Source organism: Dicentrarchus labrax, unplaced genomic scaffold (assembly GCF_905237075.1).
Source record: "Dicentrarchus labrax unplaced genomic scaffold, dlabrax2021, whole genome shotgun sequence".
Taxonomy (NCBI): Eukaryota; Metazoa; Chordata; class Actinopteri; family Moronidae; genus Dicentrarchus; species Dicentrarchus labrax.
The window spans coordinates 17,419,750-17,480,697 of record NW_026136715.1 but is presented as its reverse complement, the minus strand read 5'-3'; the positions used below and the strand labels follow the sequence as shown (position 1 = coordinate 17,480,697).

At 40.0% G+C, this 60,948-nt stretch overlaps 3 protein-coding genes across 4 annotated transcripts; all 3 read right to left on the bottom strand.

Moving 5' to 3' along the window:
- Nucleotides 1-860: 860 nt before the first annotated feature.
- Nucleotides 861-20,354, bottom strand: pik3cd (phosphatidylinositol-4,5-bisphosphate 3-kinase, catalytic subunit delta). 2 transcript variants are annotated; one of them, XM_051425181.1, is made up of 23 exons: nt 20,036-20,354; nt 18,894-19,068; nt 17,858-18,086; nt 16,460-16,692; nt 16,031-16,207; nt 14,772-14,927; nt 14,149-14,238; nt 12,862-13,083; nt 10,202-10,298; nt 9,681-9,811; nt 9,547-9,597; nt 9,285-9,452; nt 8,218-8,339; nt 7,976-8,119; nt 7,794-7,893; nt 7,541-7,707; nt 6,971-7,080; nt 6,667-6,745; nt 6,404-6,571; nt 4,518-4,641; nt 4,085-4,230; nt 3,857-3,989; nt 861-3,745 (listed from the first exon to the last, which is right to left on the bottom strand). In XM_051425181.1, exons 2-23 carry the CDS (start codon nt 19,032-19,034, stop codon nt 3,608-3,610), a joined length of 3,126 nt encoding a protein of 1,041 aa, XP_051281141.1. In that variant the 5' UTR covers nt 19,035-19,068; nt 20,036-20,354; the 3' UTR covers nt 861-3,607. The 2 variants fall into 2 exon arrangements, with proteins under 2 accessions (XP_051281141.1, XP_051281142.1); XM_051425182.1 differs by having other exon boundaries at nt 14,149-14,235.
- A 4,342-nt stretch (nt 20,355-24,696) lies between these two features.
- tmem201 (transmembrane protein 201) lies at nt 24,697-36,176 on the bottom strand. Its single transcript, XM_051425350.1, has 11 exons — nt 35,958-36,176; nt 35,230-35,350; nt 34,902-35,096; nt 34,628-34,807; nt 33,660-34,024; nt 33,356-33,556; nt 29,083-29,279; nt 28,035-28,097; nt 27,632-27,922; nt 27,262-27,390; nt 24,697-26,830 (listed from the first exon to the last, which is right to left on the bottom strand). Exons 1-11 carry the CDS (start codon nt 36,065-36,067, stop codon nt 26,733-26,735), a joined length of 1,950 nt encoding a protein of 649 aa, XP_051281310.1. The 5' UTR covers nt 36,068-36,176; the 3' UTR covers nt 24,697-26,732.
- Nucleotides 36,177-36,960: 784 nt separating this feature from the next.
- Nucleotides 36,961-38,353, bottom strand: foxl2l (forkhead box L2-like). Its single transcript, XM_051426154.1, has one exon. The coding sequence runs from the start codon at nt 38,263-38,265 to the stop codon at nt 37,456-37,458; it is 810 nt and encodes a 269-aa protein (XP_051282114.1). The 5' UTR covers nt 38,266-38,353; the 3' UTR covers nt 36,961-37,455.
- Between the last annotated feature and the right edge of the window lie 22,595 nt (nt 38,354-60,948).

Sequence of the window (60,948 nt, the reverse complement as noted above, 5' to 3'; positions counted from 1 at the left end):
TGTTTCATGCGCCCATGATGAATAAAAAACATACTTAATATCAAGCATTTCTACTGCACCAATGTGAATAAATGCCAAAACAAAAGTCCCATATTTGTATCTCCAAGTGGCATATTTTCATAAATTTGAGGTACAGTAAAAGCAGGTACAAATTTTATTTTATTGTTGAATTTCTCCAAATTGGTGCAGTAAAAATGCTTGATATTAAGTATACTTGTATTCTTATATGTGTAGAAGTCAGATATACTATCCATAGCCAGGAATTATTGAGCAATATGTTTTTACTGTACCTCAAATATGCAAAAATATGCCACTTGGAGGTACAAATATGGAACTTTTGTTTTGACATTGATGCAGTAAAATGCTTGATATTAAGTATGTTTTTTATTCATCATGGGCGCATTATATTATAATTATTAGAATTATAGCTTACTTCTCTTAATACCTTTATTTTGAAAACCGGAAGTGAATACCCTGTACGTTTAAGTGCGGCTGATTTGACCACGGAGATCGGAGTAACGGTTGACTTGACCGCAGTTATCATATCACAGTCATTATCTCGAGATCTCGAATTAATTATATTGTTATCACGGGAAAACGGAGGAAATAAAATGTATGAATCCATGGCCCTTTAGGGCTTCCGTAGTTTAAGGGTTCTGGGGAAAAAGACATGTTTTTGTGAAGTGTGAACTCCCACACACTTTAACAGGAGGCCATTTCTCTAAAATACAATGGAGAAGAAGGCTGACTCTGGTGGCTTTTGCCTTCATCTATGATCAACCTTTTTTAAGTTTCAAAAAATAGATAGAAAATAAAGCTAACATATGACTTGGATCCTAGAAAGTTTCAGTGCACTCTGCTATTGCAAACTGTTTATTGAGTGCATGTTTCCCTCCCAACAGCAAGTGAAACAAATGTGAAAACAGGATGCAGACAAAGGACAGATCAGGAGGATTTATCCGTTTTAGCTGCACACATGAAAATGAGGCCTGAATATTAACAGATTTGTACCATTGGACAGAATTCATGAATTACAGTCAATTCAAAAGGCAACAGCAGTATATTTTACAATTAGCTAAAGTAGCCCATCTACTCAATAGACTCACTCCTCCTCAAAAGCAGCTTAAAGCAGCAGTGTTTAGCTGAGCCCATACTGAGGGACATTGACGGCCCATATTTAAAGTCTATTCCACAGTGAATATTTCAATAGCTTTTAAATCTTCTTGCTGTGTAATCTACAGCTACACTTGCTCTTCTGTAAAAGTCATCATTGTACAGAGACTCATACAAACGTTACAGATCATTTTAACTGCTATGCAAAATAAAAATGTTATGAAAAGCGTCTTCCTTACAGGACTGTCAGCTAGATATACAGCATGTAAAGTATCTGTATGGACCATAAAATTCAATCATAGAGCACAGGCTTTGACAGACAAAGCACAGTATTAGATATGTCCAAGTATAGAGGTGTTTGACACTACAAGCAGGAAATCTCTTGCACGGCACCTGGCACATCAGTTAAAAATGGAATGGAAATTACACAGTACATAACTTAAATATCAGAAAATAACAGGCACGCACACATACACACACACACACACACACACACACACACAGACTGCATCATCGGAGATAGTACACATAGTCCAGATTTACACTTTCATAAGGGCCATGTGTACAGTACCACCATTTTAGAAACAAAACCACACCTCTATGGCTTAAATAAGTCCACAGATTCCTATTTGGGTTGTAATGCCCCATGTATTCAATATTTTGTCTGATCCTTGGACCAAACATCTATATGATATCTTTGCATACCGCCTGAGATCATTTCTTTTTCATTAGCTAATGGTAGTTGTCATTAAAGGAATAGTTTGACATTTGGGATAATACACCTATTCACTTTCTTGCTGAGAGTTAGATGAGAAAAGCAATATCACTCTTATATGAAGCTGGGGCCCGGACACAGTTACCTGATCTTAGTATAAAGACTATGCTTGCTACATAATACTTCCAACGTGTCCTTTTTGCACTTCAGTAAACAAGATGTAATGTGTTAATTGGTGAGCTGTAGATTTAGTTTTAGGTGCCTGTGGTCAGATTTAGTTACGTTTCAACCATAGGCTATATAATTAAAAATATACTTGGTTTTTATGACATCAAGCATCGGTTGCTGAGCTGTAGTGAAGCTCAGTGTGGTCGGCTCAGGCCGCTGCTATCTTGGCACTCCTGACTCCGCTGGCTCATGACTAATACAAAAATACGGGCAAATACGTGCAGTGTGGGTAGAGCTGAGGCAGACCAAATGAAGCCTAGTTGCTAAAACCAGCCACCTGTGATGGCACAGTCTTAATAACGTTTAAGCCTTGGTATAATTTAAACAAGGGAGTTACATAAAAACACTTACAGTTGTCATGAACGGGGCATTTTTGCTACAGAGACCGAAACCGTTTAATATGGGGCCTTATGGAGATTGACCACTTCTGGAGCCAGCCTCAAGTGGCTGTTCCAGGAATTGCGCGTTGGTTTCATTTCTCGACTACGGAGGCTGCTGCTTGGTTCCAACAGAGTCAGCCAAGCTTTTTACCCGTTTCCAGTCACTAAGCTAAAGGCCACTGTCTCCAGCTTCACATTTAACGGACAAACATGAGAGTGGTACTGACCTTCCCATCCAACTTTCAGCAAAAAGCTAATTTTTTTTTACCAAAATGTCAAACTATTCCTTAAATGCAGAGTAGCTGTTTGGTAAGAGTTTTCTAGGTAACACAGCCAGGTACACAGGGGTGTTATCAAAATAAAGGTCCCAGTTATCTTCTCATTTTACAATAAATTGTAAATGTTACAATGCTTCCTGTCTACTGGCACTACAAAGGCAACATACTGCACTTCAAGGCAATATTACATCAACCCAGCAGTAAAACACATCTTTTTAAAATATCCTTCATGACTTTGTACAAGTGCTTCAAAGCTAACAAATTAAATAAAATACAATAAAAAAACAAAAAACAAGATGATATTGCAAAAAAGGCATTTGCAATGAGAGGAAATGACACAGCAATCGAGGGTTGTAAACCATATAAAAAACTTGAGGTGAAACTGCCGCCCTTGTTATTGTACTTCGCGACTAAACAGTGTCGTCTAAAGTCATCATAAAGTTGGTTTGCAGTTTGCTCCCTGCTGAGTAATGCAGTCGGTGAGATGAATTTTCAATCTCTGCTTCTGTTTCAATGATTCATGATACTTTTGCATGAGCAGGTGGTTTTCAAGTAGCAATTTTAACACGTCAAAAAAGCACAGTTTATACATTTTGTTGATATGTCCTCAAGACAATCCATTATTTGAGGGCAGAACGATGAGTGTGATGGATGTCCTTCATTGCTAAAGTATCTGTGTGTTGAAACTATGCTCCATGATTACATCATTGTCTTTGGATGCCTCCTCTTAGTCGTTATATACCACAGGCAGGCCAGCGAGATGTAAACATTTGCTGAGTGTCTTTGAATCCCATTAATAAAGTAAAATATTTGATTGTGTTTTCTTCCGTTTTATCTCCATAAGCTTAAAATCCAACATTTTTGGTCTTCAGGTTCCCTTGGAGCAGTGTTCTTCAAGGTCTATTATCTTTGGCCAAGGAGTGCATCATCCAGTTGACCTTCGTCTTCCAGCTCTCCCGCAGAGCTTCGTTGAACTTCACTTTGAAATTCTTCAGTGCCTCTTCCTCTGATTTACCCAAAGCTAAAGAGTCCTTCAGAAAACAAGAAACCGAAACATTGTCAAAATTATTATCATGCCTTTCCTCCTCCTCCTCCTCCTCCTCCTTATCATCATCAGAAGCAGTATCATCATTGTTGCATACCTTTAGATACTGGATGTCTTTGAAGGAGGTGAGCTCTGGCAGTCCTGCTGCCTTCATCATAGCAAAGAGGTTGACGAACAGCGTCCCATTGCGACACAGGATCTTATAGGCCCGCTCACAGTATTCCCTGAACCTGACAACATCAATCATAGGTTATAAAATATGCAAACAGAATCCCACATCTAAAAAAAAAAAAGATTTATTATTATCCACAAAATAATATTTTACCTCTCAAACTTCTCACTGTTGTTCGTTCGCCCTTGCTGGATCACATGGACAAAGTCATAAGTCAGGATAAAAGGCACACGCTCCCTGTTGATCCCTAGTTTCCGCTTGAAGTTGCCCAGGAAATGCCCAAAGTCAATGTGGAACAGCTGAGGAGCAAAGGTGAAAATTACGTCTGGTTCTGAATCACTGACCACAGTCACATTTCTTGAAGACTCACTAACTGGTGAGTGACCTGAATGATTTCAACACTCATTGGAATTAAACAAAGTATTTGTTGGCTAATTGGAAACTCACAAATGTTGGCACATCAATCTATAAAGTTAGGTTGAGCATTGGGTTAAGTACCACCCATTTCCCACTTTATGTCTAATTGCTCTCTTGTGGTACATTTCAGTGCCGTAATGACTCCCAAGGATGAATGAGATCACAGTACCTGTCCAGTTTCCCTGATCATTATATTGTCATTGTGACGATCTCCAATACCCAAGACGTAAGTAGCTACACAGTAGCCAGCACAGGACAGCGTGAACTCTTCTATTGCTTGATCAAGTTTGTCCCTGGAGACAAAAAGTATCAGAGAAAAAAGGAAGCAAAGCATGAGTGGGTTTTGTTCTTACACTACATTTACACTTCTCTTATCTATGTCACACAACCTGCATAAATACCACTCACACACACACACACACACACACACACACACACACACACACACACCGTCAGAATTTCCTCACTGCTATAAGAAATATTCACCGAAGAGCTCCTGTGGCCAATTAATGATTGACCGTCACGTCCCTTCACGGTCTAGACGTGCAGAGGGTTTACTGTGTCAAGCTTTTACTAATTTTCTCCGTTCCAGTTTGGGTGCTGCAGCATTTCAAGCTAATTACCTTTCTGTTCTGTCGTGAAGTCAGCTGGGCCTGTCTTGCCAACGTGATGTACAAAGGCTTATTCATTACATTGAATGGTTCTCTCTCTTCGAGGAGCTTTTAGAATAGACAAGACCTTCAGACTGTCTGGCACCAAATAAAAATCTACTCTCATTTACTGTTTCTGAAGCTGTAGTCGCCTATGCACTTTGTGTTGGTCTGTCACTCTTTTAAAATGCTGTACACAATAAATACTTTGAAGTAAACAATTCAAATCACACGCACAGACATAAAACATAAAACTTATATAGACCCATCATAAATGGAAAATTTTTCTCCATGCTGTCAAAAAAAAACACTTACACACTGTACCTGTGTGTGACAACTGAAGTTTTTGTTGCATTGAATTAATATTTAGAGTACCTTGACTATACTTTTTGATGATCAAGCACTATATGAAAATATTATATAGTTGTAAGCAGATATTTTTTATGAATTTTTATAAAGGTACAGTATTTGTCAAGAATTATAACTTCTCCTTTAAAGACATATTTTATAATTTTTTCTACATTGTCCTTCATTATCTGTTTTATCCCTTTATACACCAGCCTCTACTCATGCTTGTCGTACAGGTGGAGGTATAGTTGTTAACAAATAGTTCGATATTAAATTCAAATGTCCTTGTATCTGTTTACAACTACCTTACAGCATGTTAAAGACCAGTTACTAAAATAGGGAAAGGGTTAAAGTAAAGTGTTACCAGTAATACCAAAAATGTCCAAAACAGAATATGACACATTTCACACCCTTATTGTGTTTCAATTCCCTACCGAATAAAAATAAAGTGCTATAGTTAGTGCACTTTTATGGCAGTTTGTTTCACACATGCTGCAATGCACTTGGACACGTCATTGGTGAAGTAGTTATCGTCTTCGGAGCTATCTTTCCACCATTTTTTGCAGCTGAGGCTAACTCCTCGTCCCTGTTGTGCATTACAATGTGGAACAATGTTTCTCAATACACACAACAATTCTGCATGCTGACCTTAAGAGTAGTAGACCTTAAAGTAAACTTTACTCTACATTTTAGGTGGGCAAACACACAAAATCTACAATAACATACAGTATGTATTTGGGCACAGCTTATGACAGAGCTGGCTAGGAAGCACAATGGGATCCCCCCCATGAAGAACTGAGGAAGGTTAGTGGGGAAAAGGCTGTTTGGGTGGCTTTGCTCACCCTGTTGCCACTGTGTGACCCTGATCATGATAAACAATTAGAAAATGGTTGGATGGATAAAACTATTTGAACAGCAGGTGGTGTGCACATCCTAGGATTTAAGAGGGTCGTCACTTCTACAGAGATCATTACAGTATCTTCATAGTAGAAGATGACATTCTGAGGCTATTGAGGCCAATAGCAACCACTGTGTCAAACTTGTTTATCATACTCACTCAGGATTCTTAGATTTGAGCCAGTTAAGCAGGGCGTCCTTGTTGAAGGCAGCGGTGGCGGCACTGTTACTGCTGTTACGCTGGATATTGGCGATGGTGTCTGAGTTCTTCACTACCTCGATGAGCCCCATCTTGTTTCCAGTGGACAAGCAGGCATATGGGATCATCCTGTGAGGGTGAAATGAACAGTGTCATGTTGGCCTGGAGGAGTTCCTTGTGCAAAAAGCATCAACAGCTGCTGCAAACAACTGCTCCCACTGTACCTGAGATCCAGGCCTTCTTTCTTCCATAAATTCTCCATGAGCTGGATCATCTGAAGGGTCAACATGTCTTGTCGAAGATCTGTGAAAAAAAAATTAAAATTAAATGAATTTCCTCTGGGTACTTTTTGTCTTCTGCCCTTCCTCCTCTTGAATTTAGGGGGTGTCCCTTTCCAAACTTGCTGGGTATGTTTATGTTTGCGGTACAACCCCCGTATTTCAACACTTCAGTGTAATTCCAACACTGTGTGGCTACTGTTTGTTAATGTGTACTGAAAGCGTGTATACAGGTTTTCTTGTATCTCACCATCTCCATTCTTGAAGATGATGCCCACCATGTCTCCTTGAGCCTGGGGGTTCTTATACAGCAGCCAGAGCGGCTTCATCTTGGAGTCCATAAACCTGCACTTATCTGCACTGCAATGGCAAACACACTCATTGTAAACACATGATCAATATAATTTTGCCAGTTTCATAGACTGAGGACAAAATGCACTTAAAAGTTGAGAAAATGTCTGTTTGTACAACATATTTTTGATATACTGAGTTTTCACCATTAACATTTATGCATTAATTAATATTATCTCTTATGGGACAAAGCACTGCTCAAAGGGGTGAAGAGGAACAGGTTGGAGACACAATAAAATAAATGTCAGCATCCTCATCTGTAAGGGGTCTTGTGGTGAGAAGTAGAAGAAGACTGCATAGAGCAAGATTTAAAAAGTCTACTGGTGCTGTAACAACTAAGGGTTAATTTGTCAATATGCTACGTAAATGTATTATTTTGTAATTCAGTAAACCCAGAAAGGGAGCAAAACTGCAATGCAATTTGTAGTGTGTGTGTGTATGTGTGTGTCTGTGTGTGTGTGGCACTAACCAGATCTCACTGAGGACGATGCTGGGGTTGAGTGGTGACAGCAGGTCTGACAGGGCCTCGAGGTAGGACTCCTGTCTGATACACAGCTTCAGGTCATCCACTGTCATCTTTTGGGAGCCGGACTTGACAAAGTCGCTCAGGGCCTTCATTTTGCCCAGGGCCTCGTTCTGTGGGGGATAGGTTGAGATTTAGCACAAAACAAAAACACACATTTCAGAGCTTGATGTCAGTGTGTATAAGTGTGTGAGATTACCTGTTTGGTTAAGAGCTTGATGTGGTGAATGTTTCCCCTGCAGTAGGCCTCCAGAATCAGTCCAAAACGCAAACTCACAGATGCCACATGAATCTCTGACCTATAATAAACACCAATTCTCCAGTCAAACAAAAGGCTGCAGACGCTCACTATCTTGTTATTTCTGCTGGACTGCGTCTCACCTGAGATGCCAAAACAGAAAGTGTCCTATCCTCCAGTTGGACAAAGCCCTCTCTAGCAGGAACGTGGTGAGGTCACAGTCTAGATAGGACTCATACTTTAGGACCTGGACCAGCTGGATTAAGTACTGTAGCAGTTCATCATCACTGTGTGCAGAGAAAACGTTCCATAAATGATTACGCTGTTAAAACACACAATGTTTGATGCCACATGGATATAGACCAAAACCCAAATATGTGTGTACCTGAGCTTCCTGAGGCATCTGATGGTGAAAGAACGGACCGCTGGGTCGGGAAAACTGTAATCTAAGAGCTCCAAGGCATGAATGGCAGGAAGGTCAGGCCACTTCCTCAGTAAACTCACCATCTGCAGAGAAAGAAATGACCATTTTCTAACACGATAACAATTAAAACTTTCAGTGTTTCAGTGTATTTTCAAGACCGTTACTGGTTGGTAGTACTGAAAACATAAATCAGCAGCTACTTTGATAATCAACTGAAACCTTTGCTGGTTTTAGTTTCTCCAATGTGACGCGATGCTTTTCTCTGCTTTGTTGAAATGTCTTTGGGTTTGGCACTGTTGGTTGGACAAAAAATTAAGATTGTGTCCTAGGACTCTTGGAAATGGGTTGACACTTCAATTTTTTAATGAGATGAACACCAAGGTGACATTTTGAGCAACTGTGCTCTTCATCAGACTAGCGTGATAATGCATGGTGCCATCTTATATACAGTAAACATGATACAGGCACATGATGAGTCACTAGAACCGATTTGTTCATCTCATTATTTGCAAACTTTCGGGTCAGCGCATGCCCCCGTTTGGTTTGGATGTGCGTACATACTCTCATTTTTATTTTTCAACCATGTTAACAACTAGTACTTGTCTAGCTATTATCCCAACTGAAGTATCTCCGCTTTTTTTCAGATAATAATTATCCTCAAAGGACAATGACTTTTATTCTAGCCCCAGCATGAGGTTCACATTATTGGTTGAGAAGCAAAAACATGGATCGTTGTCAATTTGACCAACACTTTGGTTTATGATAAAATACCTGCAAAATGAATGCAATTCCCAACAGCCTCTGATGTACTTTATATTTAGTGCTAATTAGCTAATGTTAGCATGCTAACACTGAGATGGTGAACATGGGAAACATTAACCCTGCTAAAGATTTAGCATGCTCACTTTGTCATTGAGCATATTAGGATACTTTTTCCAGGCATTTTGTGTGTTCTGCAAACATGTACAGTCATATACAGTATACAGCCCATAGTGGGGAAATTATCTTCCAGAACTCTCCATTTATACCTGAACTACGTCCTCACGCTTGTTCCACTTGGTGATGAGGAGCAGCTTGGACAGACTTTCTGGATAATGGTTGCGGACTTCTGTGCGAAGCTTCCACAAGAGCTCCTTCTCGTCCTCGAAAAACTCGGTGTAGTTTTTGTTGTCCATGATTTCTTTTAGTTTCATGTACTACGGAGAGCAAAACGATGCGAAAACATACTCATAAACAATATGTGGTCAGCAAGAAAAAGCGTGTGACAACGTGACATATAGAAAGTCTTACCTCTTCTTTAGTGGGAATACCTGCATCACCATTCTTCTCCACATCACTTATCTAAAAACAGATGAGGATCTCTTGACTGACTGTGATACAAATATAGCTTTCAGTATGTGCTTTTGCCTTTTGGGAATATGTACCTTGTCAAGCGGAGGGTAATAGAGAGGATGAGGCCGGATGTTGTGGAAGCGAATGAGAAGGCCCGCAGCACTGTCCACATTGGGGTTCTTCTCGACTGTTCCCATCGGGTTCAACAGATCGCCTTTGTCATCTGTGATGAAAAATGTCATATATGAACTGTGACATTTCGTAGATGCTTTTATCCACTTTGTGAGTACATTTTCATCTTCAAATTGCTCCTGTATCTCTCAAACTGCTCTTTCAAACCGCAGAGAAAGACAAAATAATTTTATGCTACAGCCAAAGTGAATAGATAGATAGCTCTAATTTTTGATACCAACAGTCATTTCCGTATCCAAAAAAGGCTATCTGGTACATCAGCAAACACATGAGCGAATATGTGGGGTTTCGATGTTGCCACATGGTACTTTTGGTATTTCAGCCCTCATTGTGTGCTGCTAGGCGCTGTGGAGGAGGCTGTTAACATGTGAGGTGTTTTTGAAGAGTAGGCGATGTAAGGAGAGACAAGGCTGAAATTTACCAGGAACAGATGGCCAAGTAGACAAGAGGAACTCCCCAGTCTTCAGCTGGTCCTTGTAGTCGAACACCATAGTGTTCACCCAGGCTATCGGACAGTCCTGAAGAGAGGGACAGGGAGGATTAAGTTTGTTTTGCTTTTAAGACCATCTGCAAACAGTAAAATCATGCCAAAAGAAAGCAAAAGAGGGAAAAAGAGTACTCTCATTTTACATAAAGGTTTGATCAGTTACAACATTTCAACATCCAAAAGGCATTTTCATCAATTCATCTAAAATATATTGAATTATTAAACATCAGCTTTATTTTAGATGTTCATTTAAATTCAAATCAAATCACATGAAGAAAATGTTTTAATGACATAGAAATTGTGTTTTCATGGGAACTTTGACTTTATAATTCATTGTGTTAAATAATAAAATGTAAAGCAAAGGACTTTGAAGCTTCTGGTAAAAAATTTACATGATGGCAATGTTATTTTCATACAGTCTCAAGTGTTAAAGTTGGAATTTAAAAGCAGCAAAAATGCAAATAAGATCCAGTCAGAGGTCAGCAGAAAAAGAATGGGACCACGACAACACATTTAGGCTGAATGTACCGAGCTAAAAAAGGAGACACTTCGCGTAAACAAGTGAAGTGGCTAAAATAGTTTAACTTCTGGCTTCTGTCTGCAGGACTTCTCTTCCGGGCAAAAGAAGAGAGAAGTGGCTCAGAAAGCAGAAGTGGCCTTGATGCCCATAAACCCACCTGGGCCATACTTTTGAGCGGACCTCCCTAACACGTTGCCAACAGTCGCTGCAACGCTTCAAAACAAAGAGGCAGAGACCACAGCTGCAGAAAAAAGGGGAATTTATTGTTGTTCACTGTTTTTGTCAGTGCACAGTGAGTGGGTGTATGGAGGCTTTTTACAATGTAGTCTCTCAGTGTACTACTGTTGTAGTAGCAGTGTACTACTGCAACTAATAATAATCTTTATTATTAATATTTTCTAAAATAAAAAAAAATTAAAATGTTCTTCACAATTTCCCAGAGCTCGAGAATGAAATTGCTTCTTCTGTCTAACAAACAGTTGGTTTGACATTTTTGCTTAAAAAACTACTTATGAATTTAAGATCAAAATAGGTTCATCAATTCTCTGTCAATCCACCAATCGATTCAGTACTAAATGTAATAATTATTCTAAATGTAACACTTCCATTTCTGTCAAATTAGAGGTATAGTAATGTGTATTCCTGTCTCTCTAAGGCTTATAATACTGCTGACAGTTCAGTTATTTCACAAAATAAATGAAAAAAGCAGCCGTACTTGTAATAAGTGCTTGCGGTTGAATTCTTTGTCCATTCTAATTTATGTGAATGAATTATACTATTTCCACACAGACGTACATATTTCATGCTGATGACAAAATCTTGTATCTACATATTGCCCAAAAAGGTGCTTCATATAATTTAGATACATTTCGCCACTGCGAGCTAGTAGAGTTCCTGCAGGGGGGCTGCGAAATTATTGTTTGATAATATTTTTTTTATTAAGTTTTTATTTTTCAAAAGGTTAAATATGACTGAAAATACAAATGAACATGAATCCAACATATTATTAGCAAAGACAAATCCCACATGCATGTTTAAAATTGCATCATGTATATATGAATCTGTCTATAATTATTATTTTTATAGCATATCACAGCATGCGTGCATGATAATAAAGTATGTTATAAATGGCACTATGGGCCCACCAACATGTAATTGGAGGCCCAGTTTAATATGCAAACAATTTTATACAATGTATGTAGAAGGGGTCCTTGCTTCATCTTGCCATTTCTTGGCCTGAAAAACGTTGAAAAAAAACCCCTGCTGCTCTAGATAAAGTCCCCAACTTAATAAAAAGCTACTGCACTGGCTCTCCACCTGCTTACTGACCTGGTTATTTACTGTTTACATCTCCATATATATATCAACACTATCTGTTTAAATCTGTCCACCACCTGTTCTCACGACCTGTTGATGTTCCAGTTTATACATTTTACTATCACTGTACAGCTGTCTACCACAGTTTTATATTTAATCTATATTTTATATCATATCATATTGTATTCCTATATTTAACTTCTGCAATATATGTCTTAGATTAACTTACCTGATTTTCTTTTTTATATAGGGTTAGGGTTTTATATATACAGTATTTATGTGAGCATTGTTTCATTGCCAACGACTGCTTCACTGCAATTATTGTGCATATGATAATAATGAACTTGAAACTAAACTGCCCACAGTACAGGCCTTAAATATGAGAAGTAAATTAAAAGGTGAAAGGCTCAGTGTGCGGAAGTGCTGTAAATACGAATGGCGACTGTGAAGATGCATTTAGAATTCCTTGAAAATGTTTGCCAATTCCTTCCTTCCTTGGTGTGATGTACAGATAAAAGAGCTGAAGCGGATGAAATGTTAACCGCAGCCTTGCCACTGAACACACTTGCACAACCAGACGCAGCAGCAAAACACACCCACACAGCGCCCACTGACTACGCACACTACACACTAGAGAGGAAACAGATCTGTTTGTGCCTGCTAACAAATTCACACCCACCAGCCCAAACACTCGCCTGCTCAATCACAAGTTGTACACTAAGGCTCGAAAAACACCATGAGTTTGTGATGGACTCACCGCTTTCTTATTCTTCTTTTTGGTGCCTCTGGGTTTCTTGGCTTTCTCAATGACAGCATACAGAGCGAAGCACAGGCGGCTCATGCGAGGCAGGTCAGCCACGTTTATGTCAAACTCCAGGTTTTGATCCCACAGCGGCTCGGAGGACACTGCCACCTCCGGGCTTGTCACCACCTTACAGAGCAGTTCGCTGCCATGGAACAGACCTGCCTGCACCACAAGCTGGACCGGGAAACACACATACACACTAGTGATTAGATGAAGGCATGACATGTGGTTTGGAAGAGGCTGAAGAGTTAAGCACTTGTGTGAGGGAGATTGTTTGTGGAAGATTTACAGACTTCACTAGATGATTCAGAGTTTCCTGTGTCACTCAAGCTATGAGTCAAAGGGTCTACACATTCATAATGGAAGCAGGTTGTGAGTCTGTCAAAAAGGATACAACCGTAGGGGTCAAAATTCAATATTGTACAACCATTAAGCTCCTGCCTTTTGGCAAATCAAGATAGTCTGAATCTATATTTACCAAATACATGAGAGGATATTCTCCCCCCAGGCTGTCTTTTCAAACATTTGCCTGCCAACTGCAGACATGACTGATAATTATGTGACAGGACAAATTTGCCATCAGTCATGATGTGCTCTAAGGCAGCAGCCGGAAGTGCACTTACACTTAATAATCCATCTAAACAGTAACATAGTTAGTTATGAAACTGAACCACAAACACAGACACACATTAACAGAGTTCCCTACGTGTGTTCTCAATCTTTTTCTTGTTTGTCAAATTGGTTAAAAAAAAAAAAAAACCCAACATGATATTGCAAAAAAAAAAAAAAACAGAGATGGAAAAATTGAATATCCAGTCTTACTGGGTATTTCTACATGCATTTGCCAGTCATTTACAGGGAAACATCTTAATTTTAACACATTTCAACAATTGTTAGAGCCTATGTGCAATAGTAACATAATGCATGCATCGCCGTCAAAGAAGAGTGCATTGAAAGCGAGGGAGGGAGAGACAGCTAGTCTGTTTTTTTTTTCTTAGAATCTAGGCCTCAGAATGAGACATAAAAATCAGATAGGCCCTCCCCACTTCCTGTTTTGAAGTTTTAACCAACCGCCTTGATGAATTATGGGAAACGTGTGGTCTGGACCATGTGACCCCCTGTCATTTACATGTCAACCCCGCTGTTCGTACAACTGAAATTGAGATATTGGTAAACAAGTGAATGCCACACTTCATTGAGCAGCAAAGTGAGAGAAAACCCACACAAAACCACACCAACCTTCATTCCTTCGTCTGCGTTGACTCGGCTGCCCTGCACTAGGTTAATGTAAAAAGGCTCATTGATTGACCACAGAGAAGAGGTGTTCTGCTGTAGGAAGGAGTCAGAAGAGAGGAAGTTTACATTTTTCACTGTCATTCCTTACATTAAGACTACATTTATACCATTTACTGAAGTCGCAAGTCATGTAACTATTGCTACAATTTCCTGTTTGGTAACATGTCAAACGATAGAAACACAACAATGTACACTTTCAAAAGAAAGTAAAAAAAGGGAACAAACTGCGAAACTGGAAGAAACTGACAAAAACCTCACCAAGGTACTTTTATTAACTCTTGGAATTTTATGGTTGCTGCTCATGTTTCTGTTTTTTTTTTTTGCGTTAATTGCCACAACTTTAATTTTGCCAGTGCAGTCCCAAAGCAGGGAAAAATATTCTCTATGCTCAACTAAAGTCAATGTGAGCAAAGGCGTCAAGTGTAAATTATCAACACTGAGTTGGACCGCATGTTTCAAGTGTGCCAAAGTCCACAGTGCTGAACAACTACGATGAGGAGAGAAAGAGAGAGAGAAAGAGTGCTGCTCTGTTAATGATAGACGACATCTGTCCGCTGAACGCTTACCTTCTTCAGGGGCAGTGGAGGAGGTCTGGACAGGGAGCGACTCTTGTATACCTGGCTGCACATTCTGCCCTGCTCCTCCTGATATTTGCTGATGGTGGTGTGGTCCACCATGGTTAGATGAGGGTTTTGGCCGTTTCTCAAACATGAGAAAATGTACTGGGCGAAAAAAAGACAGATAGACAACAGGAGGGAACAGAAGAAGAGTTTTTTTGTTTACTGGTACAGTCATCAGTCAGTTTACCCACAGATATTTCCCAGTGTTCTGATAGCACTGGTTAACGGCTGGAGGCTGTTCATTTGCTGTAGGTTAATGCAGTCGAAATCTCATTATGTGTGGATGGATGCAGTTCCTTTCTGCAGGGCTGCTAGACAGATATGAGTCACCCCTGCAGGTAGCTGGAGTTTCAAAATCAACACTGGGGTCTCCTGCCACCAAAACCTTGACTCACCCCACTCCTGATCTGACAATCATTTCACTTATTATGGACCACCTCACAGGCAGGATGCAGACAAAGAACACAGAAAATGAAAATCATCCACATCCACTGAGAAAATAACTGCTCTAGACCCCTAGAGAAAGTGTCTACTGTTGCTCGGCTTTTTCATGTTCAATCATTTGTAATTAGGCATTTTGACATGTATCTAAATCACGCATAGTTAATTGATTGTATAATTATTTCCCTTCCAGATTTTAATGTTGCTCATAAAGTTGCCCAGTTGCTTTGCACAGCTTTACCAATTCACATTATATCTGGAATAATTTTTGTCTGGAGGCACATGGGAGCCTCTCAAACACAGGGGAAGAAAGTTTTATGGTCTGATGAGACCAGGATTGAGCCATTTGCTCGTCATACTGATTGTATAACTATGAAGCATCATGTTGTGGGGGATGCTTTCTGAATGAGAGTTTTGAGAAACGATTAATTTTCCAGTAACAACCCCAAACATAAAGACCAAGCTAAACAGGAATCATTTCAAAACAACAATGCTAAAGTCCAAATGTCCAAATTCAGAATTTGTGGCAAGGCATTTCTCTTCATTCAACTGCCTCATGCAACTTTTACCTTTTATCCTACCATTCATATAGTCTCAAGACTAATTGCTGCCAAAGGTGCCTCTTTACTTCATGTTGAGGGGGTGAATAAATGTATTTATATTATAAATGTGTTTATAAGGTTAATAAAAATTAAATATGAACAAAACCAAAAAATATGGAAAGGGGGGCTGTATTTCCATACAAATCTTCTCCAGTCACTCACTTTGAACTGGCACAAGGGGTGTTTCCCATAGATGAACTCCCACCTCCCGTTGACCTGTAAGGTGTAGTCCTCAGGCTCCTGTCGCACTGAGCGAAACACGGTGGCCTTCTTCTTCAGGGCGCTTCTCATCAGAGCCACTGGGAAATCCTGAGGGTCCTGCTGCAGCATGAAGCTTTCCTGTGAGAGCCACAGACAACTTAATACAAATTTTGTGGTGTGGGAGGGGGATTTCCAAAGGTGCTCACATTTACTTAAAATCATCCTCCACAATTTGTCTACAAAAGGTGGAACCACAGTTTTTCCAATAAATGCTGCTGTTGTGCTGGAGTTCCCTGCTGCTGCCCCATCATACTATAACATTTGAATTGATTTGTCTTAGCAACCTTCACATATATGACTCATAAAAGCTACAACAGCAGATCAACTCACATCACAAGCCTCAAACTTGACGTTGATGAAAATCTTCTTGGTGCTTTTTGACTTCATGCTCCCACTCATGGGTGGAGAGCAGCATGGCTCCAAGTCACATGGGAAGCTGTATTCCATCCACTGCTGCCATGGCAACATTTGCCGCTCCTGAGCCTTCTCTTCGCAAAACGTACGCATCTTAGTCCGAAACTCATTCACCTCGTGGTTCTTCTGGGCTTCAAACTCATGCAGGCCTGAAAAAATCATAATAAAAACATCAAAAATACAAGTCTTGTACAGTGTACAGTTTCACTCATTGTGAAAGATTTAGTTGTACAAACATTAACTGGCTCCACCTGAAATGTTTTTATTTATTGAAACTTAAACCAACAAAAAGGAGTTTTTAAGTGGTTATGAAATGGTTTCAATTAGCCCACAGTACCATCAGCAAGAAGGTTATTTATAATAACTGCCACTGGGTTGGATTCAGTTAGATTTCCCTTGTAATCAAATAAATAAGGCGGTGGAAACACTTTTGTCCACAGGGGCAGACAGAATCAACAAAACTGAAAGTTCCTTGTTCCTGCTTTAAAGAAGCATACAAATACAGCTTTTCTGACTGTGAAACCTGATGATGAAGGCAAAGAAGACTATATGAAGACGTCAAAAACTCTACTAATGCATTAGTAAGCCTAGCTGTGCTCCATTTTCAGGTTAGCTACATTAGCTCATTGCTAACCAGTAACTTGCCGACCTTCCAAGATGGTGAACGTCAGGAATACAGACAAAGAACAAACTGCTTTTTTGTTCAGAGTTAGGTTTTGTTTTCTAACTGCGCAGAAAAATAGCGGCTACTTGCGTCTGTCCATTAACGCTTTAACTCAGCCAATAGGATGATTTCGGCATTCAGAGCAGCTCTAACCTAGTCTAGTCCCAGACCTCTGAATCACTGTCACAACTCAGTGCGGCCATTGTGCTTGTTGTGATGGCTGTTCCCCTGGTCAAAAAAAGAACAGCCAATCAGAGCTTCGTCTGCAGGATTGAGTATGGGTCACCTTGCCTTGAGATCGATGCCTCTGTACAGGTCGTTGTAAGTCCACTTACATAAATAGCAATTCTTAAAACATCATATTTCTTCAATCGATGTGAAATGCCATTTAATTTCCCTTCATTGCTGTATTCAATATATTAATCAATTATTCTGTTTGCACCGCTGAACACATCAGAGATGTGGACAGTGAGGACTGGAACCAGGCTACAGCTGAAACGTTTACATGACAATAATCACATTCTTTCTGATGATGACAGAAGACCATCTTATACTGAGTAACTGCAAAACAATACCACCAACCACCAAAAAACTTGGTGACCCTAATGTGACTCTGGTAGCAGCTCTATCAGAGAAAGGATGCTGCTAACCTTTGCCAATTAACAGGCTGATTTGGGTGTTGGTGAGTTTCTCCACTCGGTCGCCTTCCCTCGCCACCAGCCTCAGAACACACATGAAGGGCCGCACATCATTTATACGCCTCGATTCCTCCTCCAGTTCCTCCCTCTCTGCTGTCTGGTTGATGCAGGTGAAGACGTATGCGTCGGGATCACCCAATCCACTGAACAGGGCCTCGCTTCTGGCATTTCTCCAAACCATCTGAAACAAGAGACAAAAGCAATGCATGAGGTGGAGAGTGCAGTGTTTATGGCCTGAAGTGTACAGCGTGTTCTCTGTGTATATAAAATGTACGCCTGACGGGTTGTGTATACACCTCAGCCATCACGTCATTACTATTTCCAAAAGCAGGAGAAACTGTGAACTAAAGTGCCAGTGCTGTTAAACAATAACATATTTTGCCACCGCTCTGATTTCTCAAATGAGCTAGAATGACAACGCATTGTGCAAAAAATTAACCCTGGCAGTTTCTGAACATTTTCTAGAATTTCTTGTGAATTACCTCGATTGGAAAGACATTTAATCTCTTAATCATCTTAACAGCTTCCAAGAGTATCATTACTTAACAAAGCTAAATCAAACAGCCTGAAGTGGCAGAACTGTTGGCATAGAAACTGGCACATTCACGTTTTAACAGCAGATCTGCTTCAGCGGAGAACTGGCCGTGTATACCAAGGAGGAAATCTGTAGCTCCTCTATTACAGTTGCATCAAAACTTCAAGATGAATCAGAAGCACAAGCGAGCATTGTTCGGATTGTGTGATGTTTTAATTAGTTTAATGTCTGAAGAAAGTATTATGTCAACCAATTTGCTTAAAAGCATATTGAGTAAATATTGTAAATAACAACAGCGTTTCGCAGCTGTGGTCATCAGAGCCGCAGCGCTGTGCTGCAGTTAATCAGTTGTAATCTACAAATATAGAGTTATCTTATAACGGCCAGCATGCATGGTTATACAACATATATCAGTGGTAAAAAATAATCAAATGGCCGTGTGTGGGGACATACTTTTTTGATGCTTTTGATGGTGTCATTTCGAGACACAGGGAATTTGAGGAAGATCCCAGTAGGCAGCAGGAAGTCCATCAAGATCCCCTGGTCCCCCTCCTTCTCCCATTCCTCCTGCATCCCATACTTCCCCGGGGGCATGGTGACGGCCTCTCATTTACCGTCAGCTCCTCTGCTGCTCACCGGAACACAAGCCGGCCGTCCACATACAGGAAACACAGCCAGGGTTAATATGTCCACTATTAACATGCGTTTACAGTACATGAACCAGCGCAGTGCGCTTCGTGCTATAACGCTGTTCTGTTTGCTTGTTTCTAAAACCCTGAAAGATCTGTTTTCACAGGGTTGTTTATTGTAAATTGTAAGGCACATGCAGAGTGTGTATGTATGACATGACATACTGTCAGTCATTCACACTTTGGCTGATGAACAGACACCTGAAGTTGTTTGCACCTGATCCCTTCACCACCTCCTCAATGCAGCTTAATGCATATATAATAATATCCATAAGGTATATAAGATAAACTGAGGCAATTTTATGTGTGTATTATCTGTTTATAATCGGCAGTTTAATGCCTTTAGTATAGGGAGCCATATCATACATCTCCACCAAAAGGAACTGAATTTTCTGAAAGAGGCACTCAGGGGTCAAATCAGGTGAATACATACTAAAAAGAAACTTAATTTGACTGAATTATACACACTACAAAAAATACAGATTGCTTGGAAATTTGATGTCCCGTTTCCTGCAAATCTATTCAACTGACTGCGAACAGAAAACATTGTATTCTGAGTGTAATCTTCAGTAGTTTGCCATAAAGTAATTCTACACTATTGATTTTAGTAAGAGGAAGCTGGTGCTGTGTGAGCTGCATTGCCTGCCAGATGTGAGATTATATATATATATTTATATAACAATGTACAATTGAATGAATGTAAGAACACCTACAGCACAGCGTGGATGCACGGATATGACACATTTTACACGAGAAACATCTTTTAAAACCAGAAATGGGGAAGAAAATGTACCCATGCTGCCACATTTCGGCCGAAACATAAAAACGGGCTATTTTTGGTCTATCTGACTAAAAACTTGAACATTTATCATGAAGCCTCTCCAACCTGTTTGCGCAGACACTTGCCTGTGAGCTCTACAAGCCGGTCATCTCTTCGGGCTTCTTTTTTTTATTTACAGCGAAGATGGAGGCTGTAACATCACGCTGACATGTCTCGGCTGAAGGTTGCGGATCCGTCCGTGAGGTGAGGCGAGGTGTTAGAAATCCGGCTCTGAGCGGACGAAGCGCTCGCATGTGAGGTGAAGTGTCTCCCTCCTTGCGTCCGCCAAATGCGCTGTCATTAACGCAGTGATGGTGCTGCGCTGACCCGGTCTCACTGAGCGGCTGCGCTCTGCTCTCCAGCTCCCTGCGCGCCAAGGGACCGTCCACCAAAACTTTAGTTCGCGCGAAGTGAAATTTTTTCTCTCTCTCTCTCTCTCTCTCTCTCGCTCTCCCGCCCTCCATCGCCCCTAAAAACTATCTGTATACTGACAGTCTTGAGTGTTATTATTGTTTTTGTCTACGAACTGAAACAGTCAATTAGCAGATTAGTCAAGTGACATAAATTGGTAACTATTTTGATCACTATTCAGTCATTTCAGTTGTTTTTTTTTTAAAGCAAGAAAGTCAAATATTTGTAATACAATTTGTATTTATTCCTCGTTTCTCACAAGGTTCAGCAAACCAAGCAATGAATTCATAATCTTTGCACGTATTTGATAATAAAGTGAATATCATTCTGTTCACACAAGTGTCACAATGTATAACATTAGCCTGTTATAAGTAATTCGTTGATCAGATAAAACAAGATATTTGGATGAGTTCTGGCTCTTGGAAATCAGCAAAAAATTCTATTCATCATCATCAAATTAAGAAAGCTTCATCAGTTTACCAATGACGCAGTAAGATAATCGTAAAATTTATTTACTCACAATATATGTAACTATAAAAGTACACAGGTGCTTTCTTTTTTTATCTTCTCTCCATCATTGCAAGTTTCACACATCTTAAGCACTGTGACCCAAAATAGACCAGAAGTGTCTCCTAGTTTTAGAAATTCTTGTAAATCAGACTGGGGGTAAGCACATTTCCAGGTACTATAGTGTAGACATCTATATTGTGACTGTGTTTTTATATAAATAAAAAGAGGGCATATTGTTCACATGAACCTCTTGTTAATGTGCATTTACAATAATGCAACCTATCATAAAGAGTGAGAAGTTATCATAAAAGGTTATAAGTTAAATAAACACTATTTTGTGAAACCTTAAATTGTTTCCTAAATATTAGCCAATGAAAATCTAAAAAAGGCAAAGTGAGTCAAAGTTTCAGATTATATGTCTGTTATCAAACTGGAACTCTTCAGTGAGAAACCTACCCTCCTTTTTCATATTCCATACAAGATTAGTGACAATTTTAGCTTTGCAGCAGTTAGTGAACAACAACACCGCTCCCATGGAAGTGGAACATAAACCACAGTAGTACTACCGTGAAAAGGGGAAATGAAGGGGCCAACATGAGCAGCGTGACATTACAGCTATTTAACTCAGCTATTTGATGCACAAAGTACATCGATTCTTGACTTCATATCAATGCCAGAGTATAAGACACATAACAGCTGGATGAAAATATACTAAATATTTGTCTTACAGTTGTTTTTATTTCAGTTTAGTTTTGCAGGTGTTAACACTGCTCACTCTGAGTCTTGGTGGTCTAAACCTCTGAAAACTCATGGTTTCCTGTTGAATGATAGTCTACAGATGAATGTCATAAGTGCAAAAGATCTGGCACTCAGTTCATGTATTTTGAAAAGCACAACATGTGTTTGTGAGTGCTCTTCAGACCAGCTGGTGAAAACAGGAAGTGATTGTGCAGAAGAGAAACTTTTGGCCAGAGCTGCAGACTGTAAGTATGAACTTGCTTCCCACCCTTCGCCCCTGAACAGTCAGTAAATTTTTAGCCAGAAAAATCCCCGGGAAACAAACTTTTGTCAGCTGTGTCTGAAAAAAAGGTACAGCTCAACCTGCTTTTAATAGGGAACTCAAGCTTGAACCCCAATAATGTATGCATAAGGGTTACAGTTTAGATAATTCGTGCTGGGATTTAAATTAAACTGCCGGTATGACTGTATAGCCTAACTGGAAACCAGTGGATTTATTTTAACAGCAATACATTCACCACCAGAATCACTATAATGCTTTTACAGTGCAGGCAAACACCAAACATTTAGGACAGCAGATCTACCCTGATAGTGGTGAGTAAACAAATATTAATAGGTTGGTCATGTGATATTCGGCTGTGTGACTTGTTTACTGTCTTTTAGATTACCCACATTTCTGTGGGGGGTGGGGCTGAGAAGGTGGTCTTGACTTCCTGGATGAGTATTGTTCTGGCCCTAATAGTCAAAGAGAAAAATAGTCGGGGCTTAAAAACAAAAGTGTGTGCTATGCTTTTCTGTGTTTGTCCTTCTTTTGTTTATTGCATGATTCTCTTTTTTTTATTTGTCTCCTTCCTCTCTTGTGCAATGTAGTAGTGTTGTCATTTTGATGAAAATTCTCAAGAAAAGGACTTTGAGATAAGGTTGAGAAACGGTCAAGTAAAAACACATACGAAAAGGTTGAACTTAGAAATAAAAAAAGAAAATGTGAGCGACAAAACGGCACATTGTCATTTTTGTTGAACAAACAAAATATAATGTGGTAATGGGTTTTAGAGGTGCTTGAAGGTAGATTTAGTCACATCTTTCTCATGTTTCCAGTCTTTCAGCTAAGCTAAGCTAACTGCCGGCTGGTTTTCTTCATACTGAACAAACTGATATGAGAGTGGAATTGATCTTCTCATCTGACTCCTGGAAAGAAAGTGGATAAGCTTATTTCACAAAATATCCAATTACTCCTTTAAGCCACAAATAACTTTCTTTAGATATACAAAAGGAAGGGCTTAAAATTGTCCTCAGTTGGAGGAAACTGGACCTGATAATGAACTTCGTTATTCAAGCAAAGGTCAGAATGAAAGATATTATTTCTATGTAGACATAATGAATTGTAATCAATTTGTTGATCCTCTGACTTTCCATCTAGTGCCATAATCTGGTTAAAGCGTTCATTTAACACGCTAAACTAAGATGGTGACATTGGTAAACATTACACTTGCAAAACATTTTAACATTGTCACACACATGTAAGTCTGTTTGCATTTAGCTCAAAGCAGTGACCTCCATTTTTGTCTGGTGTGACCCCGAAAAATTTATTTTTATCAATTACCAACAGCAAATAATAAAAAAATATCCAAGTTTCATTTTAGTGAAATAAAGTTCAGCACAATTGAATCAGCAGTTTGTTTTTGTTTTCCCTACATTAATCATATTCATTTAACTTTGTTTTACTAAGTAAATATTTTCCCCTGGTCTTCTGCAGTGGCTCTATGCCCCACAGTTTGAGAACCACTGTGTTTCACAGGCTGTAGACTCTTACTCTTACCAAGGATTTGTGGCACCACCATTCATTTTAAACAGAGTGAGTAGAGTAATACAACACCTGTTGACAAGACAGGAGGTTTCTGTATCTAACATATTAAACAATGTGAAGGGCAAAAAAGCAAGTTTTCAGTTTAAAAATACTCTTGTTTAAACGCTTAATAAAAGTCCTCATGGGTCTCAGACATGGGTCAAGGGAAGACCTGTTAGAGGGGTATAACAACCAAAGTGATTATTCTCAAAAGGATCATTGGTGTATGGCACTTATCTGAGAAAACATTACATCTAATTTTAAGAGAGGGTTAACGTGGTTAAGAATGGTCAAACAGGTGGAACTGCACAGAGAAAAAAGTGTTTGCCTGATGAACACAGGGGAGGCTGTAATCAAATAAGCAAAAAGGGAAGCAGCAAAAGTCACTGACAGCTACAGTGAAGGAGCTAACCAGAGCGTGAGTGTAAAAACCAGAACATCTCAGCAGCTAAGGACAGGAAATGGTTGTAAACAACTGACCTGTGATGAAAGAAGACGATTTCGATCTCAGAAATTTCAACAGGGAAAACACATTTTAGAACTAAATTAGTTTCGGAGTGGGACCCATTTCAGGCCATTGACAGAGGCTGAATGCTTGTTTATGAATGTTTATCAATTTAGAAAGTCAGAAGATGTGACTGTCATAAACTCACCAAACGTGTATTCTCATATAAGTATGATGAGAAAAAAAACCAAAAAACACTTTCATAACCTGTGCAAGGAACTGAAACGTACAGTACACAATACACGCATATATTCTTAGTTTTACAGCAGCCAAATAAACATTTTAAAGTTTACAAAATAAACTGAACTGTGTTGACTTTTTCATCTGTGATGTGAAGGACACAAACATGTAAGTGCACCTCTACAGTATTGCTTATAAAGAAAATAATTGTGTTCTAAATCCATAGAAGCCCGTTTTTATTTTTCCTTGAATGCTCGGTCAATAATGCACTTCTAGTGGCTCCTTCATCTGCTGTGTCAAATTCAGTCTTTCATTGCTATGGCAACGTTTTAGATGTCAGACTTCCCTCAAGGCTTCGATGTCAGTTCAATGAACCTTTAAGTTTACACAGCCAGCCAGCCATCCAACTGAGATGTTCAACAGAATCATTACACGACTAAAGAAAAAGTTAAAAAGGGAAAGCTGCTAGAGACAAACTGCAGGTACAATGTGCTCCTGGTGCCAGGAGGGGGCAGAAGCCAACACATATCTAGAAATAATATATCTGTGTACCTGGATAGAGAGAGAAAAAAACACTTTATTAAAAAAAGTATGATTCCAGATGTAACAAGCCAGTGTTGTTCTTTACAAATCACACAGACCAAACAGCTTTGCAAACACACATTTGCATTGAACACAGTGGAATAACAAACATTCAAACAATTAGTTCAAATATTAAAGAGAGCATAATTTCATACTTCTGTCAAACACTCTGAATTGGACAGACTCTTGATTTCACATAATAGTGATGTAAATTCCAGAGAAAAAGCCCAATATTCAGTTACACTTTGAAAAAAAAAAAAAAAAAAACACCTTTTACTTTTAACTGAAACGAGGTTTGTCTCATTCAGGAAAATCCAGCATTGCTGCATTTAAATTTCCACATGTACATGATCCTTCAATGAATGAGCCTTCTTGAGAAACATATGGTAAGTTACACATCAAGTACAAATGCAAAAGACTGCATACATACATTGAAAGGTTACAATAGTTTTTACAAACATTTCATTACAAGGTTATCTAATGATTAACTAGAATTATCTAATGATAGAAACTATCATTAAATAATCTCCAGTCATTTAGGTGTTTCAGTAGCAACTTTATTTTTCAGAAAATTTTTTTAGTTTAATTATTAGTTTGGCTCAAAATAACAACTTCAAACAAACTGGCAACTGCACTTTAAATAAAAACAAGTTAGCATCAAGTGTGAGAAAAAAACCACATAACTCATTAATTACACACACACACACAAAAAAAAAACCTCAAGTGCATGGCCATTCAGTGATGTGAAAAAATAAAATCCAAAAGCCTAACAACGTATGATGTTTACATGAGAAGCAAATCAAACAAACTGTAAACTGTTTAAACACATCTTATACATGTCCAAAATGTACAACTTTTTGTTACTCATATGTTCAACATACACACGCAATAATTAAACATCTGTGCTCTTCATCTCTAATAGAACAATCACATATTCAAAATACAAACACAACCGAACACAAAACAGGAAAAACAAGTGCAAAATCATTCTGGTTTAATATGTAGATGTTTGACTACAAGTTAGTCCTGTATAAATTAGTTCACAGCTCAGTTAGGAGTAAAACTATCTGAATCTCTGTGCCTTTATTATTCAAACATGTACATGAGGACATTTCTTTTAAAGAGATTTTAATATTGCACTTAACCGTAGGAGTTTTGCCTCTTACACACAAGCCTGTGAACAGGATATCTATAAAGATATAACACAAAATGAAATGGTTTGTTGAAAGAACTGTTTCTGTAGTGAATGAGTGTGACATGAGATATACATGACCATATTAAAAATGTTGACTGTAAACTGTTTAACAAAACAACCTAACCGGATATCATTTAACACACCACTCTTTCCCAGCTGAATATACATAGCAAGACAATGGCGAACACCAGTGCTGTGAAATTAGGACACATCAAATAGAAAATGTATACAAATTTCAAATATGAAAAGCTGTAAGTATACAGCACAGACAACATTCTGCCCAATGTTTTCCAATTTTTGGCTCTTGTAAAGAAGCAGAAATGTTATTCAGCTGATCACAATAAGTAGGTAAGACATGACCCTCTGTGTCCAAGCAGCTTCGACTGAACAGTACATGTTTATTGCACATTTCACAGAACGGTCTTTAAAAAGCCACCAAGCATCAGTGCAAGAACTGAGCCTTTTAAATCAATTACACGTGCACCTGTGATCGTGTAAGAGGAGCAGTTACAAACCAAAAGACAAAAACAAGGCCAGATCACAAAAGCCTAAATATTTTTAAGCAATAAATCACATAATATTTGATTTCAGCATACAGTTTTCTCGTAACTCCAATCAAATAGGAGAAACGTTGTCAACAAAAAAAAAAAAAAATAAATAACACATCTGACATTTGTATTCTCTGTAAGCAATAAGTAACTGCCAGAAAAGGTGAGGTTTCTGGCATTGCTGAATGACCTCCAGGTCCACAGACGTGACAGAGGTCAACTCACTCTGTACAGGTCACAGGAGAACAACAGTGGACCCATCAACAGTTCATCTCCAGTTATGGTACATATAGAGGCAGGCGAACAACAGGTTGGAGGTCAGGCTCACCAATAAAATCCCCGGCCAAATAAGACGCTTCATGAAACCTGAAGATGTTACAAAGAAAGCCAATTAATTTTATGAGAATCATCATATAGGAACTGATACAAATAATTCAAACATTTCTGATGGGCTTTAAAACCCTACAGCAGGCTCATGTGGCTCAACTCTTCTGATTCTTGTCCATTCTTAAAGATACATATATTTGCCCACACTGGACTTTGTAGCACCAGATACTGGTTACAGTTACATCATCTCTCCTCTCTGTAGTATAAGTAGACCAATACACCAACTGTTCCATATGGATCCGATGTAATGCAAAACTTGTGAGGGAAGGAAAAAGTAGTAGCAAAAATGGGAAAAGAAATTCCTACATGACCCTTCTGTAGTATTTAGGCCCACTGTCTATTAGACTGAAATTAAGAAGGATGGTCATTGCTCCCAGTTCTTCTCCCATGTTTAAAATCACACTTCTTACCTTTTGGTGGAGGGTTGTTCTCCAGCCCCTGTGTCGTAGTGCCAACCAGGCATGTGGAGGACCCCGAGGAGCTGCCTTGGTTCTCTTCCTCTTCAATCACATTGTCATCCCTTAACAAAGAGCTCAAATCTGCAAAACAGTGGAAGTAGGTCAATCATGGAGCCATAGATAAAATCATCTAAACATTAAGTTATTAATGAATATGAACTCTTTTGTCTTTTTAAAGTCCCTGCCTGTGTATGATCTGAGAATGTTTTATTTTGCCCTCTGGTGGTGATATCATGAATGACACCGAGGTAGGCCGAAATGCAAGTTGCTGCAACCAACCTACAACGAACATTTTACTATTGACAGATGCAGCTGTACTCACCATTTTGGCTTTGGAAGGGTGAAATGTCGTGTGAGAAGCAGCCACTGTAAATGGAAGAAGTCGACTCTACGTGGAAATGTGACGGAGACGCAGGTGGGGACATGAGCGACGGTTCTGGCTCCGTTGAGAAAAGGCGGAGCTTCCGCCCGCTGATGTTGAGGCGTGCCGGGCTGATGAGGGGGCGCCGTTGTCTGGCAGAACCTGAACTGGATGTAACCGACCCAGCTACTGAAGGAGTTGGAGAGGGGCCTGGGGATGACGGGCGGCTCCCTGACTTCAGTGAAAAGTAGTCTGTACCAAAAAAACCCAGCAGAATGGTCAATGTGAAAAGTGCTCTGAAAGGGTTTGGAATTGTTTAAAACATGGGGTTGAGGAGAGAGATCACAAAATCACCATGAAATACCTGAGGGCGGGGAGTCTTTGTAATGTGAGGCTGGTCTGCTTCCACTAAACAGGTAACCGGAATCTGAAAATAAGACAAATACAATATACAATCACACCATTCACCAGGGATTTTCCTTAAAACCTGCATTAGTCAGTGCCAGTTGACCAGAAACAACACAACTAAAAGCTAATCTAAACCTACTGAAATGGCAACTTTATGCTGAAACGTTAGGCCAACAATTGTACAGGTTAGTAACATGTGGTGGTGGGCTCCGTCAGGTTATTTTGATGATTTTTTTTTTTGCACCCTAGTGGCAAAAAAAATGAAGAATTCAAACAATTTCTGTTGATCGACAAATTGATTAATGATCAACTGTTTCAGCTTTAAATTTAAATGATGGAATAAGGCACTTTATCCATCTACTGTAGCATCTTATTACTTTTATAATGAATGTTAAATACATTTTTATGCACATTTTATCAGAGCCAGGGTAGGCCAATTAGCCAGGGTGAAATATCAGCTCATTGCAGATATAAAACAGAAATAATAATATGTCTGAGGCAGATTAGAAATAGTGTCTCCATCATCACCATTATAATATTTTGTAAAAAGAAAAAAGCAGCACCCAAGTATTAACCATACAGTGCAAGCAACACTGAAACACCAATCCTTCAGACAGATCTTCTCTAGAAAACAGTGAGTCTCGACCCAATTGGCAAACAGCAGAAAATGAAAGTAAAGCTACTGAATCTTATCAATTATAAATCTTGTTTGTATGCAAGGACAAAACAGTGCAACTAGCAACTCAAGATCAAACAGGTCTGAGCAGCTATGGGAAGCCAAGAACTGTAGACAGAAGTGGGCTGAAAGCGCCTTGAAAAAGAGGAACAGCACTTCTGTGTCAATTATCTACAGTGAGTTTTTTTGAGATACTAGACCAAATAATTGGCATGGCACTGAATCAAACACAATAAATCATCTTCAGGTTAAGCCACAGGACACGGAAAGAGTCGCTTGATTTCTTTTGTCTTTCAACTCAAACCGAAATAAATAAGTTTAATGTTACCTGTCCGGGTGAGGGAGGGCATGGTGCCAAGGCAGAGGGCTCTGCTAAGGCGCCCAGGCAGCGAGGAGGGGGAGGCCTTGCGCTCGCGAGGATTCTGTCGCCGGGTGATGAGCTTGGAGAGGTTCGGGGGCGGGGTGGGGACGAAGGAGTCTGCCAGGTCAGGAGAAAGCAAGAGAGGCTGGCTGCCTGCAAGGTGTCTGCAACACAAGAGCAACGGAATGGTATACTAGCTGAAATTAAAATTATAATAAAACTGTCAAGGTTTTAATACTATAGAAACACACATAGTAATATACTTCTGCGCAAGAAATGCACTGTTATAGAAGATGACTCCTCACAAATAGTGACGCATGGACACTTTTCTATTTGTGATTTATGTGTAAAGAAAGTCTTCAAATGTGATTTATCTGCTCCACACCAATGTCAATACTCAACATTGACATTAAAATATAAACTCTTGAGTTACATGAGTACAAGTGTCTGAAACCAAATCAATGCACAAACTTTGTACCATACAACTCTTGATATAAATTTAATGAGAGCACTTCATTAAAGACAGCAGCTACAGCGAGGCTGTCACTAAATGCTGCTGCAGCTGTCGGACAACAGCAGCTGAGCGTGCCCACAGAACAAAAGCTCCAGGAGAAATGCTGCCCAGCAATACAGCTCAACTCCCTCACACTTTCACAACACAGTCAGTGGCCCATACATGTTATGCATCAAAGTAGATTCTTTTCAGTGGCAATCAATGTCTTTCAAGAAAAACTGTAATCACAGCAGGCTTGGCAAACAATGTGCTGACATGTTACTTTAATGCTGTGTGTTAAAGCTACTATTTCGCAAACAGGACAGAAACATACAAGTGGACAAGATGGGGAGTTTGTGTTGAAAACAAACAGAGAAGGCATATCCTTTCACCAGTTGTTTATTATATTCCATGTACAGCAAGCATTCCTACAAAGTTAAAAGCTAAAAGCAAGACACCCAAAACACAGTACGTTTTATTGGGTATGTTGCAGGAAACCTTTCAACATGGACGGAGCTCCAACTCTGAAGCTGCTACAGGATGGAGAGAGATAGAGATATTATATAAACATAAGTGATCAAATTGGGATACATTAGCTTATTTATACTATAGCTTGGAATAACAAATTGTTTTTTAAAAATGTGTAAAAACTACCAAGATTTTGCATAATAACCGTTAGTGTTTTAGTGTTTCTGCAACACACACACACACACACCTCTAAAACATTTAGGTATGACACAATCACATTTGTTGACTACATATTGCATATCTATAGGAAACACAGTGTGGTAAAAACATTGACATTCATGGCTGCATTAGTAAAAATGTTCTATTCTAGCCATAACTGATAAAACACCATCACCAAAATACATTGGAGGCAATGGTAAAATTGGGTGTTTTATATGGCATGTGATTAACATACAAGTTTGAAAGTAGTCTTTCTATAGCCAAGTGCTTAACACAAATGAAGGTCAGTCCTACAGGAATTCTCTAAAACACAATATAGCTGTATACTAGAGGCTGGATATTATGCATATATCATAGCATGACAAACATGCACACTGGAGGTTTATGGCGAACACAAACTTTTAGCACAGCATGTAAAACTTTGGCAAAGATAATGTTAAGATGTACTTTGCATATACAAACAAAGGTAAAAATAAACACCACTATTATTAAAATATTATCTTTTTCTCGCTTTGGGAACTGGCACACTGCAAGGTGCACTTAGCACGAATCTCCAGTACAGCGTGCTTTATTCACCAAACATTTTTAGCTATCTTGCCTTCATCAGGGTTGACGAAAGCAAGTGCCAGGTGTTTTCATTTTGAAGAAATATTATCTTTGTCATGTGTTTAAGATCCAGTTTGTCACACGATGCAGCTTATGAAAAGTAAAAAAAGTAGCGATAGTAGATCATTACCAATTGATGTTATAGGATTATACAGCACGGAAATTTTTTCAGAGGCAGACTTCGAACTACCTTGAAATTACCCTGTATGACTAGTAAAAAAGTTTACACAACCAATACATTCCTCACAACCTACAAATAGCACCTTTAATATCCAATGTTACATTTGGCAACACTTTCTTTGCAAAAATCCACAATTTAAAGCTTTGACACTACTGCAGCAAAGATGCTGGTTTGAGAACATAACTCCATCTACAGGACAGCTCAACATGCAATTTAAACCCCACAGTTACAGTACACATCAAATACAATCTATAAAACACTTTCTACAGCTATCAGTTTGTAATACCTTTTCACATTACTGTCATAAATATCCCCTTTCACTCAATACATTCAAATAAAGTAAAACAAAAACAGGTTAGCTGAAATAAATTGGTGAGAGGTGAAATGTTAGTAACTAGTACGTCCATCAGTATTATTAATACATCAACATATTAGACTGTTGGTAAAGGAAAGTTCAGTATTCGTGGAAGTGATCAAGGGAAGCAATAGGTAAGTGTTAGAGAAAGAATGATAAAATTACAGTCCAACAATGTTAGAATGAAAGACAAGCCTGCCTGGAAGTAACTGCAAGCATATACCATCCATGCAAGTCCAGTATTTCTAATATGGCTGAGGCTTATCTGGCAAGAGTGCAACGTGTGGTAAAACCTTGCTTCACACGTCAAACTAGAGCGAGTCATAACTTTCAATTCTTACACTCTTGCTCACACTTTTACATTACGCTAAAAGCCAGTGACCATATTCAGTTGCAGAAATGAGCATTTCGCGATGTTTGCATGTTTAAGCACCGATACTAGAGCTGCAACGATTAACTGATCGAGAAAAAGAATCGCAAACTTTTGTTAAAAGTTGACAGAAGATGCTGCTCCAGCCTCCTAAATACAGGGATGTTCTTCTTTTCTCTGATCTCTCAAAAACCATTAAAACTGAATTTCTCTGGGTTCTGAACTGACAAGACATTTAAATACATCACAATGGACGCTGGGATGGACTTTTTGCTATTTTCTGACATTTTACTGACCAAATGATTAATCTAGAAAAATAACTGGCAGATTAATCGAGAATGAAAACAATGGTAGTTGCAGCCTTAATTGATACAACAAGGCCGCCAGGAACTACTTACACATGATTACCTCAAGCAAATGCCAAGACAAGCCAAGCACCTGCCAGGGAGTCACCTAGAGGAAATATTTTTAAGCTCAACAGAATAACAAACACATAATACAAGTGCAATATATAAAAAGGAAATTTGTTTTGCAGGGATTACTCACTTATAGTTAAGTTCAAGCATCATTTCAAGGCAGAGGAAAAATTGAGGCATAATCCATATGGAATTCACAGAGGCACAAGATCACAACAATGGGGACGGGAGAAGAGTGGCAAATAGCAAAACCTTGAACTAGTGAGCGCTTTTCTCGTTACAAATACTACACTTACAACTACTGATCAAAATTCATAGAAATTGTACACAGTGGGCTGTCCGGTTAAAAACCATGTAACCATATATCATGCAAGGAAAAACCTTTCTAGTTATAAATAAATGGTGGCAGAGGACTGACCAACACTTTTGAAAATATCCAAGGTCACTCTTGGTTCAGGAATTGTAGATGTTGGAGAGAAATACAGGAAGGATGTGACTGTTCAAATACCACATCTTGAGTATGGCCTGCAGTGTGTTCATAAATTAATGTCAGGCAATGAGCTGCAGTTAGTAAATGATCTTTAAGACCAGAGCGTTAATAAATAAACAAGCACATTCAAAAATGCTGTTAGATGCTCTACTACAGTGTAGAATACAGAGCTAGTACTAGTTGGGTACTTGAATGTTAGACCAGAGAGATTAACAATTGTTCATCTCATTTTTGTGCAACAATACTTAGATTCAAAATGACGACAATTTAAAAAAACACATTGGGCAACTGTAGAAGTGTGCTTGAAGGTGAGGTTTTGATGTGATAAAGTAATTAGCACTTGTATTGTTGTCCTATCAAAAGGCCACACACACACACACACACTTTGAGTTTGCCATTCATTTGTTAAAACCTCACAGTCATTCGCACACAGCAGTAACAGGGGGGAGAGAGTAAAAAATGGACAGTAAATTAAAAACAGCATGTTCCTTGTTCTGTTAAGGAACAAGAAAAAATAACAGACATGGTTAACACTTAAAGGTTTGTGTTATCTGATCTGGTTCTAATGAACACAAACCTCTCATGGAATAGAGGACTCTTTACAAAAGCCCATGTTTCAAACATTACTGCTCAGATTCTGACCTTCGATATCGGGCTCTTCTTGGACCCGGTGGTTTGCGAGTTGCCACAGCAGCGGCAAAGCTCACTAGGCAACAGACGCAGCTGATACTGAACTTGGCTTTATCCATCCAGCTCAAGGAACTAGTCAAGTAGCTCTCAGCCAGGTAGAGGCACAGGATGACGAACCACAGGACAGAGGCCACAGCATCAATTCTCCTCAACCTGAAAATGCAGCAACATTGGAGCTTGGAGTTTGCTTATGCTTAAACTACACAAGTCTGGGACATCCCTTCCAAAGTAAAATGAAGAGGTGGTGACTACTCACCTTACAGGTCCTCCTAAGAAGATAGCAGTGAGACAAGTTAACAGGCCAACAGAGACTACAGCCAGTTGGTTGTCTCTTCCAAGCTGCCACACCAGCTTGGCATTTTCTATGGCCTTGTCTGGGAGCAGCTCCAGGAGATCCTGCCATACAAGTATGGCTCCACTGCTTTCGTTTTTCGGGGCAGATTCATTGGAGGGTTTAGGCTTTGGAGGAGTGACCCCACCACTTAGGGTCTGCGGGCCACTAGGGGAAGTATGCTGGTCCGGCAGTTCACTGAAATATGTACCAACTAGGAAAGCACATATCAGGAAGGCAAGGGCCCGTAACAGTATGACCCCGATTGGAGAAGACACAGAATTGGAGCTCTGCGGGAGAGAGAACATGTTTTCACTGTTAATACTGAGGTTTTCACAACATATGGAAATCAATACACTATGCAAAGACTAATGCTGACATGTTATAATAAGGAGGAAAAAATACACAATGAGGATGTAGCAGATTCATGTTTGCACTTTGACTACACCAGGGTATACCAACTTAATGAAACTAACAAGAAACATACTTCATTCTGCACTTACTATACTTAGGACTTAAATAGTTGAAATGTGTCAAAAAAAACAATATACATTTAAGACCGTATTTATTACTGGTGTGGGGGAAGAAAACCACAAACTTATGCACTCCATACATGACTTTAGTCTTTAATAAAAGTATGGGATATCAACATAGCCCATCCGAATTCAACAGAATTTACATGTCATTCATTCGTATGGTCAACAATTTTCCTACAGCATAGTGAGCGTGTGACAAACATCTAAGTTATAATCATCTTTTTAATTTAGTCTTTGGCAGAAATGTTAACACATCACCGCCTATGGTTACCCATCAAGCCTTACTGTGTTTCATGTAGATTCAATCATTTATTCACACTTCACTTGTCTGCAGTTTTGGATTTTGAGTGTACTGACCTTTACGAAGCCTTTGTCTGATTCTCGACTGCGTCGGAGCTGGTGGTTCAGCAGCACTGTCCGGAGCTGACGGTTTTGATATTTAATGTAATACTCCACTGCTGTCTGACAAGGCCTGCACAACTTATAGGTCTGCTCCAAGTAGTGCTTGTAGGCCTCAATTTCCTCGTCATAGCTCTCCTACAACAGAAACAAACCATAATAAACTTAGTGTTTACAGTTGTCAGGCATGGCAACAATAAAGTTGTAGTGAGTAGAAAAGCACAATACATACATCATCCCTCGGGATGAATGACGCCAACTGCTTGATCTTTAAAGACTGGTTGTTGTTGCACTTCCTGCACAGCAGCATCTGACAGTTGACCCACTGCAGTGTCTTGGGCGCCTCAGATGTGGGAAGGCTACCAGATACTCCATGGTTCAAATGCTCCATGTACTGAGCTGGGATGGGTTTATTGTAATCCCCATTCTGAAAACAAGACCGATTAACAGAAAGATCAATATAAAAAACACTTTTCACTTGCAAAAGGGAAAAAACAATAATTCACTTCAGTTTATAGACTTGCCAAAAATTAACATGTTATAAACTTTTGAAAACATACCTCCTGGAAGCCATTGTACTGGTCACAGTTAGGACAATCCCAACAGTTCCTGTTCCCATAGGGCACCACTGTGTCCTCATTACAGAACCAGCAGTTCACATTTGCATGGGTCGGCTTCTTTCTGTAAATTAGAGTAAATGGTGCAACATGACACTTAATTAAATCCGAGGATGCATTTCTGAGGTACAAGTGTTTTCACGTGGCTCCCCAAGTATCACTGTTCTATTAATGAGGCACCATTTGATAACTGTACTCAGTGAGTTAGTGGAGCACACTGTTAAAGATCCTGTCAAACTGGTTGGCTGCAAAAGTTTGGGAAGCCCTTGTGCTGTTTTGGTAATGAATACACTGAAAACAATCACGTTGGCTCAATAATTATGTACACAATAGCTTCCGAAAAACAAACACTAAAAAAAATGTGTATTCAAATGGTTAAAATCACAAGTTATCGTAATGTAAATGTCACAAAACTACGTAACTCAGCATTAAGTTAAGCGTAGTTAGCCCCACGACTAGCAACGTTAGCTCTGTGCTTAGCGTACGATAAACAGCCCACTCTTAAGAAACAAGACATGTATTCAGACATTTTTAGTGCCAACATTATTCCTTGTTCGTCACAATATTGAACCACCAATGCATTTTTTTTAAACACAGTTTGCCAACTTGTGCTAACGTTACCGTGGTTGTAGCTACAAACAGGCGCCGCGGTGCAAAGAGCTTCAACTTACCTGGTGGCGATCTTATATATGAGCGTCCCACAGGCGACAACCGCCGTAGCTCCGACTCCGCTGTACATTACTTCAGGATACTCCAACAGAAGCTGGTTAAACGCCTCCATTTCCTCTGAAACTAAGCTAACAAAACATGAAAAATGTGTTAGTGTTCTTGTACCGCAAAACACGGCGCGAGATCGCACGCGGCAAGCGGATCCCCTTTTGTTCACGCCCATGCACCGGAAACGGAAGACGCGTAATCACATGGACGCGTTCGAATATTGTTATTGATTTCTCTCTTGTCGACTGTACCGTTCACTAAACCCACCAATGGTTAAATAATTACCTAAACCTGAAACTTTTCGGTCATAAATTGAGTGTTTTGTGTGTTCGCGTTCATCAAAATGTCAAAATCAATCACACTGTGATTTGTTTCTTAGCAACGCGTAGTGTAGAGGACAGGGAGCGTGATAGTGTTGGAATGTGTGCGGGGAGAGTTTCTGTCTTATTTTCCCTCGCATGGTTTGAATCAGATACTACATCACGGTTTATTAGAAATGACAAACATTACATTTGTCACATACACAGTCGTAAGTTTCCAACTTGAACACTTGTTTTCGAGAATAATTAGCTTGTTAAAACATTACTGACATAGCTGCATCTTGTCACCCACAATTATATAATGGATATAGGATCAAGGTACAGTATGGATTTTAATGATATAATATCAAATGTCATGGCAAAAAACAAGAGACTGACAGATAGATAGAAATATAAACAACGTGTCAATTCTATGCATCAATTAATAGGAGAGAGAGAGAGAGAGAGTCATTATTTGAGCTTACCTCTAAAACTTTGTCCATATATGCTTAAATATAGTAATGCCTAAGTTGTGTTAATTACTAGTTTTACGGTGAATAAATTCATTAACCAATTATTATTATTATTATTATTATTATTATAACGTCGTCAGCCATAATAAATGGGTTTTTAGAGAGTAAGTCAATAAATGCGAGTATTTGATGCAAAAATAACATTTTATTTGAACAAACATGACGTATTTTACATCAAGTAAACATTCACAATCGAATAAGAAAACTCATCAGTGCTTCAGTGTCACCAACTGTTGCATAGCAGCGCGGGGAATGGGATGAAACCAAACACAAGAAATAAATAACAAAGATATTTCAAAAATAATAGAAATCATAAAATTGTAAAAAACAAAATTATAAAAAACACAAAGTATAAAACAAGTTTATTTTGTTGCAAAAAAGATAAACCTCAGAGTTCATCAGATGTATCCCTGCAGTTCACACCGTGCCATTTCTACAGCTAAATGCAATGAGAATAAAAACCAACAGGTTATTTAACAGTTAGCCTAATTAACAACGAAGATATTTACACTCCAACTCATCAAACTACCAAACAACCCGACAAACGAACTGAAATGGTTTAGTGATTAACTTTGTTTTGTGTAGCCTACTGGCCATCAAGAATAGGCTAACTCTAAACCCTACAGGTCGTATGAATGACCCAGCGGCGCCTCCGCCTGCCTTGCATAGGAGGTGAACTGCTGGTAGCTACACCCCACGGAAGCGGTGCCTCCGTCGGGGCTCATCGGCTGGGTCACTCCGCCGTAGGGACACCCGTTGTGGGGGACCAGCACGGGCGGGTGGCGGTGGTAAGCGCCGTATGCCGGGTGGTGGAAGTGTGGGGACGGGCAGTACGAGCTCACCGGGCCGCTGGGGGACACGCTGCGGGTGTGTCCGGTGATGACCTGCGGCGCTGGGTATCCGGTCGTTTGGGACGAGCTGGGCTGGCACAGACCCCACGGGCTCACATAGGGCTGCAGGTAGAGCGGATCGGGATACTCCACGGGGTTCCCGGTCAGGTAAGGCACGCTCGCCGGTCTGTAGGGTCTCCTCACCCTCCTCCGCCGCCGGTAGTTCCCCTTCTCAAACATGTCCTCAAAAGCCGGGTCCAGCATCCAAAAGTTGCCCTTCCTGTCCCCTCCGCTCTCCCGGGGCACCTTTACGAAACACTCATTGAGTGACAGATTGTGTCTAATACTGTTCTGCCAGCCTTTTTTGTTCTTCTCATAGTAGGGGAACTTGGAGATGATGTAGTCGTATATTCCGCTCAGGGTTTGTCTCTTGACGGCGCTCTCCTTGATGGCCATGGCGATGAGAGCCACGTATGAAAACGGCGGCTTCTCCAGGTGGCCGGTGTCCTCCGTACTTTTGGGCTCGGGAGGGGGCGAGTTGGAGCCGATGTCCAGGAGCTGCACTCCGCTGTCGGCGGGGGATTTCTCCTCTGCATCCATGGCATCCAGGTATCCGCTTGTGCGTCCTGCTGGGGCAATAAAAAGCTGCAATATGTGATTGCGCTATGATTGTGTCCGCAGGTGCACACACTCCTCCCACAGACACTTGGAGCAGCAGATATTCTTTCATCTCGCCGTGTTTCTCACAACACCGTATGGGACTACTGTGCAGTCGGGTTGGGTTAAACAGGGGTCACGGGACACTGTTGTAACAGAAATCTAAATATTATCACTGTGGAACAGGACGATCAAAGACCAAGTGTCCCATGTCTTTACGATACATTGTGTTGTTAATCATTTTGTAGTCATTAGGCCCACAACAGATGGTCACTGCGACCTTTTGATCAATTAAGCTTCTTTTTTTTAAAGACATTTATTTAACATCCATTTATGTTCAGTTTGTAGTGTAATAATGCACCTGAGAGCTAATTTCAATATTAGAAATCTGATTTACCAAAAAAACCAAAGAGAACCACTCAAAAACTTAATGTGTATATTAATATTAACAGAACTTTTTTATCATCAGTGAAACCCTGACATTTTTATCTGTGACCAGTTAGTTAAGTTAGCTCTTCAGTCAGCTGCTGATCATTTTTATTACAGTCTATTGAAGCACTTGTATATATTTATATATATATATATATAGGCTACATAATATATATAAGAAAAAGATAATAGGCTACATTGAAAATTATGAAACTAACACCCTGTTTTAGTTTATGTGTGTGTGCGTGTATTAAGATATAAGTTGTTTTTAGGAGATGTTTGTCCCCTTTATGACGCATTGATGCACACACATTGAATTAACTCAGAGGCTAACAATGTGAGGCAGCTGCGCCTCTTTTTAGGGACAGGAGATTAAATATCAATGCTTTGCAAGTGCATTGACGTGATTGGATTATAATTTTTTGCCTGAGAATGAGATTTTGAGATACCTTGATAAATTAAGGTTGCACTGCAGAAGCATCAAGGTATACAGCCAGAGACGGATCCAGAGAAATATTGATGGGGCAGCAAGAGGGTGGCATGGAGACTTTAAAGGGTGAAATAAATATATGCTTATTTAATTGCACACAATCACATATATTAATATTTTCTTGGAAAATCCCCCAAATGAAGGTATTTTAATTCAAAACATGATATTATTGTGGCACATTACTAAAGCATTGAATAGAAATATCTACAGGTGGTGTTAGAAATTAGTACATTTACATATTTTTTCATTGAACTTAAAACTATCGCTCATTTTTTTTTTTACACCTTATTTTTTAAGATTTAAATTAGTGTTCAATTTGACGGCATTTGACACCAAACTGGGGTGACCAGGCATTTTTTAGGGGTGTGAGCTGCCACCCCTAAAGATCCACCCCTAAATAGCTATCCACCAGTAGCAACTGTCCCCAGCATCATTTGGTTATTTACCACACTGACAGTGAATATTCATGTATCTTTAGTGCCTGAAATAAAATGGCTATTATAGCTGATTATAGTTCAGTTATTGTAGCTGATTAAAGTCTCACAGCAGTTTGCACAAAGCACCATTCTTTCCCCTAAAAGGGGGGCGTGGCCTTGGCTCTTGCTGCTTGATGATGTGATGCTGGTCTGGTCTATTTCCAGCTCTTAAAATGCTACAGGGTAGAGAAGTATTGAGGCTTGCAGGTATCAGAGCCCAGAGACCATACCACCCACATACAGTGAGGCATGAACAGCAGACCTGTCTGCTGAGGATGGTAGATAATGATCACCTGCTCTCACCAGACAGTCTGTCTCCCGTGAACTGATAGGGAAACACAGATCTCAAAACGTGCAACCCGTGGAAAGACAACTTTGGAGGATTAGAGGGCATTTTGGGTGTAACATTGTTATCACTGTTATTGGAGTTTCATTGAATACCTTTCTTAAACAATACATAAGTACAGTAATAATAAACATTTTGCAGTAAACTCTATGATCGCAATGGTTTCCAATATCATAAAACTTACAGTATCATGCTGACATGACAAAGAAATGCATATAAAATGATGCACAAGACATCTGGAGTTTAATGGTCCAGTCTTAAAATATGTCAATATTTCACTCAACAGCCCTCTTTCCTGCAGATTAGGTTCATAAACTCAATTGTTTTCCCAATAAATTTCTAGTAGACAAGTTTGCAGTTGACTGTAAGACGGATACAGCTGTGAAGTGCTAGAACAAGCACATATACTGAAGGCTGTCCAACAGGGTGGAAACAAATCTCTTTAATATTTATGTGAAATATAACAACCATCAATAGATACAAGTCAGTAAGAAATATAGGCAAGAAAAGTTGAGTCTCATGCATCTAATTAAAGTAGAAATCAGCCAGTCAGAGGATGTTCTTGATGCTCAGGGCCTTTTTGTTTTTTTAGAAAATTCAGTCTTCATGGTCCGGGAGCGTCAAGGAAATAGTTTTAATGAATCCTGATAGACTCATATGTCTCATCTGCTATCCTGAACTTCCCTCTCTGATTTCTTTGTTTTATGAATAACTAATAACAGTGACAAAAGGAAACTGGACTGCACAGAGAAAACTAGATGTACCTCATGGTGTCATGTGAGCAAAACAAGGCGCCAGGCTAAACACAATCTGTGTAGTTTAAGGTATTTGAGACTAAGAATGCAACTAAACTGCCAAAATAAAGACCATGACTGCTGGGTTTAGACAACAGGAAAACTGAGAAGCTACAGCCCACAAACATCCTCAGGTCTGATCCAGAACGAGTAGCGGTTTCAAGGCCGTATTCAAGAACATTAGCCGTGTTTTCAAGTGATCAACAGCCTTCACATATGAAGTGATTTCAAGCGTTCAGAACATACAGTTTGTTTAAAGGTCTCCCTGTATACTGCATATTTCCACATCAATGAGAATGAAAGATTAGTGCTTGTTTGTCCTTGATGCTCTCTGGTTATTTCTTTCTAATGGAGAGCTATAGCAGACATACCACAGCAACTGAAAAATGTGCAAAGGTTAGTAACTGGTCAGGGACCAATATGACTATATGTAAAATGAGAACCTGACAAAGGCTCTGTGTACTTTCGTATGCTGTTTATTTTAAAATATATTAATGTTTTGTTATCAGCATGGTTGTATCAAAATATCGTTATTGAAATCACCTGTAACATTCAATTTTGCTGTTAATCTGATTATCCTGTTATTGTTACACTGACAGTTGAGAGGACTTTGTATACACAATAACTATGAGATTGTTATATTGTGTTGGAGGACAATGAACTCAATATGTTTGAAGGTTTTGTTTGAGATCAGTGTAGACTGATTACATAAAAAAAATTCTAACTTCTTGTTCTTGAAACCCAAAACATAAAAAATACCATCTGGACAAGGACAGCATTACTATGACGATAATAAGTACCCTTTTTAAATGAAAGGGAAATGTACTACTTTATCCTAATTATTACAGAACTAAATTCAGATTGTTGCTACTGGAATGGTTAATAAAGAAAACAAAGTACCGAGTGACACATCTATTTTTTGCAATAAGATTGTTTATTTGAGAAAAACACATTTGTGCTGTTTCATGGTAGAGACAGAAAGTAACTAAGAACTTTCTGCTAAGGCCTGGTCCTTGAAACTAAATCGTGTGACACTTTCTGCTCCACTTACATTCAACGGCAAATATTTGACTTCTGCTGCTCACTTACAAAACATACAGTGTGATGAATTTAACAATGATGATGTGTAAGTAGCAAACAACAACATCTGAATTAGCACTGTTAATACAGCAATCAATTAAACAAGAGGGTCCATTCCTTTGAATCGGTATCTTAGAGTTAGCTTCTATGTCAACAAAGCAAACACATTTTACAATAATAATAAACTTTATTTATACAGCAAATTTATACAAAGGGCTTTAAGTGGTTTAACTCCTCAGAATACTTTGGCCTGCACAGGTTTTTGTCAAGTTAGCAGCTGTCAGGATGAGTGCTTGAAAGAAAAAAACAATGACTTTCAACCTGCTACAATCAGGAACTTCCCTGCAGTCATACCACGAATACCTTTCATGCACAGATGGTGACTACACAGCTGCACTGGTCCAGAACACCAACTCGTCTTAACAGATCAGGTGGCTCAACACCTTTACTTATTCTCTTCTTCCTGCAGGCTGTGTGTGTTTGTGTGTGTGTGTTTGTGTGTGTGTGTGTTTGTGTGTGTGTGTGTGTGTGTGTGTAGGTGTAGGTGTAGTAGTAGGTGTAGGTGTAGGTGTAGGTGTAGCGAGGCTGCAAATGGTCCCATCCAGTTGAGTTTGAGGCCACAACCATGATGTGTGTTAGTAAGATGAGTGATGTCCAGCTGCAGACATTTTCTCAATCCCAGCATTTCAAATTTTTCCTCCTCTGGCTTCTTAAGAATCTCACTACACAGATCACTGGGTGGATTACCATCCTGTTAACACATTTTTACAAATCAATTTTGTATCAATACAGCAAAGTAATACCATCTCTTGAGTGTTTTGGCTTATATTCTGTATTATTTCAGTTAAACCTTTACAATGGGCTTTTTAAGGCAGATGTTTTGACTTCTTGTAGTAGGAAATGCACACATGTTATATCATGGGTATGTGTATAACATTAACAATGGCTCTGTTGTATTCAGTAAGTAAATAAGCTATGATAGTGAGTCAGTGTAAACAAAACAAGGAACCCGAAACTGAGGAAACTAAATGGAATTCAGCCATCATTGGCTTTATTATTTATACCTGTACTTTTTCTGTAAAGCATCAAAATCTCTCTCTCTTTAAGAACAGCTTAATACTATGTATCCTCTCAAGATTTTACTTCCAGTGGCTTTTAAAATGTGTCACCACGAGCTGATTACATATCCACAGAAAAAGATGTGTTGTTTTACTACAGTAGGGTGAGCAGGTATGATATATGACTCACCAAGACACCTGCAAAGCTGTGATCATTGATAAAAGGAAATGACAGTATGTGTAATGGCTTCTGTCTAATCACACATGTGGCAGACCACAGCCGACTCCTTGAGTTACAGTAGTCATTTTAGGCACCACTCCCAGACCTCCCTAATCCATGGATTATAGGGAACCTGACTTCCCTCTGTTAGTGACAGACCAAACAACACACTTCTGATGTGATGGGCACTCACAGACAAAAAAAAGGCAACATCAGAGTCAAAACAAGATGGGCTGAGTAAAAAGTTTTGAGGCACAAATGTTTCCCCATTTCACAGGCCCCATGATTTGATCATTTGTTTCACTGCTGTTGGCTGAATTCCCATCCTAGGTGTGGCTCTTTCACAGGTGATGAGATACTCGAGTTCCCTGTTCAGTTCACGATGCCACTGAGCCATGCCTCCTCCCACAATGCATCCCTTTGTAGGGTTCTACATGATGACCTGTCAACCAGCTCTGTGCCAGTCTGGCCCTGCAGCCTGCATCTCCAGTAAACCACTTCTCTATTTCTATATTGTTTGCATAGGCTGCCTAAACTGAGGCTATCACACTAACATAAACTCCCAACTCATAAAATGAGATGTGTGCAATTGCTACTTATCTTTGTTGTTTTTTGTTTGACATGTAGTCGATCTTATGAATTACTCCAAATGTATCCACTGTTTAATCTCTGAATGTTTGAAAGATTTTATCAGGAAATGTCTCCTATGATAGTTGTTATCAATCATGGACTGATACTTCATGGCCTTCATGGTGGAGACAAAATGTCTGTCTCTCTGTTTCAAGGTAAAAATAATATTGTTACAGTCTCCTGTCAATTACCAAAATACAGTCTCTGCCAAGATAAAGTCAACAAGGATTCCTCTGTGACAGATCTTATGCTGACAGCTTCTTTGTTACTGGAATGATCAACATCCACACAGAGGTTAAAAACTTCCGAGCATCTTTTATATAGCCTCACAGTGACACATAATGTTTTATCACGTAGTGTTGTTCAATTTGTACCAAGATGCATTTTAAGTACTTTGCTGATGTTCTCATTTAAGAGACTTTTCAGCTTTTTATCGAATAATTACTGGAGGGAATCGAACCGATGAGCTTCCTGTTTGACTTGTTTCCTCCCACCAGATCAACCTGTTGACACATGTGGGCCTTTCCTTTGAAGCAGTTATGCAAAGCTTTTTACAGTACTCACTTACCTCTTTCCACATAACAGCAGGGAATACAGACAAACTGATCTCAGATACCGGTGGAGTTTGTGACATCTCACTGACAAATGATTTCTATCTAACTCATCAACTGAGCCTCTCCCAGTTGGCATGAATTACGTGACTGAGGTCAGATCACATTTACATGATAAGGACACTGCCAAATACCAACCTTGCCTGAATAACCACTATGCATGTTCCCACATGAGAATATTTTGAATCGCAATCTATTCGGCTCCCTCTTTTTATTAAATAGATTGTTGGCTGCTATTGCTAAAAGAAATTTGGAAATAATTCCTCCTTCTTGGTACAATTTCCCAGTAGGTTAACCTATAATAATCAAAGGAAACTTGAAGGTTGTCCATACACTGATTTTCAAGTTGCCAAGATTTTGATTGATGCAGTTTTTCCACCTATAAAGTCTCCTTCAGGCAAACATCCGTGTGAACATAAGCAGACAAAGGCATGACAGCTCCACCTACAATGAGATCTCATGATATAAGATAACACCTATTATCCCCAAACAATGTAGTAAACACATAATGTCCTAGAGTGGAAGTTCTACTCATACAGGACAGGTGACACACAGTTACTTATACCATTTATACAATTTCTTTACAATATCATTGTTTTTCAAAAAGAGAAAAATGATACACAGTCTGTTCTGTACCCATCTAGCTCGGCACACTATCCAACTTGTTTGCCCTCTGGTAAAAAGAAAACCAGAGGGCAAACAAGAAAGCCTCTGGTATTGTCATTTACTTGCAGTATGCGTTCAGTAGTTGTCCATTTGCTTCTCTCCTATGCCATCTTGTGGAGGTGAATAGAAAACTAAAAACTATGACTCAGTTGCAGTAGTTCTCTGTACCATGGACAAAATGCTAGGTGGTCATTTAAGGCCACAATCTTAACTCCAATCACAGTATGTTACTACATTTAATGAGTGCTACATTAATCAAATAACATTAAATTCAGTAAACTCCATCATAAAAATAACATTTCAATTTTACCAATAAGATAAGATAACATAAGCTTTTATTGATACCCAGATGGGGAAATTCAGGTGTTCCATCAACAGCACAAAGGCAGATAAGTAAATACAGACAAATGGAATCAAAATAAAAATGAAAGTAAAATAAAGTAAAATAAAATAATATAATAATAAAACATAATATAGAAATAAGAATAAGAACCATACAATGTCAATTACAATACATGTCAAAATTAGTGAAAAAACACCATAATGTGCTCTGGTGTAGTATGATACAGAATCACATATGAGATATTACATTACATCTATTGTACATCTTGATTAAATGTTCTCCTGTGCCACTGCAAAGTCTCAGTAAATTCTGAGTTAATTCATTTTGAAAAAAACAAAAGCTATTTAAGTAAATTTTTATTGCAATAAAAATTCACTTAAATAGTTTTTGTGTTAATAGAAGGTAAACAGTGTTCAATGTGTACATAGAGTAGATTCCTGCTTCTGTTTTATTTCTAAAGTGTGTCAGTAGAGGGCAGCAGACCGACACTCAAGGCTGCAGAACTCTAGCATGCATCTCAATTTTTCTAGAACCTGTTTAGAAGATGTTTTGAAACAGCCATGTGTTTCACATATTTGAAATATAGGTCAAAATACATGTTGTATTGTAATGCATTAAGTTTGTTCCCAAGTACAGAGTACACTATACAAAAAAACGTTACTTACTTTTATCTTAAGAAATCGTACCAGTGAGTAAACAACAGACATACTCCACAGATTTTTATGTTTTACAGCATACATTTATGCAGCATTGCAGTAGGTTTATGTCATCTTAACCTCATACATTGACCGCAGACATTAAAAACAAGGGCTAACGATGTAGCCTTGATCGTCCTTTATGTGTTGATACACTCTGGGGTGTAACCCATGAATTAAAAGATCATCAAAACAAAGGGGCCTTCTTTTAACCCAGGCAAAAGTAAGAAGAATGTTATACCCATTACATGGATTCAACCCTAAAAAAACTTCAGTGCTTGAAAAATGTTTTGTGTTATGACCCATGGTGACCCCATAGTTGTAATGCTCCTGGAATTGGTGAGAAAGTTGGTACACAACGTCCAATGTTGGACTTGGTGACCCTTCAGTTTCGTCATTCCGACACGTCCCGTTCCAGATAACTTTGAAGTCAAAGACAAAAAGGGGAAAATGTATCCCTGGGGTCTTTGGAATTCATGTGAGGAACCACAAAAACAACACTTCATCAGGGGCACCATTCAGTATGGTGATCAGCAATATATGGGGGAATTCAAATGAGAAGCATTGTGTGAGGGAAAAGCCAAAGAGATTTGTCTCGTCCCTGGCCCCTTCCTCCTTTTTACCATCCTCTCATGAGTGACTTTGATGTGGACAAGATGATTGAAAAACAAAGCGGCGTGGCTCGATTTAATTCCAGTGGAGAATAGGTTAGTGGGATGAGTGGGTGGGAAGGGGAAGCGAGGGGGAGAATGCAGTTTCATAAGGGAGACACAAGAAAATCACATTTCAGCCAGTGTATCAATCTGCCAAGGAAAGGAAAGGAGGGGAGGACAGAGGAAAGAGGGAGGGCGAGGAGGAGATACAGAGCAGGGTAAAGTGAGTGGGGTGTGAGAAAGGGAGCTCCAGTTGATCGCTCTTTAGAAAAGGCCCCCCACTCTCCTGCTGGGTCCTGCTCAGCTCTTGTCCTCCTGGTACAATGCTGGTGGAGCGGCTGCCCCCCCACAACCACCACCCAAGAACCCCCCCCTCCATGTGCCCCCCAACTGCCCTCCATGTGCTGGAGCTACGCTGACAGCCTGGACCCCAGACCCCAGCATATGGAGGCCAGACCAAGAAGCCTGCTCTCCAATGTGCTCCACAGCTGGGTCTCTGCTGGAGTGGGCAGCAGAGCTTCATGCAACCACATGCTCTCTGCTGACTCTCCTCACCCGCAATGTTAAGCTATTTGATTTGTGTAGACAAGCTGAAAATTGGCTCATAAGGTCAGGTGACCAAGATTGTGAAAAGAAAAACATATTTTTTCATTTACGTCTTAAGGCCATGCAAACACTGTGGGTTTCACAGATTGCGCGATATCTGATATCACCTCCCCAATACAAAAGGCCTATTTTACAGGCATAGTAGATCACTGGGTGGATTACAGTACTACTATTACTTTATAAACTATATAAATATGCTATTTATTATTTCAGTTAAACTTGAACAACAGGCCCCTTTGAGAATTTTTTTTGTAAAAAATATATAGGTATAAATTTAACAACATCTCTGCTGTTATTTTCTATCAACAGTTTACATAGAGACGACTTATTTGATTGAAAGTTTACCCCCATTGTAGAGTAAACAGATCTATGAATAGAGATACTGTGTGGCCCAAATACATACTATTAGACTATTATTATTATTCAGGGGCATAGTATATTGTTGATAGCACCGTATCATTTGAGCATCTTTAACCCGACCCAGCAGCAGATCCTGGAAGTTTGTTTAAAAATCTGGTTAAAAAGGTTTCCAGACATATCAAATATATCATGCTCATGTAGCCTGTCAGATCTGCTTTAAGGCTTTTGTCCGATATTGAGAAAGCCAGTCACAAGTCGTCTTAGCAAATTCAGAATTAAAATCAACTATGGCCAAGTATGTTGACACGTATGACTCTCGTTCTCAGAAGCTCCCTATATGCTTAAACACAGTGCAGAGGGAAAAGTTACAAGACAATAAAGATACAGCCATAACAAGCTAAACAAATATAATAAGTTAAACAAATATAAGAAAACAGTAAGATAAAGCTGTGATACGACAAGCAATGGACTATATACCGTTTGACTGTGGTACAGGTAGCGAGAAAGTGCATAGCAGTGTACGTCTGGACATGCGGAAGAATGCAGTACAGCCTGTGATATGCGTTTGTCACACTGAGTCATCTTCAGTAAAAGAAAATAAATATTAGTTAAATTTGTGTTAAAGAAGTTAAATGTAAACAAACACACACAGGTCCATATGGGCTTAAACAGGAACGTGGCTTTCACATCACCATCACTGATAAAACCTCTGTAAAGCCACAGGACCGATCTGTAAACTGATCTCCAGTAACTCTTTCATTTACACTTTATACAATCATCATCTAGACCTCACGATCAGACTATGAACGAAGTACGCTTGTTTTGTTGCAGCGAGAGCTTTAGTTTGTGACCCGTCCTCAACTCCTCAATTCTGACATGAACTAATGTTGACTCATGGCAGGAATATGTGGCCATTCTGATGTTAATGGAAGCTTTAACCAACTACTTAACCACATAGCCCTCACGCTCTATACAGCTCCACTCAACCTGATCTCAATGTGTGTGTGTGTGTGTGTTTGTGTCTGGGTGGGTGTCAGAGAGAGAGAGAGAAGGCGAGAGGGAGATGGATGGAGAGAGAGAGAAGGAGAGAGGGAGATGGATATAGAGAGGGAGAGACAGAGGACAGAGCAGAGACCGAAAAGGGAAAAGTGACAAGATGAGTATGCCGGGAGGAAACATTTGTTAACTTTTACTGGACGCCACTTTGGTTCATTGTTCTGCATCTTAAAGCTTTGTTTTTGTCACACAAAGGATTATGGTTAGTTTTGAAGTGATTAATGATTTGAGTGATTGTGCTCGTTACCTGTCTGGGTGGCTTTGGCTGTCAGGCTTGTGTTGGTGGAAACAAGGGTCACCAGTTAGCAATATGACCCTTTAATACCACGGGGATGCTTGCTGCTTGGCCTGGCATGGCACAATACAGTTCTGGAGCAAAGACAGGTGGTCATTAAAACTGCTGTAATCCCCTCCATGAATAGCTCATGGGCAAGTACACAGAGAGGGAAAGAGAAGGATGCAGAGATAGGGAGAGAAAGACAAAGAGGAAAGAGACAGACAGGGCAACAGGGGGAGAGAGAGGTGAGGGTGTGGGGAGCGTTTGATGCTTGGACCATGGGGCTCTTTAGCACAGTCTGCGGGCCGTGCTTCAGAGCGGATGTGTTAACAGTTTCAGGCTCAATGGAGGGAGAAATCCCCACAAAGGGAGGTGTACAAATATTGTGGGAAATCCGTCCGCTCTTTAATATTTCATGAAGGCCCACAATCTATTCATGGGACTCCATTCCTTTGGAGGGGCCCACATTCAGGCTCACTCCACAGGCTCAATGGGCAGTCCTTAATTGAGTGCCCGCTCATTCTTCATCTCCCTGGCAGATTGTTCCCCATGAAAGCCCCTGCCTCTTCATCCTCCTCTTCTTCTCCCTGAGAGTGGCCAAAGAAAAGGGGGCATGCCTTGCTGGTGGTGCATATGGGAGGGTGAATAAGTAAGAGGGGGGGGTAGTTGTGGATCAAATATGATAATAGGGCAAGAGGGGATGGTAGTGTGCAGAGAGGTGGGGGTAGGGGGCTAATCCTTGGGGTGGGTGATGGAGAGAGGGTGAGAGGAGGGGGATGCATTCCCTTAGATGGCAGGAGTGCGTGTGGTGGCGTGTCTGTGGGGAAAGGTGTTGTGTGGTGTGTGTGTGTGTGTGTGTGTGTGTGTGTGTGTGTGTGTGTGTGTGTGTGTGTGTGTGTGTGGTGGGTATGGTGGGTATGGCCTGGTTGGTTCTGCTTGGCACGGAAAGGGCAAGTTGGTGTGAATTTTCTTCTCGTTTTTGGATGAAAAGATTTGGGGTAACCAGTCAGGAACAAAGATCCATAGAATTTACTATACGTAGGTTGAAAGCTCACAAATTTTCATCTGGCTTTTTCTTCTTTTAGATTAACAGCAGCAGCCAACTTGGACACATGGATGTTGGGGGTGCCATTTCCTCTTTGTGAGTCAAAACTTCTATGTGGGCACTCTACTGAATTTATTTTCCAATGCACCAATGCACCGAGACAAATTCCTCGTATGTGAAAACTTACTTCGCAGTAAACCTGATTCTGATTCTAAATACACATGGTGAGGCATTTTAGTACTCGTTAATGCTCACCCTGTGAAAACAGTTGTCTTCTGTGGCTTTAGAGGAAGCTTTAAAGCTAAAGTTAAGATGCTACTGAGTTGTCTTATGGGAAATGTAGGATCCTTTTCTGGAGCTTCCCCCTTAATAGAGACTAAAGGTCAGGATACCTTGGTCATGCTGCTTCTTCTTTGACTCTTAGTTTTAAAATACCTCAACTTTATGGAAGTGTATCACTAAGTCTTTGGAGTTCCCCTATTATTATTTATTTATTTGAAGAAAAATGCTAGAACAAAATGTGTCAGTTTTCATTCCAAGTTTTTGTGAATTCATTGCTGATTTATCTGGCAAATATCTTAACCCATGAGCAGTGGAGCTTTCAGCATGTCATTTCCTTCATTCTGACATCTCATCACTCCAACTGTCTTGGCACTGCCTTCAGTCACGAAACAATAGAAGCAAGTTCACCCAAAAGTTTTTCACTAAATCACAGCCAGCACATTTGATGTATTACTTTTGATCTTCCATTGTGATACACAAAGTATAAGTTGAGTACATGTGAAAAAGGACAGTGTGACTTTTGGACCTTCTCTGGTTGAACAAAACTCATGTCTGTTTTCAGACTGCGGGGATGAAGATCTAACAGATTAATGTTAAGACTTCATCATAAATGTACACCTCATGCCTGCACTGAGTGCTTCATCCGGCCTAAGGCTGTCTCAGTGTCCTGGCTCAAGGTGGACGGCCAGCTGAGAGTGTGACCTGGGGGCTCTGGCATAATCAGGGTTCCTGTGGGCCTCCAGCTGCAGCCCGGGCTCCTGATCCCTGATTAAAGGTCATCCTGCTCCTTCTAAGGGCCTGTAAGACCCTGGGAGCCTGGCTCACTCCCAGTGACTCCCCTTCACTCGTCCGATGTGTGTCCAACAGGCTTATGCTAGCTGGACGGAGAGGACCTGCAGAGAGGAGTCCCAGAAAGAGGAAAATCCTCTACATCCACAACACAGACTCACATTCACACACACAGAAAGCACAAGCAAGAATACACACACACAAACACTGGATGCATAATTTATCCCTGTGGTACCACGCCTGGTATCCAGCCCAAGCACCCCCCTGGTGGAGTGTGGCAGAGCCATGCTAAATGGATTCTGCAGAGGAAGAGATTTAAAGCTTTCATGGCGCTCAGTGTGTTCCAGGCGGCCGCATCTCAGGGCTTTGATGGATTGTTCTCAGGTTCATTTCTGGATTTTCTGAGCGATTTTGCAGCAGTGACCCAGCTATGACTCAGTGTTGCTAGGGTTTAGTGGGATTTATATGAACATGGGATTCAATTTAGTTTTAAAAGTGAATGTTGTGTAATTTTAAAAGAGTCCAGCCACACTTTTAGCTCCTAAAGTTTTGACCCTTTAAGACTGCTTTCCTTTCGCCATGTGCCTTGCAGGATGAGTATGGAGATGGTGAAGAAACTTGAATCGTTATGAGAATAATGGAAAAATTAAATGCCAGTTAAACATATACACAACTCCTTTAACCGCAATTGAAAAGTTAAGCTGTAATTTGAATCTCCTGCAAGCCAGCCTTTAAAAGAAACATATCATTTTCAGGTGAACCTCATATAAACAGAAAGTACAATACTGTGAATTTAGGACAAAGTCTGGGACTCGCAGCTGTGCAAGAGCCTGGAAAAAGAAAGCACTGAATCTTGTAATATGATTGTACTTTGCTTGTTAACCTTACAAGTGCAGATGATTAAATTCACTGACATAATCCCTGGCGGCCCATGGGCTCAGGAGGAAGTGGTTCAGGAACAGTCTAATCCAGCCATCTCCGGATATGGGACACTCTCACCATGCCGCTCCACTGGGCCTTTGTATCAGCAGGTATTAACACCACAAGTGCCGCCTGAGACTGAGATGGGCGCATGATTAGAAGAACTACTGACCGGCTTGGCTGAAAGCTCTTGGAAGGGGGAGTTGACGACGGGTTTTATTCATCAACATATAACTTCACACAACTTTTATTTCCCATGCATCTCAGAATATATTGGAGCTGATTTAGTATTACTTGTTATTTCTCTACATATTCTATTATTGGGTTTTGCCATGAATGTTCAGTGTTTTCATTAATTACTCCAGCTTGTAATGGCTGTGTTAAGAAGTTTGACCTGGCGCAGCCCTGGTCTATAAATTAATTCTGCTAAGTGGCAGCACACAAGCCCCCGAATTATTTATACTTTTACTATTGGTCAGGGTGTCACTTAAATAAACACAGCGGAGGTTCATCTCATCTGGTCCACAAAAAGCCAGAGTGTGCCGCTACCAATGGCTCCGCTGAACTTTGACCCTGATGGGTCACAGAGAGCATTTGTCCCTCGGTAATTGGACAGAAGGGCCCTTTCGCTCTTCATTTAACCTTTGGGGTCCAAATCTTTCTTCCCCGACTACCATAGAGCCCCTGGTCCTGACCCAGTGTTTTTAGGCCTATCTTTCCACCCCCATCACAGGCCTTTGAAAGCCGGAGAAAAGCTGGAGTGTGCTTGCCCTGTCAGAGACAATGGCAGAGTTAGTGACCCCTGACCCCACAGGCTGAGGCCATTCTTCCTGGATCAGGCACTGCCTTTCGCTACGGTAGGTTATTGCTCCACAGCTTGGCAACAGAAAGAGAGTAAACACTTGTTAAGATTCTTCTTCTCTAGGCTCACCCCCAACTTCTTTTCTCTCTCAGTCGCTCGGCTTATATTTTTTTCTCTTTTGGGGGGTTTTGTGGGTCTGTTTAAGGATGGACAGGAGTTAAGGCAGGCCCCTTGTTTGAAATTCAGGCAGCAGCTTCATAATCCATCATTCTGACAGCTCTTTGTCACTGGTCCAAAGGGGACAGAAGTCACAGTTGCTCTGAGCATAGAGGAAAATACACTAGCTGAAGTAATGTAAATGGTTTAGACATGCATCTGCTTGTGTTTAGAAGCATTTGGACATTTCTTGAAAAAAGACACTTTTTGGATAAAAGCTTTTGTAAAAGTATGTGAGTAGTAGATTGTCCATATTTTACATACATATGAAAATGTGTAACAAATGTCTGTGAAAAAAATCTAGGAGTGTGTGCAGGCTATTAATAGTTAGTTAAGAACTTTATTGTTTGCAATCTTGAAAATTGTCTTTAATTATTAAATGTTACAAGATAACTTCACAAGAAGGTCTGTCGGCACTATTAAAAACAGATGCTCTACAAAGGTTTTATTGGATGTATTTATGAGCTTCCTTTAAATAAACCAAACTGAATAGGTCTAATTCTGGTTCTTCTTACAATTTTTCAGTCAGTGTGGGACATTTGCTGTGGGATTTTTGTGACTCTAAGTCCAACAAAATTGGGATTTCACTCTATCCAGAAGTACTTCCTTTCCTTAATCTCTTGAGTGCTGCCCTGGATCCTTGTGTGTCCCTACAGTGTTACCAGGGAGACCCTGTTGCCCTCCTTAATGCTGCAGTGGTCACTGAGGAGAGACTGTGGACCTCATGTGTCCAGATGCTGAGCATGCGGCCACGGCAAGAGGAGCATCCTGTGAGGTGGCCACAACCATATGGGCTGAAAAGGAGGACTCCTCTGGAGCTGATGGCCTTCTCCTCTGGGACAGAAGCCCATTGTCCCAGCCCTGCCCTCCATGCCACTTAATGGTGCAGAACAGCACTGTACAGGATTGTAAACTGCTCTCTGCTCCTTTGGCTCTGTCGGGCCCTCAATAGCAGCGCCCTCTCCCTCTTTCCCTCTCACTCAGTGGGTGTTTTAGTGCCCTTTTCTTTCATCCCTTTCTTCAACTGCCTCCTCCCTTTGCTACTTTTGCTGGGTTTCTCAGTGTTCGCTTGAGTGATGGTCTAATTGTCAAGGAACAATTAAGCCATCTGATTTCTCCCCTCTCCTCTTGTCATGTCCGCTTTGTTTTAGAATGGGGCCGCCATAGTACAGGAAAGGGCTGGAGGTCACTTCAATATCTGTCATGGCTTTAATGTAAAGCCACCACCATGTAGTCCTCAATTACACAGAGTGTCCGAGATAGAGGTCCACCTAAGATATGAGACGTTACGCTTTTTCTTGCTATTAACAATTTGTTTATGAATCTGCTGCACTTATCATGAGCTTACAACTTGTATTCATATCTGTTCTGACATATCAACAAGCTTGTGGAGAATCCGACCTCCCAAAACAAGAGGAAAAGTGATTTATTGGCCCTTCTCTAATAATCAGCCCACTTTAAGGCCTCCCCCTTGTAAGCCTAATAAATCTGTCTCTCCTTCTGTAGACACCAAGAAATATGCCCCCCTTTAATAGACAGGTGAACCAAACAGCTGGGAGACAGCTTTCCCAAAGATGGGATGTCTGCACACTTTTACCCCCGACACTCCTATTGTTAGTGTAATGTCACATCTGTGACCCTGTCTGCGCCCTTCTCCCGTTTTGTCTTTCATCCTCTTCTGTGCTCATACCTTCCGCTCCATTTCATACTGTCTAGGTTCCTCCCTACGCGTGGAGGCAAGGCTCTGCACCGTAGTGCTGCAATAGGATGACCATACCCTTGTTTCTAATCCTGTTTTAATTTGACACACCTTCAGAGACGTGCAGCAATGTCCCACATTGAAAAACGATCAAAGAAGAAGAAAGTAAACTAAATTCTCAGACAATTGGTTAGAATTAGAACACCATCATAAAAAGAATATCTCTGGGAAGAATGTCCTGCCAGCGCAGATACCTTACTAAAACACTTAATGTTGTTTTTTTTCTTTAATACGCCACCCATCTGTAAATATGCAAACAACTACAGCATTAGGAGTTTGGATTTTTGAGTCTTTGATGTTCCTGAGTGCAATATTGGATCACAGGTTTAGATTTAATATTCTCCAGACACATATTTAAATTTCTGTAAACGTGGTGTTTCACTTCTGGTTTGGACTTGTGGATGCATATACATATAGTATTGTTTTACTGTTCAGGTCATAGGTAAGTTTCCAGCAATTACAGCAGAACCCACACATAGTTTTATACTTTATTGGTGTTTTATGGCAGCTAATTTCACTATATGCAGAACCTGTACATAAGAAACAAAATATAAAGCATTTAAACATGTAGATACAAATCCAGATTAGGAAATTGTACACACTTAACAATGTGGTAGTGGTGATGTTTTTGTCAAGACAGTTTCTTCAGCTACATAACAGCACCCTAGTAGCAGCCATGTGGGCTCAGTACCTTGCTTAAGGGCACATGGCAGAGATAATAGGTGAAGTAGATCTAATATTCGTTTGATATTTCATTTTTTTTCCCTTTCTTATATATTCTGTATTTTGCTTTTGTATATGCAACATTTCAGAGCAAAGTTTGATTACTAAAACAAAACAAAAAAGTGTGCTTGACAGCTGAAATAATTATTTTTTCTCTTGTGAGGCTGAATATTTTTCACATCCCAGCTAGTAGTTAATGATCTTCCTTTGAGAGCTCGCTGTGTGACAGCAGTGCAGGGCACTGTGGTGCTAATGAGAGAAGAGGACGGCCAGGCCTCCCCTACCACACATACAGCCTTTTGTCTCTCCCTCTGCCCCCCATCATTAGCTTAATGTGGCCCTCTCCCTCAACTAAAAAGGCCATTGCCAGTTTGGCAATGGGTTCACAGATGCAAATCCCTGCCCAGTGCTAATGGAGGTAAATGAAAATTAATTGATTCTCATTCATAGGCCTTTTTAGTTGCCTGTTCTCCCTCCGTGTTTTCTTAATATGCAGACCTTGCCTCTTCAACAATACACGCTTGCCCCTCCACCTCAACAATTCAAACATATTGCAATTTACTTGCCATTGCTATGCAGAGTGGACGACACAAAAGCGAGCAAGGAAGCACATCGTTCTGACACCTCGGTATGTATGAGATGTGTACCTTTGCTCTTTGACCCAGACCATAGCTTGGGGTGTGGCCTAATTGTTAAACAGTTAAAGGCAGAGTTCAAACTTTACTTACCTGCAGAGGGATGATGAAGAACTGTGTGGGAACTCAAGAACATGAATTATTTTATCCAGCTGAAGTAAAGAACATGCAATCCCAATTTCACAGTGTTTTCATCAAGTAGATACTAAACTGAATGTTGATTTCAAACTTGGCCATCTTTGTAATCCATCTTAAAGAGTTTGATTAAGCCAAGTCTTTAAACTTTCATTTTCTCCAAAAGAGAATGTTGCATTTGGCAATTGGCAATTGGCAAATGCCACATACATATGACTGACTTAGCAGCAAAGACAAAGTAAATCCTGAGACTCCTGAACTGAATGAACAACTAGAGGAGTGGGATTTGAAAAAAGTGACTGTTTAGGCAAGGATGGTTTAATTACAGAGGCTATCCAGTTATGTTACATGAAGTGTTGTATCCAGCACCTTAGGAGCCTGATCCATATTAGAGACTAAAGGTCAGGATAAACTGGCCTCTGCTGCTCTGATTTTAACGAGATGTGTGTCATGGAGCTATCTGTGAGGGGGCAATTAGTTACTGTACATCTAACAATTCATTCTCAAAATCCTTGGAGAAACACACACACACACACACACACACACACACACACACACACACACACACACACACACACACACACACACACACACACACACACACACACACACACACACACACACACACACACACACATACACACACACATAAAGTAAAACAGAAAGAATGAATACTCTGAGATCTTCCTGCATTTCTACTGACAAAAATCATTTTCTTAAATTTATTCTGTACTCCATGGTGATGACAGGCTCTTGAATGTCTCCCACAGGGGATCGATAAAGGAACATCTTTAAAAAATCCACCTTGTTTTGCAACATCTTGAGATTTGATAGCAGGCAGGCGATCAGCTCCATCAACACCTCTTGATACAGCTATGATAATGAGGTATGATGGATGGAGATGTCACATGTGGAAGATAAGGAGACTCGGCTCCCCGGGTCCCTTCTGCTCTGCAACTGCCTGTCCAGCGTGTTTGTTTACCAATCAATCGATCACCCTCTGTTTTCCTTTTGTCATTAACCAAGCCTCTTCTGCCCCTTTTCCTTCTCCCCCTCTCTTGCGAGCAGATGAGGAAAAAAATAGAGGAACTAGTGAAACATTAACCAGACAGAGGAGAAGTGACAGTGATGAAATGAGCCTGGAGGGATGATGTCGTTGTTATCTACCAATGGGACGATTGTTCCTGAGCCTGTAAACTGCTACCCAGGGTCAGCCTAGAGGTCACAGTGGACTTTCAGCCAGGCTTTATCTTCTAGATGAGACAGGGGCTCATTATGCTGATATACAAGACCATATTAGACAAATAAACGACTTTCAAACTAAAAAGACAAAAGTAAATGTGTAGGATTTCATGCCTTTTCAGGATGTAACTTGCAGCAGTAACGCAATTTAAGGAAGTCTTTAGGAGCATCTGAGCTGACAAGACAGGATATATAGCCGTTATAACTGTGTGAAAGTTTCATTGCTGTGTATCTGGTTGAATTTATTGAAATCTGTGAAAATTGCACACATGGTGTTTATCTCACCAAGTGAAAAACATCACGACCTCCCAGGATGTGCTATTCATATAAAACTGAATCACATTCACTGGCTTTGGCCAATGACAGATAGCTTTACATCATTCCACAGAACATACCGTGAGACCACAGTGCCCATCAATTTAACAAGCAAAAATGTACAAAAATACCCCCCCACCAAAACACCACCGCCAACACACACCCACACACTCCCCTGCCCTTCTCCAAAGTTCACATATACAAAATCACACAAAAACCAACACGTTTCAGAATCTCAAACCAATCAAACCCAATAAAACTAACAAAGCTGGGCAAGTTTTTTGAGTAGGGTATGAAAGAAAACGAGAGATGGCCCTACAATGAAAGCCAGTGAAAGGAGGGCCATTTGCTAAGCTATCATTCATGAGGTATGGGTCCCATGCCTGTACAAGCTTGCTCCCAGCTCTACACACTTGTTGCCATTGTGACACACTGGCAGAGAGAAGCCTCTGTAGTCCCGGGGATCAATTCAAACCCTGACAACACCACACTGAACCAGGGTGCCATTTGTTCAGAGGAACCCCCCGAAACCCCTCTCCCCATCTGTCAGGGGGCCTCCGAGGCACTTTGTGTCCATGTGTATGTGTGAATGTGAGTGGGTGGGAAAGGAGGAGTGGGAGAGGAGGTTAATCAAGATTTGGATGCGGACAGGGAGTGGGAGGAGGGCCTGCATGGAGAAGGAGTGTGTGTATGTGTGCGTGAGAGAGTGAATGTGTGGTAGGGGAGCATGGTCATTATGCTGATTTTCCTTTTTCTTTCAAGACGTTAGAAGAATACTTTCTTTTACGTTCCTTTTTCCTTCAGCCAGGCAGTCTTCTGCCACCTATGCTGCCCACTTTTATGCTACGGCAAGGGTGGTCAGAGGGACAGAAATCTGGGAATCAGGTCAATTATGGATGGTGGCTTGCTGATAAGAGTGAAAGAAAGCGAGCAAGAGAAAGCGGGAATAACAGGGAGAGGGAGCGAGACAGCAGTTGTTTTTTTAATCATTTTGTTGAATACTGCTGGGTCACTGCAGCAAGCCTGGCCTGACCTGCCCGCCTGTTTTGTCAGATCTGTTGTGACGCTCCTAACTAGATCTGTTCTCACACAGACCTCCCTCTAGAGTGCCACATAAACTTGATTTTTTTTTTTTGCTTGGTGGTACTCCTCCCAGTAGCTTCACACGCATCCATGCACACCTGCAAATTCTCCAACCACAGCTTTGTTTTCTATTTGTGTCCAAGCCATTGATGATGCAGAAAAGACGCGACAAAGCAGGACAACTGTTTGTTCTTTACTTAATTAAGAAACCGAAAGAGTCCCTTTCAAACGCTTCCGTGCGGCAAGCTGCCTCAAAGCACAACTCCTGTTCAGTTCACACATCCGTGGCCCTAAAAACCAACCGGGCACTGTTTCCCGCTGACCACAGTGTTCGACTGGGGTTCATGTTGGTTCTAGCTCACAATGGGACAAGTGCTGACCTCCGCCCTTGGAACTGACCCCCTCTCTTCCAGGGGTTAGGTGCTGAGACAGATGTGGGTAAACTTCCCTATGTGAACAAGAGAATGGGGCCCACTTGTTAAAGGACTCTGTTTTCTCCCTCGTCTTGGAGTAAGTAAACCTCAAAGTGGAAGGTGGGTCTAATTGGGAAAGGTCTGAATTTGGGGTTCAAATAGCAGTGGACCAGCTGAAGAGTACAATGGATATCAGTGAGGAAATGGGAGACTCATGAAAAGGTTTTGGTATACCCATGTTCCTAATTGGCAGTATGAAGGTGTAAGGAGCATCAAAAGAAGCTTTTCCTAATAGGTGCAACTAATTACACACCTTTCTATTTCTCAGAAAAAGGAGGATTTGGAATTGAAATTGGAAAATAACATTTATGGATAGTCAATCGTATAAATATTTTAAACCTATATTACAAAGACATGAATACTGTTGAATTATATTTTAAGAAGAAATAATACATTTATTTAATAAGAAAATTAACCCCAAAAGAAACTTAGATTGTTCTATCTAACAACCTAAAATGTATTTTAAATGATGATTCTTGCAGTTTTACCTGCAGTTCTGAAATGACACCAGCAGGTGGCACTCCAGGTCTGAAGGCTATAAGGTGGAAGGAGTGAGTTTTTCCCACAACAGACAGACAGGTTGTTTGAGCCCACAAATAATGAGACTTATCATATATATATATATAAAAATCAAATATCTAAAATATTTGATTAGATTGATAATATAATAGAAAATAAATTATTTTTAAAGTTGTATCCAGCTTGTGAAGGACTTAATATAATGTCTGCTCTTCTTCATTCTCAATATATGTCATTTGCATTTAACTGTAGATTGAGTAATTTGAAACTATGACCTGGAACATGTTGATCTATCCCATGACTAAGGCAAACACCTCGAACCCTAGAACACATCAGGGATTATAGATACAGTAAAACCCCAAATGAGCAGTGAGGGGGTCAACATCTCCCCTGTTTCTATTTCTTATTTTACTATTTTGCTACATTTCAGATGACAATATTGTATATTTCTCTCAGTTTAATTTAACTTATTTAGTTAATAGTTTTGTATGAGAAACATTCAGTAATGAATGAAATATGATGAGTTGTTGGAGATTGCACGCACTATATAGATCAATTCCATAAAGGTTACATACATAATACAACATACAATGACATTAATAGTCACCAGTAAACACACTGACATTCATCATTATTCACCACAACTACCTTTTAGTTGTAATGTACATTACTATGCTTTTAAATGCAATAATTACTTTTCTCATGATTGTACCTCTGAAATGTTGAGAATTTAGTTTCATATTTGTCATCTCTCTAATCCATAGCTGTTTTTTATTCAGTTTTATTCTGGAGCAAAATTATAAAAGGTGCATATCGGGGGGAAAACCCCACTCACACACTGATGTACCCTCTTATTCCTCACCACTACTTTGTCCTAATTGCTAAAACCAAGGAGTT

Bases quoted from the DNA above. Each gene is read 5' to 3' on its own strand.
- pik3cd (XM_051425181.1), bottom strand. From the start codon at position 19,034: ATGCCCCCGGGGAAGTATGGGATGCAGGAGGAATGGGAGAAGGAGGGG. The intron at 14,239-14,771 runs GTAAGCGTTCAG...TCCTTCCTACAG, and splicing joins CTCCACTGCCCCTGAAGAAG to CAGAACACCTCTTCTCTGTG. The intron at 7,708-7,793 runs GTAATCTCACAC...TATCCCCCACAG, and splicing joins TCAAGCTCTTAACCAAACAG to AACGAGGCCCTGGGCAAAAT.
- tmem201 (XM_051425350.1), bottom strand. From the start codon at position 36,067: ATGGAGGCGTTTAACCAGCTTCTGTTGGAGTATCCTGAAGTAATGTAC. The intron at 35,351-35,957 runs GTAAGTTGAAGC...TCTAATTTACAG, and splicing joins ATATATAAGATCGCCACCAG to AAAGAAGCCGACCCATGCAA. The intron at 27,923-28,034 runs GTATTTCATGGT...TTTTTGGTACAG, and splicing joins CAAAGACTCCCCGCCCTCAG to ACTACTTTTCACTGAAGTCA.
- foxl2l (XM_051426154.1), bottom strand. From the start codon at position 38,265: ATGGATGCAGAGGAGAAATCCCCCGCCGACAGCGGAGTGCAGCTCCTG.